The sequence below is a fragment of the Oncorhynchus nerka genome, linkage group LG22, assembly GCF_034236695.1.
Source record: "Oncorhynchus nerka isolate Pitt River linkage group LG22, Oner_Uvic_2.0, whole genome shotgun sequence".
Classification (NCBI taxonomy): domain Eukaryota; kingdom Metazoa; phylum Chordata; class Actinopteri; order Salmoniformes; family Salmonidae; genus Oncorhynchus; species Oncorhynchus nerka.
The window spans coordinates 64,958,458-65,029,774 of record NC_088417.1 but is presented as its reverse complement, the minus strand read 5'-3'; the positions used below and the strand labels follow the sequence as shown (position 1 = coordinate 65,029,774).

General features: G+C 43.2%; 3 protein-coding genes and 2 long non-coding RNA genes across 10 annotated transcripts in view; 3 read left to right on the top strand and 2 right to left on the bottom strand.

Annotated features, from left to right (window-relative positions):
* The window catches only part of LOC115105501 (hexokinase-2-like), a 17,243-nt gene extending 14,655 nt beyond the window's left edge, over positions 1 to 2,588 (bottom strand). The window contains exons 1-3 of the mRNA XM_029627623.2: positions 2,421 to 2,588; positions 2,175 to 2,237; positions 1,712 to 1,822 (exon numbers count right to left, since the gene is read on the bottom strand). Coding sequence (XP_029483483.2) covers positions 1,712 to 1,822; positions 2,175 to 2,237; positions 2,421 to 2,432 — 186 coding nt within the window. The 5' untranslated portion in view covers positions 2,433 to 2,588. The remainder of the gene's footprint in view (positions 1 to 1,711; positions 1,823 to 2,174; positions 2,238 to 2,420) is intronic.
* On the top strand, positions 1,665 to 12,014 carry LOC115105502 (uncharacterized). 3 transcript variants are annotated; one of them, XR_010460539.1, is made up of 3 exons: positions 1,665 to 1,845; positions 2,213 to 2,301; positions 11,742 to 12,014. It is a non-coding gene; the product is annotated as an uncharacterized LOC115105502 (long non-coding RNA). The 3 variants fall into 3 exon arrangements; XR_003859871.2 differs by lacking the exon at positions 1,665 to 1,845 and having other exon boundaries at positions 1,855 to 2,301; positions 11,889 to 12,014; XR_010460538.1 differs by lacking the exon at positions 1,665 to 1,845 and having other exon boundaries at positions 1,855 to 2,301.
* A 19,692-nt stretch (positions 12,015 to 31,706) lies between these two features.
* On the bottom strand, positions 31,707 to 42,937 carry LOC115105499 (BRCA1-A complex subunit RAP80-like). Of its 3 annotated transcripts, none has more exons than XM_029627619.2 (17): positions 42,827 to 42,937; positions 42,472 to 42,541; positions 41,528 to 41,652; positions 41,049 to 41,375; positions 39,787 to 40,567; positions 39,486 to 39,613; positions 38,940 to 39,374; positions 36,761 to 37,126; positions 36,597 to 36,655; positions 36,305 to 36,474; positions 34,116 to 34,171; positions 33,586 to 33,925; positions 33,328 to 33,409; positions 33,044 to 33,167; positions 32,811 to 32,859; positions 32,643 to 32,691; positions 31,707 to 32,044 (listed from the first exon to the last, which is right to left on the bottom strand). In XM_029627619.2, the coding sequence occupies exons 1-17, from the start codon at positions 42,935 to 42,937 to the stop codon at positions 31,828 to 31,830; spliced, it is 3,489 nt and encodes a 1,162-aa protein (XP_029483479.1). In that variant the 3' UTR covers positions 31,707 to 31,827. The 3 variants fall into 3 exon arrangements, with proteins under 3 accessions (XP_029483479.1, XP_029483481.1, XP_064863387.1); XM_029627621.2 differs by having other exon boundaries at positions 36,320 to 36,474; XM_065007315.1 differs by lacking the exons at positions 31,707 to 32,044; positions 32,643 to 32,691; positions 32,811 to 32,859 and having other exon boundaries at positions 33,080 to 33,167; positions 33,320 to 33,409.
* Positions 42,890 to 47,760, top strand: LOC135563805 (uncharacterized). The gene is made up of 2 exons (XR_010460537.1): positions 42,890 to 42,978; positions 46,097 to 47,760. It is a non-coding gene; the product is annotated as an uncharacterized LOC135563805 (long non-coding RNA).
* A 4,374-nt stretch (positions 47,761 to 52,134) lies between these two features.
* On the top strand, positions 52,135 to 58,831 carry LOC115104663 (zinc finger protein 346-like). 2 transcript variants are annotated; one of them, XM_029626014.2, is made up of 7 exons: positions 52,135 to 52,257; positions 53,120 to 53,223; positions 53,333 to 53,428; positions 53,567 to 53,714; positions 53,928 to 54,164; positions 54,993 to 55,092; positions 55,320 to 58,831. In XM_029626014.2, the coding sequence occupies exons 1-7, from the start codon at positions 52,173 to 52,175 to the stop codon at positions 55,468 to 55,470; spliced, it is 921 nt and encodes a 306-aa protein (XP_029481874.1). In that variant the 5' UTR covers positions 52,135 to 52,172; the 3' UTR covers positions 55,471 to 58,831. The 2 variants fall into 2 exon arrangements, with proteins under 2 accessions (XP_029481874.1, XP_029481875.1); XM_029626015.2 differs by lacking the exon at positions 52,135 to 52,257 and adding an exon at positions 52,275 to 52,525.
* Positions 58,832 to 71,317: the final 12,486 nt, after the last annotated feature.

Sequence of the window (71,317 nt, the reverse complement as noted above, 5' to 3'; positions counted from 1 at the left end):
CCAGTTGAAGAAATATATCATGTTAATGTCACTGGATGATTCGCAAGATGATTTAATCGTCCTTTTATGTTCCCTTCATGAAATGTTGTACTGTAATCTTAAATAAATGTTGTAAAGCCGATTATGATGACACAGATATATTGTCTGGAGAAACCAGGGTACGGCAGGTAGCCTAGCGGTTAGAGCATTGGGAGCTGACAAGGTGAACAAAAAATCTGTCGATGTGCCCGTGATCAAGGCCCTTAAACCCAATTGTCTCCAGGAATGCTGTGCTACTATGGCTGACCATGTAAAACAACACATTTCACTTTACCTATCCAGTGTATGTGACAATAAAACATAATTACTGGAAAAAAGTGCACTATATTTGCAATACATGTACATCTTAATTCATCCAGGTGGGGCATTTTATTTACCCATGTTAATTCAGGGCCCCCTAGCAAAAGAGATTTCATCTCAATGAGACTAACCTGGTAAAATACAAATTATAATTGTAATGTCATTGACAACTTTCAGCACTGACTAATGTCGGACTTTATCAGTCAACAGGGGTATAACCTGAACCAGAAAACGGGGAAAATAGGAAATGTTCCATTCCACAGGAAGAAAGCTGGTATTGTTTGGTCGAACGTAGTCTGTCATCAACACATTACAGACCTCTGAAGATATTAGACACAATTGCACCTCTACATTACTTCTCTTTTCCTCTTCCTTAAATGTTTGGGGCCTTCCTCTCTTTCTCTCCCCCCGCCCCTCTCTCTCACTCAGGCTCAGTTTAAGGCTGTTGTGAAATATGCCCTGGCAGGGGACAGCAAGGCTGAGGTAGAGATCATGCAGGTAGATCAGTGTCTCCTGTCTCTGCATGATAACAGCAGCCTCAGTTCCTCCATGACTATGACAATGTGGTTCATTTTGATTATTTGATGGGTTTAGACTTGATAGCACTATAATTGCAACCACTTTAAGAAATATGATTGCATTTTTCACAAACACCTACTGTACAGTGGAATCATAACATCAAGAAAGATGCCATTGACTGGATAAAACACATAAACAAAGCCAGGAGAGAGACGCCAAACCAGAACAGACACACACGTCACACGTCACATAAATACTTAACCAGTGTCCCACACACCTTTTCAAAATGTGGGCAAAAGCGATGAGGCATTATTATTACATTACGCCGTGAGGGGACTAGCTATTAGAACCAGAGAGACAAAGAGGAATGTGATTATGTTCAAACTATGAGATATCAATACAAGTGCCTTGAGACATTAGACAGAGTACACTCAAATAAGTCCCCTCTACTGTGTATAAGACCTGGGTTCAAATACTGTTTAGGGTATTTCAATTACTTAGAAAAACATTTCAAAGTAAGCATTTTAGATATTTGTATTTGATAAAACACATAGTTTAATATTGGAAAGTATCTGTAAATACAAATGGAAAGTATTTGAAAATACTCAAATACACTGACTCAAATACACTCCCAGGTATTTGAAAATACCTTCATTTATAAGAAACTAATCTATTCCAATAGAAGTAGTTGATTCGGGCCACATTATTAGAAAATACTCAAATACACAGAAAATGAGTATTTAAATAACAAATAGTCAAATACATATATCTGAACCCAGGTCTAGTATAAGAGGAGAAAGGTCAGATGTTATGTGTGTCTCTATGGGACGTCCCGTGGAGGCAGCAGGTGTACCTCACTGAGGGTGTCTGGGGGGATGGTGTCCAGGTTTGCGACGGCCCGGCTCAGTCTGGCCCCCTTGGGGACAGGGTCGTCGCTCTCGGCATTGGTATCTGTGGAACTCATCTGGACACACACATAGGGGACATGTTAGTAATCCTTAGCAGAGAAAACTATTTTCAATGTGTCACTTCTGCAATTACAGTACAGTACCATATTGACTGTTCAATTTCTATCTCAAGACCCAATAATGTGCTCTGTGTGTCAAATCAGTAGTCTTCACTTCTGTAGCTTTCTAACTTCTGTAGCTTTCTAACTTCTGTAGCTTTCTAACTTCTGTAGCTTTCTAACTTCTGGAGCTTTCTAACTTCTTGAGCTTTCTAACTTCTGGAGCCTTTTCAACTATTTTAGGAAATGTGACAGAAAATTGTACAAAAGACCAATAATAACGACAATTAGTTTAAAGAATTAGACTAACCTCTGGTGGATTAAATCGACAAATTCCTGTCTTGACAGCAATGTTCAGACTTGCATCAACTTCCTGCAAAACAAGTTGCACATGAGTTCGCCTTGGAACGATGATGATACACCCACCTCTAGAACGGGTATGTAAATTACACAAAATACCTTCACGTGATTACTATATATAATCTTGTAGGCTACAATTAGTCAATTCATTGAGGTGGGGTTGTTGCACTTTGTGATTTGCGCATTCATTACACACATTGTATTTCATTCAAAAGGATATTTTGGTAATGATTTCCATTAACTTCCTCATGTAGCCAAACTTATTCATAAATTAATCTTAGTGCATGTATTACACATACAGTATTAACACAAAAAAATGACATAAAGGCTAGAGAGCATAATGAATACAATCCATAAAATGATGCAACTGGCATGTCTCTCTAGATAAGCCAGCATGTTGTGGGGGTTCTTTTCTGCACTTCACAAAATAGATGGCATCATGAGGCAAGACAATTATGTGAATATATAATAGGCGTGGAAGAAGAAACCCAGCCCAGTCACGGACCAGGATGTCTTGTTCCCAGGCAGACTAAATAACTTTTTTGCCCGCTTTGAGGACAATACAGTGCCACTGACACGGCCTGCAACGAAAACATGCGGTCTCTCCTTCACTGCAGCCGAGGTGAGTAAGACATTTAAACGTGTTAACCCTCGCAAGGCTGCAGGCCCAGACGGCATCCCCAGCCGCGCCCTCAGAGCATGCGCAGACCAGCTGGCCGGTGTGTTTACGGACATATTCAATCAATCCCTATACCAGTCTGCTGTTCCCACATGCTTCAAGAGGGCCACCATTGTTCCTGTTCCCAAGAAAGCTAAGGTAACTGAGCTAAACGACTACCGCCCCGTAGCACTCACTTCCGTCATCATGAAGTGCTTTGAGAGACTAGTCAAGGACCATATCACCTCCACCCTACCTGACACCCTAGACCCACTCCAATTTGCTTACCACCCAAATAGGTCCACAGACGATGCAATCTCAACCACACTGCACACTGCCCTAACCCACCTGGACAAGAGGAATACCTATGTGAGAATGCTGTTCATCGACTACAGCTCGGCATTCAACACCATAGTACCCTCCAAGCTCGTCATCAAGCTCGAGACCCTGGGTCTCGACCCCGCCCCCTGTGCAACTGGGTACTGGACTTCCTGACGGGCCGCCCCAGGTGGTGAGGGTAGGCAACAACATCTCCTCCCCGCTGATCCTCAACACGGGGCCCCACAAGGGTGCGTTCTGAGCCCTCTCCTGTACTCCCTGTTCACCCACGACTGCGTGGCCACGCACGCCTCCAACTCAATCATCAAGTTTGCGGACGACACAACAGTGGTAGGCTTGATTACCAACAACGACGAGACGGCCTACAGGGAGGAGGTGAGGGCCCTCGGAGTGTGGTGTCAGGAAAATAACCTCACACTCAACGTCAACAAAACTAAGGAGATGATTGTGGACTTCAGGAAACAGCAGAGGGAACACCCCCTATCCACATCGATGGAACAGTAGTGGAGAGGGTAGCAAGTTTTAAGTTCCTCGGCATACACATCACAGACAAACTGAATTGGTCCACTCACACTGACAGCGTCGTGAAGAAGGCGCAGCAGCGCCTCTTCAACCTCAGGAGGCTGAAGAAATTCGGCTTGTCACCAAAAGCACTCACAAACTTCTACAGATGCACAATCGAGAGCATCCTGGCGGGCTGTATCACCGCCTGGTACGGCAACTGCTCCGCCCTCAACCGTAAGGCTCTCCAGAGGGTAGTGAGGTCTGCACAACGCATCACCGGGGGCAAACTACCTGCCCTCCAGGACACCTACACCACCCGATGTTACAGGAAGGCCATAAAGATCATCAAGGACATCAACCACCCGAACCACTGCCTGTTCACCCCGCTATCATCCAGAAGGCGAGGTCAGTACAGGTGCATCAAAGCTGGGACCGAGAGACTGAAAAACAGCTTCTATCTCAAGGCCATCCGACTGTTAAACAGCCACCACTAACATTGAGTGGCTGCTGCCAACACACTGTCATTGACACTGACCCAACTCCAGCCACTTTAATAATGGGAATTGATGGGAAATGATGTAAATATATCACTAGCCACTTTAAACAATGCTACCTTATATAATGTTACTTACCCTACATTATTCATCTCATATGCATACGAATATACTGTACTTTAGATCATCGACTGCATCCTTATGTCACTAGCCACTTTAACTATGCCACTTTGTTTACTTTGTCTACATACTCATCTCATATGTATATACTGTACTCGATACCATCTACTGTATGCTGCTCTGTACCATCACTCATTCATATATCCTTATGTACATATTCCTTATCCCCTTACACTGTGTATAAGACAGTAGTTTTGGAATTGTTAGTTAGATTACTTGTTGGTTATCACTGCATTGTCGGAACTAGAAGCACAAGCATTTCGCTACACTCGCATTAACATCTGCTAACCATGTGTTTGTGACAAATAAAATTTGATTTGATTTTGATTTGACCCCAAGCATTCTTCCAAAGTTGTGGCAAAATGGCTTAAGGACAACAAAGTCAAGGTATTGGAGTGGCCATCACAAAGCCCTGACCTCAAACCTATAGAACATTTGTGGACAGAAAAGAAAAAGCGTGTGCAAGCAAGGAGGCCTACAAACCTGACTGTCACACCAGCTCTGTCAGGAGGAATGGGCCAAAATTCACCCAACTTATTGTGGGTAGCTTGTGGAAGGCTACCCGAAACGTTTGACCCAAGTTAAACAATTTAAAGGCAATGCTACCAAATACAAATTGAGTGTATGTAAACCTCTGACCCACTGGGAATGTGATGAAAGAAATAAAAAATAAAAAAATCATTCTCTACTATTATTCTGACATTTCACATTCTTAAAATAAAGTGATGATCCTAACTGACCTAAGACGGAGAATTTATACTAGGATTAAATGTCAGGAATTGTGAAAAACTGAGTTTAAATGTATTTGGCTAAGGTGTATGTAAACTTCCGACTTCAACTGTACATAAAGCATATATATTTGCTCCATATACAGTGCATTCGGAATGTATTCAGACCCCGTGACGTTTTACATATTTTGTTACATTACAGCCTTGTTTTATTTATTCAGACCCTTTACTCAGTATTTTGTTGAAGCACATTTGGCAGCGATTACAGCCTTGAGTCTTGGCACACCTGTATTTGGGGAGTTTCTCCCATTCTCTGCAGATCCTCTCAAGCTCTGTCAGGTACCTGCCACTGAAAAACATCAACACAGCATGATGCTGCCAACCCCGTGCTTCACGGTTAGGATGGTTTTCTTCGGATTGCAAACCTCCCCCTTTTCCTCCAAACATAATGATGGTCATTATGTCCAAACAGTTCCATTTTTGTTTCATCAGACCAGAGAACATTTCTCCAAAAAGTATGATCTTTGTCCCCATGTGCAGTTGCAAACCCTAGTCTGGCTTTTTTATGGCAATTTTGAAGCAGTGGCTTCTTCCTTGCTGAGCGGTCTTTCAGGTTATGTCGATATAGGACTCGATTTACTGTGGATATAGATACTTTTGTACCTGTTTCCTCCAGCATCTTCACACGGTCCTTTGCTGTTGTTCTGGGATTGATTTGCACTTTTCGCACCAAAGTACGTTCATCTCTAGGAGACAGAATGCGTCTCCTTCCTGAGCGGTATGACGGCTGCATGGTCCCATGGTGTTTAAACTTGCGTATTATTGTTTGTACAGATGAACATGGTAACTTCAGGCATTTGGAAATCGCTCCCAAGGATGAACCAGACTTGTGGAGGTCTACAGTTTTTTTTCTGAGGTCTTGGCTGATTTCTTTGAATTTTCTCATGATGTCAAGCAGAGGCACTGATTTTGATGGTAGGCCTTGAAATACATCCACAGGTACACCTCCAATTGACTCCAATGATGTCAATTAGCCTATCAGAATCATCTAAAGCCTTGACATAATTTTCTGGAATTTTCCAAGCTGTTTAAAGGCACAGTCAACTTAGTGTATGTAAACTTCTGACCCACTGGAATTGTGATACAGTGAATTATAAGTGAAATAATCTGTCTGTAAACAATTGTTGGAAAAATATTTGTGTCATGCAAAAAGTAGATGTCCTAACCGACTTGCCAAAACTATAGTTAGTTAACAAGACATTTGTTGAGTGGTTGAAAAACGAGTTTTAATGACTCCAACCTAAGTGTATGTAAACTTCCGACTTCAACTCTATGTACCTATCCAAATCATGTCCAATCAATTGAATTTACCAGAGGTGGACTCCAATCAAGTTGTAGATGTTTCTCAGGGATGAAACAGAGATAAATTTAGAGTCTTATAGCAAAGGGTCTGAATATTTATGTAAATAAGGTATTTTTGTTTTTCCTTTTTTTATACATTTGCTCAGATTTCGCAAAACCTGTTTTCACTTTGCCATTACGAAGTATTGTGTGTAGATTGATGATAAAAAACATTAATTTAATACATTTTAGAATAACGTAATAAAATGTGGAAAAAGTCAAGGGGTCTGAATACTTTCCGAATGCACTGTATATACTGCCTTCAGAAAAAAGCCTGTTCATACTTCATTTATTCCACATTTTGCTGAAAGGTGAATTAATCTGTCAGTGTCTGGTGGAAAGCAGACTGATTCAGATTTTTCTCTAGGATTTCAACTGTGCTTAGCTTCATTCAGTTTCTTTTTTATCCTGAAAAACTCCCCAGCCCTTAATGATTACAAGCATACCCATAACATGATGCAGCCACCACTATGATTGAAAATATGGAGAGTGGTTCTCAGTAATGTGTTGTATTGGATTTACCGCAAACATGACACTTTGTATTCAAGACAAAAATGTAATTGCTCTGCCACATTTCTTGCAGTATTACTTCAGTGCCTTGTTGCAAACAGGATGCATGTTTTTATTCTGTACAGGCTTCCTTCTTTTCATTCTGTCAATTAGGTTGGTATTGTGGAGTAACTACAATGTTGATCAATCCTCAGTTTTCTCCTATCACAGCCATTAAACTCTGTAACTGTTTTAAAGTCACCATTGTGACTTTTTGTTTTGTGAAATATCTGAGCGGTTTCCTTCCTCTCCGGCAACTGTTAGAAAGGACGTCTGTATCTTTGTAGTTACTAGGTTTATTAACACACCATGCAACGTGTAATTAATAAATACACTATGCTCAAAGGGATATTCAATATCTTCTTTTTTTACCTCCCTGGTCTTTGTGGTTGAATCTGTGTTTGACATTCTCTGCTCAACTGAGGATCCTTACAGATAATTGTATGTGGGGTACAGAGATGAGGTAGTCATTAAAAAATCATGCTAAACTCTATTAGTGCACACAGAGTGAGTCCATGCAACTTATTATGTGACTTGTTATTTCTAATGTTTACCTGAACTTATTTAGGCTTGCCATAACAAAGGGGTTGAGTACTTATTTACTCAAGACATTTCAGCTTTCATTTTTAATACATTTGTAAAAATGTATAAAAACAGAATTCCACTTGGACATTATTGGGTATTGTGTGTAGGCCAGTGACAAAAATCTCAATTGAATCAATTTTAAATTCAGACTGTAACACGACAAAATGTGTAAAAAGTAAAGTGGTCAAATACTTTCTGAAGGCACTGTATAATATACTGTATATAAATATACATAAAGCATTATAACGCTCTATAAGATGACTGTTATTGTACCACATTTATCTTGTCCTTCTAATATGCATTATGAATATGAGATCATTACCAGATATTTATCTAACATCCACTAACAATGCCTCACTCAACAGACCCAGTCTTGGGCAGAAACGTACAAAATAACAACATGCACAAAAGTTTAAAAAAGCATTGCATCCAGTTCACATTGCATCCAGTTCACATTGCATCCAGTTCACATTGCATCCAGTTGCTTCAAATCACAGGAAGAGGAAACCTCAAAAGGGTACCAATCTTGTGGTCACCTCAGCGGCTGTTGGAGAGATTGCTACACTGTTTTACTACACAACCAATTGACCAGCAGAATCCTATGTAAAAGCCTATCTCAGATCTGTTTCCTTTAGAGCAGTGGTTCCCAAACGTTTTATAGTCTCGTACCCCTTCAAACATTTAACCTCCAGTTGCGAACCCCCTCTAGCACCAGGGTCAGCACACTCTCAAATGTTTTTTTGCCATCATTGTAAGCCTGCCACACACACACACACTATATGATACATTTATTAAACATAAGACTGAGTGTGTGTTTTTGTCACAACCCGGCTCGTGGGAAGTGACAAAGAGCTCTTATAGGACCAGGGTACAAATAATAATATAATAATCAATAATTTGGCTCTTTATTTAGCCATCTTACATATGAAACCTTATTTGTTCATCAAAAATAATTGTGAATAAGTCACAGGTTAATGAGAAGGGTATGCTTGAAAGGGTGCACATAACTCTGCAATGTTGGATTGTATTGGAGAGAGTCTCAGTCTTAAATCATTTTCCACACAAAGTCTGTGCCTGTATTTCGTTTTCATGCTAGTGAGGGCCGAGAATCCACTCTCACACAGGTACGTGGTTGCAAAGGGCATTAGTGTCTTAACAGCGCGATTTGCCTAGGCAGAATACTCGGAACACAGCCCAATCCAGAAATCTGACAGTGGCTTCTGATTCAATTCAAATTTCGATGAGGCTCTCTTGTTCAGATATTGATTAGTGGACTGGAGGCAGGGCATGAAAGGGATAACGAATCCAGTTCTTTGTGTCATCCGTTTTGGGAAAGTACCTGCGTAATTGCACACATTTGACATTGTCCGTAAGCTTGAGTTAATTTGCACACCAAAAAATCATACAATGATGGAAAGACCTGTGTGTTGTCCTTGTTAATGCAGAGAGAGAAGAGCTTCTTCTTAATCGTAGCCTCAATTTTGTCCCGCAGATTGAATATAGTTGCAGAGAGTCCATGTAATCCTAGATTCAGATCATTCAGGTGAGAAAAAACATCATCCAGATGGGCCAGTCGTGTGAGAAACTCATCATGCAAGCGGTCAGATAAGTGAAAATTATTGTCAGTAAAGAAAATGTAAGCACGTCTCTCAATTTTTAAAAAAACATGTCAATACTTTGCCCCTTGATAACCAGCGCACTCCTGTATGTTGTAAAAGGGTTACATGGTCGCTACCCATATCATTGCATAGTGCAGAACATACATGAGAGTTCAGGGGCCTTGCATTAACAAAGTTAACCATTTTCACTGTAGTGTCCAAAACGTCTTTCAAGCTGTCAGGCATTCCCTTGGAAACAAGAGCCTCTCGGTGGATGTGTACCCAAGTGGTGTCTGGAGCAACTGCTTGCACGTGCGTTACCCCTACACTATGTCTCCCCGTCATGGCTTTTGTGCCATCAGTACAGATACCAACACATCTTGACCACCAAAGTCCATTTGATGTCACAAAGCTGTCCAGTACTTTAAAAATATCCTCTCCTGTTGTTCGAGTTTCCAGTGGTTTGCAGAAGAGGATGTCTTCCTTAATTTGCCCCCATAAATGTAACGGACATACAGTATACCAGGAGCTGTGCCAGGCCCACCACGTCTGTTGACTCATCCAGCTGTAATGCATAGAATTCACTGGCTTGTATGCGAAGCAGTACTTGTTTCAAAACATCTCCTGCCATGCCACTGATGCATCGTGAAACAGTGTTGTTTGATGGAGGCATTGTCTGTATAGTTTTTTTTGTATTTTCCCCCAGCATTGTCCCAGCCATATCCGCGGTAGCAGGATGAATTAAGTCCTCCACAATAGTATGGGGCTTGCCTGTCCTAGCCACTCGGTAGCTCACCATTTAAGACAATGTCATTCTTATTAATGGTATATTTTGCTTTTATACATGTCTTACTACTCGAAAGTCATCTTAATTCTCGCTCAAAAAACTCCTGTGGCTTATTTTTCAAATTGGCATGTTTTGTTTCTAAATGTCTGCGCAAGAGTGACGGTTTCATCGAGTTGTGAGATAGTACTTTTGCACATATAACACAATGTGGCTGAGGAAAGGTATGAGGGCACAAGGCGAGACCCAAATGCAGACACAGGAGGCAGATGGTAGAGCTCCTATATTTATTATAACAAAGGGAGTAGGCAAAGGCAGGTTGGGGACAGGCGAGTTCATTAACCAGGTCAGAGTCCAAACAGTACCAGACGATAGGCAGTCTCGAGGTCAAGCCAGGCAGCGGTCAGAAACCAGATCTGAGTCCAAAATCAGAACAAGGGGATAGGCAGACTGGTAGTCAGAACAGGCAGAGTGGTCAGGCAGGCGGGTTTGGAGTCAGGACAGGCAAGGGTCGAAACCAGGAGGACTAGAAACAGGCAGAGACTGGGAAAAATAGGAGCAAGGAAAAACGCTGGTTGACTTGGCAAACAAGAAGAACTGGCACAGAGAGACAGGAAACACAGGGATATATACGCCGTGGATAATAAGCGACACCTGGAGGGGGTGGAGACAATCACAAGGACAGGTGAACCAGATCACGGTGTGACAGAAAGGCACTACTCCCAATATAAGTGAACCCCAAATGTATAGCCCCGTTGGAAAATATAAATGGACTGTTTGAAAATGTGAAGACATTTTTCTTTGCATAAACAAAATATATATAAATATTTTTTAAAGTATTTTATATGTGAATCACATTTTTATTTGGTGTACCCCTGACAGCATTGTGCGTACCTCTGGTATTCCCAGTTTGGAAATACCTGCTTTAGAGAAACCTAAACTTACACAAATAACTAGCTGTAATTTTGCTGAAAGTCTTTTTTAAATTTATAATCAGTTTGTATGAAAAAATATTAATTGTGTGCTCTCCACAATGTGCACGTTTTAGACAAAAAATACATATTGAACAGCATTGTCTCTTCATAATGAGCAACATCTGGTGGTATAATATACACTACAATCCAGATATCATATTAGTTCCTCACACCTTACACTGAAAGTCAAACATGTGCTTATTTGTTATAAAAAAATGGATTAATTAATTAATGATATAGACTTACAAGTCAACCTATAATCTGTAAGTATGTATTAAATATATGAGTAAGATGAAGGCAGTAATATACATTATAATACATTTTTTAAACATTAAAATACATTTTACAAAAATGTTCACAATACATTAAATGTGTGCCCTCCCGCCACTACTCTACTACAACACACAATCCAGGTGTACGTGTGTGTATAGTGTGTATGTTGTGTGCTTCTATGTGTTTGTACCTGTGTTTGTGACTCTTCACAGTCCTCTCTGTTCCATAAGGTGTATTTTTATCTGTTTTTTATATATCATTTTACTGCTTGCGTGAGTTACTTGATGTGGAAAAGAATTCCATGCATCCATGGCTCTATGTACTACTGTGCACCTCCCATAGTCTGTTCTGGACTTAGGGACTGTGAAAAGACTTCAGGTGGTATGTCTTGTGGGTGTCACACCCTAATCTGTTTCACATGTCTTTGTGCTTGTCTCCACCCCCCTCCAGGTGTCATCCATCTTCCCCATTATCCCCAGTGTACGTATACGTGTGTTCTCTGTTTGTCTGTTGTCAGTTAGTTTTGTTTTGTCAAGCCTACCAGCGTTTTTTCCCGTGCTCCTGTCTGTCTCTAATTCCTGTTTTCTATCTTTCCAGGTTTTTGACCATTCTGCCTGCCTTGACCCTGAGCCTGCCTGTCATTCTGTACCTTGTTATATCACCCTGGATTACTGACCTCTGCCTGCACCCCTGTTTTTGAAATAAACTTTTGTTACTTCAAAACTGTCTGCATCTGGGTCTTCTCCTGAGCCTTGACAGAGGGGTATGCATGGGTGTCCAAGCTGTGTGCTAGTAGTTTAAACAGACAGCTCCATGCATTCAACATGTCAATACTTCTTACAAAACAAACAAACTGATTATTCCCCAACAGAGATTAACATACATATTATTAATGTTAGCTCTATGTGTAAATTTAAGGGCCGTCTGTGCTGCCATCTTCTGGGTCAGTTGTAATTTTCCCAAGTCCCTCTTTGTTGTACCTGATCAAACGACTGGACATTAGTCCTCTGCGACAAAACTAGGGCCTGTAGGACCTGCCTTGTTGATATTGTTGTTAAGACAGAGTAGCGCTTTATTATGGACAGACGCCTCCCAATTTTAGCTACTGTTGCATCATTATGTTTTAAACATAACAGTTTACAATCCATGGTTATTCCAAGTTTAGTCTCCTCAACTTGCTCAATTTCCACATTATTCATTACAAGATTTAGTTGAGGTTTTGGGTTTAGTGAAGTAGCTGACGTGTATAGTGTTGACTCATCCACATACATAGACACACTGGCTTTACTCAGAGCCAGTGGCAGGTCATTGAAAAAAGTAAGGGGCCTAGACAGCTGCCATGGGGAATGCCTGATTCTACCTGGATTATGTTCGAGGATGCCATTAAAGAAACACCCTTATTAAATAACTCTCAATCCGCAGTGTATCAGGGAGTGTAAAACCATAACATTTACACTGCTCAAAAAATAAAGGGAACACTAAAATAACACATCCTAGATCTGAATGAATGAAATATTCTTATTAAATACTTTTTTCTTTACATAGTTGAATGTGCTGACAACAAAATCACACAAAAATTATCAATGGAAATCAAATTTATCAACCCATGGTGGTCTGGATTTGGAGTCACACTCAAAATTAAAGTGGAAAACCACACTACAGGCTGATCCAACTTTGATGTAATGTCCTTAAAACAAGTCAAAATGAGGCTCAGTAGTGTGTGTGGCCTCCACGTGCCTGTATGACCTCCCTACAATGCCTGGGCATGCTCCTGATGAGGTGGCAGATGCTCTCCTGAGGGATCTCCTCCCAGACCTGGACTAAAGCATCCGCCAACTCCTGGACAGTCTGTGGTGCAACGCGTTGGTGGATGGAGCGAGACATGATGTCCCAGATGTGCTCAATTGGATTCAGGTCTGGGGAACTGGCGGGCCAGTCCATAGTATCAATGCCTTCGTCTTGCAGGAACTGCTGACACACTCCAGTCACATGAGGTCTAGCATTGTCTTGAATTAGGAGGAACCCAGGGCCAACCACACCAGCATATTGTCACGCCTTGGTCATTATATTCTGTGTTTTTGGTATATGTTTGGGTAAGCCAGGGTGTGACATGGGTTTATATGTTGTGTTTCGTATTGGGGTTTGTAGTAATTGGGATTGTGTTGATTAGGGGTGTGTCTAGTTAGGCTTGGCTGCCTGAGGCGATTCTCAATTGGAGTCGGCTGCTTATCGTTGTCTCTGATTGGGAACCGTATTTAGGTAGCCTGAGTTCGCGTCGTATTTTGTGGGTGTTTGTCCTGTCTCTGTGTTATTAGTCACCAGATAGGCTGTAATTAGTTTCACGTTCCGTTTGTTGTTTTGCTTTGTATGTTATTTGAGTTATTTCATGTACGCATTCTTTCATTAAAGTCATGAGTAACCTACACGCTGCATTTCGGTCCGACTCTCTTTCTACAAACGAAGAACGCTGTTACACATATGGGCTCACAAGGGGTCTGAGGATCTCATCTCGGTACCTAATGGCAGTCAGGCTACCTCTGGCGAGCACATGGAGGGCTGTGCGGCCCCCCAAAGAAATGCCACCCCACCCCACACCATGACTGACCCACCACCAAACCGGTCATGCTGGAGGATGTTGCAGGCAGCAGAACGTTCTCCACGGCATCTCCAGACACTGTCACGTCTGTCAAGTGCTCAGTGTGAACCTGCTTTCATCTGTGAAGAGCACAGGGCGTCAGTGGCGAATTTGCCAATCTTGGTGTTCTCTGGCAAATGCCAAACGTCCTGCACGGTGTTGGGCTGTAAGCACAACCCCCACCTGTTGACGTCGGGCCCTCATACCACCCTCATGGAGTCTGTTTCTGACCTTTTGAGCAGACACATGCACATTTGTGGCGGTCATTTTGCAGGGCTCTGGCAGTGCTCCTCCTGCTCCTTCTTGCACAAAGGTGGAGGTAGCGGTCCTGCTGCTGGGTTGTTGCCCTCCTATGGCCTCCTCCACGTCTCCTGATGTACTGGCCTGTCTTCTGGTAGCGCCTCCATGCTCTGGACACTACGCTGACAGACACAGCAAACCTTCTTGCCACAGCTCGCATTGATGTGTCATCCTGGATGAGCTGCACTACATGAGCCACTTGTGTGGGTTGTAGACTCCGTCTCATGCTACCACTAGAGTGAAAGCACCGCCAGCATTCAAAAGTGACCAAAACATCAGCCAGGAAGCATAGGAACTGAGAAGTGGTCTGTGGTTGCCACCTGCAGAACCACTCCTTTATTGGGGGTGTCTTGCTAATTGCCTATAATTTCCACCTGTTGTCTATTCCATTTGCACAACAGCATGTGAAATTTATTGTCAATCAGTGTTGCTTCCTAAGTGGACAGTTTGATTTCACAGAAGTGTGATTGACTTGGAGTTACATTGTGTTGTTTAAGTGTTCCCTTTATTCTTTTGAGCAGTGTATGTTTTTCCAACAGCATTCTATGATTGATATGTCAAAAGACACACTGAAGTCTAATAAAACAGCTCCTACAATCTTTTTATTATCAATTTCTCTTAGCCAATCATGAATTTGTGTAAGTGCCGTGCATGTTGAATGCCCTTCCCTAGAAGCGTGCTGAAAGTCTGTTAATTTATTTACTGTGAAATAGCATTGTGTCTGGTCAAACAGAATTTTTTCCAAAAGTTTACTAAGGGTTGGTAACAGGCTGATTGGTCAGTTAGTTGAGCCAGTAAAGGGTGCTTTACTCTTCTTGGGTTAGCTTCTGGCCACTGTCACGTTGGTATGAAGAGATTCGGGAGATAGACGCAGGAATGCGTAATAGTTTTTTAAATTGTACCCAAATTATTGCGTGCCGTGTAAAGGCACAGGGATGAAGACCAACCAAAAACTAAACAAAGCACAGGGTTGAAACCCAAACAAAAGAGCGAGGAGTACCTTGAATAAATAACACGCGCACAATGATTAAGACCCGCGTTGAGACCCATAATCATCTGCAATCCACAATGGCACGAAAGCAAAAACATACAGCACAGGTACTCACACGCACCAGTGGAGATTGTATGCAGACGACACACAATTAATCTTCTCCTTTCCCCCTTCTGACGACCAGGTGGCGAATCGCATCTCTGCATGTCTGGCAGACATATCAGTGTGGATGACGGATCATCACCTCAAGCTGAACCGGACAACACCCTGTCGTTCTCAAATAACATCAAGGCGGTGGCCCGTTCCTGTAGGTTCATGCTCTACAACATCCGCAGAGTACGACCCTGCCTCACACAGGAAGCGGCGCAGGTCCTAATCCAGGCACTTGTCATCTCCCGTCTGGATTACTGCAACTCGCTGTTGGCTGGGCTCCCTGCCTGTGCCATTAAACCCCTACAACTCATCCAGAACGCCGCAGCCCGTCTGGTGTTCAACCTTCCCAAGTCCTCTCACGTCACCCCGCTCCTCCGCTCTCTCCACTGGCTTCCAGTTGAAGCTCGCATCCGCTACAAGACCATGGTGCTTGCCTACGGAGCTGTGAGGGGAACGGCACCTCAGTACCTCCAGGCTCTGATCAGGCCCTACACCCAAACAAGGGCACTGCGTTCATCCACCTCTGGCCTGCTCGCCTCCCTACCACTGAGGAAGTACAGTTCCCGCGCAGCCCAGTCAAAACTGTTCGCTGCTCTGGCCCCCCAATGGTGGAACAAACTCCCTCACGACGCCAGGACAGCGGAGTCAATCACCACCTTCCGGAGACACCTGAAACCCCACCTCTTTAAGGAATACCTAGGATAGGATCAAGTAATCCTTCTCACCCCCCTTAAAAGACCTAGATGCACTATTGTAAAGTGGCTGTTCCACTGGATGTCATAAGGTGAAAGCACCAATTTGTAAGTCGCTCTGGATAAGAGCGTCTGCTAAATGACTTAAATGTAAATGTAAATGTAACAATAATCGACCGCCCAATGGAAACCAAAGGGCACATACAGTGGGGCAAAAAAGTATTTAGTCAGCCACCAATTGTGCAAGTTCTCCCACTTAAAAAGATGAGAGAGGCCTGTAATTTTCATCATAGGTACACTTCAACTACGACAGACAAAATTAGAAAAAAATCCAGAAAATCACATTGTAGGATTTTTTATGAATTTATTTGCAAATTATGGTGGAAAATAAGTATTTGGTCAATAACAAAAGTTTATCTCAATACTTTGTTACATACCCTTTGTTGGCAATGACAGAGGTCAAACATTTTCTGTAAGTCTTCACAAGGTTTTCACACACTGTTGCTGGTATTTTGGCCCATTCCTCCATGCAGATCTCCTCTAGAGTAGTGATGTTTTGGGGCTGTTGCTGGGCAACACGGACTTTCAACTCCCTCCAAAGATTTTCTATGGGGTTGAGATCTGGAGACTGCCTAGGCCACTCCAGGACCTTGAAATGCTTCTTACGAAGCCACTCCTTCGTTGCCCGGGCGGTGTGTTTGGGATCATTGTCATGCTGAAAGACCCAGCCACGTTTCATATTCAATGCCCTTGCTGATGAAAGGAGGTTTTCACTCAAAATCTCACAATACATGGCCCCATTCATTCTTTCCTTTACACGGATCAGTCATCCTGTTCCCTTTGCAGAAAAACAGCCCCAAAGCATGATGTTTCCACCCCATGCTTCACAGTAGGTATGGTGTTCTTTGGATGCAACTCAGCATTCGTTGTCCTCCAAACACGATGAGTTGAGTTTTTACCAAAAGTTATATTTTGGTTTCATCTGACCATATGACATTCTCCCAATCTTCTTCTGGATAATCCACATGCTCTCTAGCAAACTTCAGACGGGCCTGGACATTTACTGGCTTAAGCAGGAGGACACGTCTGGCACTGCAGGATTTGAGTCCCTGGCGGCGTAGTGTGTTACTGATGGTAGGCTTTGTTATTTTTTCCCCAGCTCTCTGCAGGTCATTCACTAGGTCCCACCGTGTGGTTCTGGGATTTTTGCTCACCGTTCTTGTGATCATTTTGACCCCATGGGGTGAGATCTTGTGTGGAGCCCCAGATCGAGGAAGATTATCAGTGGTCTGGTATGTCTTCCATTTCCTAATAATTGCTCCCACAGTTGATTTCTTCAAACCAAGCTGCTTACCTATTGCAGATTCAGTCTTCCCAGCCTGGTGCAGGTCTACAATTTTGTTTCTGGTGTCCTTTGACAGCTTTTTGGTCTTGGCCAGAGTGGAGTTTGGAGTGTGACTGTTTGAGGTTGTGGACAGGTGTCTTTTATACTGATAACAAGTTCAAACAGGTGCCATTAATACAGGTAACGAGTGGAGGACAGAGGAGCCTCTCAAAGATGAAGTTACAAGTCTGTGAGAGCCAGAAATCTTGCTTGTTTGTAGGTGACCAAATACGTATTTTCCACCATAATTTGCAAATAAATTCATTAAAAATCCTACAATGTGATTTTCTGGATTTTTTTTCTCATTTTGTCTGTCATAGTTGAAGTGTACCTATGATGAAAATTACAGGCCTTTCTCATCTTTTTAAGTGGGCGAACTTGCACAATTGGTGGCTGACTAAATACTTTTTTGCCCCACTGTATATACAAATACAATCAGTGGGAATAGGGGCCCAGGTGTGCGTAATGAAAGTTCCGGAGGGATCCGTGACAGCCTGAGGGCACACACGTTTTGGTACGTTTAGATTGAAAAGATGGCAAATGGGGGTGGCAATATCATCCGCTGTCATACTTAGAAATTTTCCATCCAAGTTGGCAGTCCCAGGTGGCTTGTCATTGTTGATAGACAACAACCATTTTCTCACCTCTTCCACACTCACTTTACGGAATTGAAAATTACAATGCTTGTATTTCATAATTTGATCAGTTATACTTGGATGTGTAGGTTCAGCATTTGTTGCTGGCATTCCATGCCAAATTTTTCTAATCTTGGCAATAAAAAATTGGCAATGATCTTTGTTTCATACTATAGTTTCTTCTTCTTTTTGTCTGTTTAGTCACATGATTTCTCAATTTGCAGTAGGTTTGCCAATTGGTTATGCAACCAGACTTATTTGCAATTCCTTTTGCCTCATCCCTCTCAACCATAACATTTTTCATTTCCTCATCAATCTACAGAAATTCAACAGTTTTTACAGTCATTTTACAGTCAAATCAAATCAAACTTTATTTGTCACATCCGCCGAATACAACAAGTGTAGACATTAGCGTGAAATGCTTACTTACAAGCCCAACAGTGCAGTTAAAGAAGAGTTAAGAAAATATTTCCAAATAAATTCAAGTAAAAAAAATAAAATAAAAAAAAGTAACACCATAACAAAACAATAACGAGGCTATATACAGGGGATACCAGTACCGAGTCAGTGTGCGGGGGTATAAGTTAGTTGAGGTAATTTGTACATGTAGGTAGGGGTAAAGTGAATGTCCATAGAAAATAAACGAGTAGGAGCAGCATATAAAACAAATGGGGGGGGGGGGGGCAATGTAATAGTCCGGTGGCCATTTGATTAATTGTTCAGCAGTGTTATGGCTTGGGGGTAGAAGCTGTTGAGGAGCCTTTTGGTCACAGACTTGGCTCTCTGGTACTGCTTGCCGCGCGGTAGCAGAGAAAACAGTCTATGACTTGGGTGACTGGAGTCTCTGACAATTGTATGGGCTTTCTTCTGACACCGCCTAATATATAGGTCCTGGATTGCAGGAAGCTTGGCTCCAGTGATGTACTGGGCCGTACACACTAATGGGTGCATGCTTATTAGTAACTGGAGTAAGGAATTTTATAAATGTGTCTGGTTGCTCCTCATTACACCCCACAGACCAGCTAATATTCTTTACGTCATCAATATAAGAATCACTACAAATCCTCTTGTAGGACATCTTATACACAAATATTAGGTCCAGCCTTGGAACTTTGGTTTTCCTAGATATGGCTACCATATTGTTATCACTACAGCCAATGGATTTGGATATTGTTTTACAGCAGATTTCTGCAGCGTTAGTAAAGATGTGAGCAATACATATGGATGATTTAATTCCTGTGCTGTTTGTAAATACCCCAGTAGGTTGATTGATAATCTGAACCAGGTTGCAAGCACTGGTTACAGTTCGAAGCTTTTTCTTGAGTGGGCAGCTTGATGAAAGTCAGTCAATATTTAGGTCACCCAGAAAATATACCTCTCTGTTGATATTACACACAAAGCTCATCACTAAGCTAAGGACCCTGGGACAACACCTCCCTATGCAACTGGATCCTGGACTTCCTGATGGGATACCCCCAGATGGTAAGTGTAGGCAACAACACGTCTGCCACGCTGATCCTCAACACTGGGGCCCCTCAGGGGTGCGTACTTAGTCCCCTCCTGTACTCCCTGTCCACCCACGACTGCGTGGCCAAACACGACTCCAACACCATCATTAAGTTTGCTGACGACACAACTGTGGTAGTCCTGATTACCGACAACGATGAGACAGCCTATAGGGAGGAGGTCAGAGACCTGGAAGTGTGGTGCCAGGACAACAATCTCTCCCTCCATGTGAGCAAGACAAAGGAGCTGATTGTGGACTACAGGAAAAGGTGGGCCGAACCGACTCCCATTAACATCGACGTGGCTGTAGTGGGGTGGGTCGAGATTTTAAAGTTCCTTGGTGTCCAGATCACCAACAAACTATTATGGTTCAAACACACCAAGACAGTCGTGAAGAGGGCATGGCCACACATTTTTCCCCTCAGGAGACTCAGGAGAATATTTTGCATGGGTCTCCAGATCCTCAAAAAGCCCCCCAAAATTGTCAAAGACTCTAGTCATGTACAAATGACCCCCGCACATTGACTCGGTACCGGTACCCCCTGTATATAGCCTCGTTATTGTTATTTTATTTGCGTTAATTTTTATAATTTTTTTGTTCGATTTTATTTGGTAAATATTTTTTAAACTTTTTCTTGAACTGCATTGTTTGTTAAGGGCTTGTAGGTAAGCATTTCACAGTAAGGTCTACACATTTTGTATTCGGCACATGTGACAAATAATGTTTGATTTGATTTCACACATAATATCCAGATACTGTTTGTTAGCACTTGGTGGTCTATAGCAACTTCTTACAAGAATGGGCTTTAGGTGAGGCAGATTAACCTGTAGTCATATTACTTCAACAGTTTAGACATGAGATCCCCTCTAAGATTTACTGGAATGTGGCTTTGAATATAGACCACAACACCACCCTTGTTGGCATTTCTGTTTTTTCTGTAGATGTTAGAACAATGTATTGCTGCCACTTTATCATCTAAGGTATTATCTAAGTGAGTTTCAGAAATAGTCAGTATATGAATGTTATTTGTTATCGATTTCATGAACCTTGTTTCTTAGGATACATATGTTAATGTGGGCTATTTTTAGCACTTTTCTGGGATGCTTGATATTTACATTTACATTTAAGTCATTTAGCAGACGCTCTTATCCAGAGCGACTTACAAATTGGTGCGTTCACCTTAAGACATCCAGTGGAACAGCCACTTTACAATAGTGCATCTAAATCTTTTAAGGGGGGGGGGGGGTGAAATTGATAGTTTTGACAGTTTTTTTTAGATCAGTTTTAATATTGCAGATAGATTGTGGATTCCATCAACGTAATTGTCCGCATCATTTCCAATCATTTCCAATCCTCCATAGGAAAAGCAGCCAACAAGTGCTGGGAACTCCTTCAAGACTGTTGGAAAATCATTCCAGGTGAAGCTGGTTGAGAGAATGCCAAACATGTGCAAAGGATGGCTACTTTGAAGAATCTCAAATATAAAATATATTTTGATTTGTTTAATACTTTTTTGGTTACTACATGTGTTATTTCATAGTTTTGATGTCTTCACTATTATTCTACAATGTAGAAAATAGTAAAAAGAAAGAAAAACACTTGAATGAGTAGGTGTGTCCAAACTTTTCACTGGTAATGTATATATAAATACATATATTTTAAAAATATTTTCCTTCATTATTTTCCCGTTTTGATTGTTTTACATTAAAAGCAGTTCATACATAATTATGACAAGTCTGTATGCATTATGACCACATAATAATACATCGTACATGTACGCATATAAAGTGCATATGACGTGTTAAAAAAAGTATATGCTTTATTATAGTGTAGTGTTACATAAAGTGCATATAAAGGGTTAACATATTTTTCATTATAACAATCAAATGTTGCAATATATAGATGGATTTTCCCCTGTGCGTTCCATTCATCCTCCTCCTCTCCATCACATGAGGGCTTGCTTAGGTTGATCGGCCCGCCCCTGAGTCATGGCTGCCAATATGGCTGCCCCTCTCCTGCTGCCATACTCAGAAACATGGAAAGTGAGTTTACATTTTGGGGCCAGGATGGCCACAGTCTCCTTCAGCCACTCACTAAAGCTGGAGAAGACAGAAGGGAGAGAGTCAAGGATAGTCGAGAGAAGGTGTAGTATATTATTGGGACACAGGAATGGCGTTTAGATATGAAAAGCAATAGAGGCAGAAATGATTAACAGTTTTGTAGACATGGTGTTGAGACAGGGTTAGCTTTGGTATGGGAGTTGTCTCTCCAGACATTTGCCTAGGTCTGGGTTTCCGAGACTTGTACGGGAGTAAAGTGATAATTTTGGTCAATTGGGTTGACAAAAGGGAATACAAAATGCAAAATAGAGTTTAGGTAAGTTTGATTTATCCTTACTTGGGGTGTTCTGTATAGACAGAGCCATCCATCCCCACATTGATACATAGCTTGTCCAGTCCACGGCTGCCACGGATACAGTTGCCAATGGTTACCAGGCAAGCAGCGCACAACTTGGCAGCATGTTTATACACCGCTTTGCACACCAAATACACTATCTCACAATCCTCAAGACTGAATGGCACCAGTCAGAATCCCCTGGACTTTCCTAGACACAGAAGGCACCAGACAGAGGGAATCAGTGGTCCAAAAAACACAACGCTATAAATAAATATTCTATAGACCAAGCAGTTTGTTCATGATAACTGGAGCTGTACTATAGTTGGGTAGCCACTCCCTGACTGAAATGTGAGTATGGTAGCTTTTTCCAAGACCATGATGTAGTACACTAGCCAGGGTACCAGTCTGTTTAGCTAACATTCCACTCCTTGTACCCAAGATTAGCAGATTAGATTGTTTAGTATGGCCAGGAGTAGAACGATAGATAAAAACAGACTGGTACCAGAATAGTGGTGCACAGTATGTCCCTGAAAATCTGAAGTAACCAACATCATTTAAAAGAGAGCTAGGGGGTGCCAGCAAAAGTTTTGCCTAACAAAATCGAATTTGGTGACTAATTCTGTTGCACCCCAATTTCTTAGTCAATTAAGTAGCCAGCCACATGAGAGTTAGCTATTTAGCTGACTGTGTCAATGACTCACCCCAGGCCCTGTCATGGCACAAAAAAAGACATATTCTTCAGTTACTCATAGAGACGGGCTCTAAAAGGATGCAAACCAATAACAAAGGCTGTTGACAATGTCTAATGTGTGACATCTCATATCAATATCAATATACCCTCTCGTATCAACATCAATATAGTAAACTGAGTCTCAAGGAGAAAATAATTTTAAAAGCATCACTTACTTTTCTATGTCTGAGATGTATTTGGTTTCAAATACAAATCCTTTGTCCACAGACAGCCTCTCAAAAAGCTTTAGCTGGTTCAGTTTCATCAAGACCAGTCTGGCTATCTCTCCCAGGTATTTTCCACCGATCATATTCTCAAACCTGTGTAAAGTCACACATGTGCAGTGTCACAGATTCCTCCAATGTTCATAAGGGACAGGGCTGTTATTAATAAATATTACTTTTGAATAGAGACGTTTGCTGAGCTTCACTATTCAGAGTCTTATCAAACTCAGTCCGGATTAACTCTAAGGATCCGTCGTCTCCAAATCCCCCATATTCTGTGTTGATGCACATGCATCTGTCCTCCCCCTGCACTCTCTCAATAATCCTCATCTCCTCCATGTAGCACAGGTTGGCCCCGGTACCTAGGTAGAACCTTAGGAGAATCACTTTGAAGCGGACTTCCTAGGTCCCATATCCAATGGCTGCCAGCCCAACAGCGACCATTCCTCCATATAGAATATTTCCAGAGCCTTGATATTCTTCTTATGCGCTTATGGACTGCCCTCTTAAATTCAAACCACAGGTTTTCAATCGGGTTCAAGTCCGGAGACTGAGATGGCCATTGCAAAATGTAGATTTAACCATTTATTTGTGGAATTTGATGTGTGCTTGTGGTTATTGTCTCGCGGGAAGATTTACTCGAGGCCAAGTTTCAGACTCCTGGCAGAGGCAACCAGGTTTTTGTCTAAAATTTCCTGGTACACAAATAGTGATAGAGAACAAACTATCACTATTGATCACACAATCACTATTGTATTATTTTCCCACTGAGACTTGAATAATGATTTAGCCAGTGGTGTTTCTATGGTACTGTGGTACTATACATACCGATGATGAAGCCAATCTCACACGGCAGCTCAACACATGTACCCACAGGTAAACATAGTTGCCACTGTGTTGTTCAGAATGGCCACTAGAAACAGACTCAAATCCTCCCAGCAAAGGAAAGAGGAGTAAGGCTAGGAGCTCATTTGGCAAAACATATACCAAACATTAGGAACACTTTCCTCCCTACCGTAAAATGTGTTGGTGGATCTTTGATGTCATGGGGCTATTTTGCTTCCACTGATCCTGGGGCCCTTGTTAAGGTCAACGGCATCATGAACTTTACCAAGTACCAGAACATTTTTGCCAAAAACCTGGTTGCCTCTGCCAGGAGCCTGAAACTTGGCCGCAAGTAAATCTTCTAGCAAGACAATAACCCCAAGCACATATCAAAATCCACAAAGAAATGGTTAAATCTACATTTTGCAATGGCCATCTCAGAGTCCGGACTTGAAACTGTGGTTTGAATTTAAGAGGCAGTCCATAAGTACAAAAGAAGGATATCAAGGATTTGGAAAGATTCTATATGGAGGAATGGTCTAAGATCCCTCCCAATGTGTTCTCCAATCTCATTAAACATTTTAGAAAAAGGCTCAGTGTCATTATCCTCACAAGGGGAGGGTGCTGGTATATTGAAAACAGGGGATCCAATCATTTGAGCAATTGTATAAAACAATTTGAGCACACAATACAGCTCAGTATTTGTATTATTTATTTGATACAATCTTTATCAATGCATCAAATAATTCCAGACCCCACTGTTCGTTACTCACCAACTCCTTACTGTTGATGATATTCTGTAGCAGACAGATTACATTTTTTGCCCTCTTTGTTCTTACGCTCAAACCGCTTGGTCCATTTTTTCAACACAAACTGGAATTGAGAATCATATAAAAAAATAACACCTGTGTTACGTTCGTTTAAAGACGGATTGGACCAAGGTGCAGTGTGGTAGGTGAACATCATAAATTTATTAAATGAACACCAAAAACAAGAAAGAATAAATGTCAAATAAAGTTTTGTAGCGCTAACACAGTAACTAACCAAAAACAAGATACTACAAACTAAGGTGGAAAAAGGGCTGCCTAAGTATGATCCCCAATCAGAGACAATGATAAACAGCTGCCTCTGAATGGGAACCATACTAGCCCAACAAAGAAATAGAAACATAGATTTGCCCACCCAAGTCACACCCTGACCTAACCAAATAGAGAATAAATAAGGCTCTCTAAGGTCAGGGCATGACAGTAACCCCCCCCCCCCCCAAAGGTGCGGAAACCTGAACCTATAGGGGAGGGTCCGGGTGGGCATCTCGTCTCGTTGGAGGCTCCGGTGCGGGACGCAGACCCCGCTCCGCTTGAGGCTCCCCCCACTTTGGTGGCGCCTCTGTTGCGGGGATCGTCGCCGGGGACTCCGGACCGTAGATCGTCGTCGCGGACTCCGGACTGGGGACCGTCTCTGGAAGCTCCGGACCGGGAGCCGTCGCTGGAGGCTCCGGACCGGGGACCGTTGCTGGAGGCTCCTGACTGCAGACCGTCGCTGGAGGCTTCGGGCCTTGGATCGTCACTGGAGGCTCCGGGCCGTGGATCATCACTGGAGGCCCCAGGACTGTGGACCGTCTCAGGAGATTCCGGACTGTGAATCATCTCAGGAGGTTCAGGACTGTGGACCGTCTCAGGAGGTTCCGGACTGTGGACCGTCTCAGGAGGTTCCGGACTGTGGACCGTCGTTGGAGGTTCCGGACTGTGGACCGTAGTTAGAGGTTCCGGACTGTGGACCGTCGCCGGAGGTTCCGGACTGTGGACCGTCACCGGAAGCTCTGGACTGGGAACTGTCGCCGGAAGCTCTGGACTGGGAACTGTCGCCGGAAGCTCTAGACTGGGAAATGTCGCCGGAAGCTTGGTGCGTGGGGCCGGCACTGGTGTTACCGGGCTGGTGACACGCACCTCAGTACGAGCATGAGGAGCAGGCACAGGACGTACTGGACTGGGGAGGCGCACTGGAGGCCTGATGCGTGGGGCAGGTACAGGTGGCACCGGGCTGGTGACATGCACCTCAGGGCGAGTGCAGGGAGGAGGCAAAGGACGTACTGGACTGGGGACACGTACTTCAGGGCGAGTACGAGGAGGAGACACAGGACCTACCGGACTGGGGAGGCACACTGGAGGCCTGATGCGTGGGACCGGCACAGATTGCACCGGACTGGTGACACGCTCCTCCAAACGTCTACGTTGCCACATACTCCTCGCCAACTCCATTCTCCGGTATCCCTCCTCGCACTGTTCTATTGAATCCCAGGCGGGCTCTGGCACTCTCCCTGGGTCGACCGACCACCTCTCTACCTCCTCCTAGGTTGTCTCTGGTTCACACCTCGGCACCGCCGACCAAGCGGCCTCAAACCGCTTGGTCCATTTTTTTAACACAAACTGGAATTGAGAATCATATAAAAAAATAACACCTGTGTTACGTTCGTTTAAAGATGGATTGGACCAAGGTGCAGTGTGGTAGATGACCATCATAAATTTCTTAAATGAACACCAAAAACAAGAAAGAATAAACGACACGTAAAGTTTTGTAGCGCTAACACAGCAACTAACCAAAAACAAGATCCCACAAACTAAGGTGGAAAAAGGGCTGCCTAAGTATGATCCCCAAACAGAGACAACGATAAACATTTTATATATTTTATTTTATATATGAATGCTTCCGCTCAGTGTTTGAGATCAATTGACACCCTTTACCATGGCACTTTGAGATTTATTTTAAATTGCAAAACCCTTACGCACCACTGCACTTTGTATACCAGGGTTGGCTGGCATTCTCTAGTCACTCGTAGGCTCAGGCACTGGTATACTTTTATTTACAAAGCCATTTTGGGTTTACTACCTTTTTATTTGGGCATTTATATTGTTCAGAAATGTGGTGGGTACTCTCTTCGTCCGCTGGACTGCTAACTGTTCCAAATGTCCGAACTGAATTTGGTAAAAGGGCTTTTATGTACTCTGCGCCATCGTGTTGGAACACCTTACAAAATACTTTTAAACTGGAAGAACTTGTCCCGATTGGTATTTTTAAATCACTGATGAATGATATTGAGACTGATTCTCTGACCTGTCAATGTTTTTAATTTGCTGTTTTTAATTTTGTTATACTCTTGTGAATTCTATGGTTTTTACTAGATTACTTGTAGCTTTTCATGTTGTTTGTCTGTAATTTTTGTAATGACTTGGTGCTGCCTTTCTTGGCCTGGACCCTCTTGAAAAAGAGATTTTAAATCTCAATGAGCCCTTCCTGGTTAAATAAAGGTTATATAAAATAAATAAACTAAAACAGCTGCCTCTGATTGGGAACCAGACTAGGCCAACAAAGAAATAGAAACATAGATTTGCCCACCCAAGTCACACCCTGACCTAACCAAATAGAGAATAAACAAGGCTCTCTAAGGTCAGGGCGTGACAACCTGACTATATAAAGTAAGTGACGTTTTTAGTCCCTTAATACAACTTCTATATCAGATACGTTACACTAACCCTATTCTCAACCGTCTAGAAGAACATGTTTTGACAATGGATTTAGAAGTGGATATGAAAAAAAAATCTTCACTTGAACTTGATTGGTCAAATCCCCCAGCTTTCCTGCATCAATTTACATAATTGGTCAACTTTGGGTTGCGGCAGTTCAGGGTTGTGGCACTCTAACTTTGCCTACTCAGAGGGCTGTCAGAAAACCAAAAATCAATCTCAGAAAACTTCAAATCAGTCACCAAAGATATGGGATAAAAGGCAGGAATTCAGTTGGTTTGGGATGAATATTTCACCACTCCTGTTATAGAGACCTTGAAGATTATGAAAATAGATAGTTAAAATGTAAAAAAGCTCAAAAGCAAGAACTTTGTAAAAAATGTACTCAACCAGTTGGTTGATATGTCAGTAAAAAGTACTGTGGACTAAAATACTTATTTTGGTTAAAAAGTACATGATCGAATTGATGGATTTGCACTTTTCGCACCAAAGTACGTTCATCTCTAGGAGACAGATGTGATGACTGCGTGGTCCCATGGTGTTTATACTTGCGTACTATTGTTTGTATAGATGATCGTGGTACCTTTAGGAGTTTGGAAATTGCTCCCAAGGATGAACCAGACTTGTGGAGGTCTACAATTTCTTTCCCGAGGTCTTTTGATTTTCTCATGATGTCAAGCAAAGAGGCACTGAGTTTGAAGGTAGGCCTTGAAATACATCCATAGGTACACCTCCAATTGACTCAGATTATGTAAATTAGCCTATCAGAAGCTTCTAAAGCCTTGGCATAATTTTTTGGAATTTTCCAAGATGTTTAAAGGCACAGTCAACTTAGTGTATTTAAACTTCTGACCCACTGGAATTGTGATACAATGAGTTATAAGTGAAATAATCTGTCTGTAAACAATTGTTGGAAAAATATTTGTGTCATGCACAAAGTAGATGTCCTGACTGACTTGCCAAAACTATAGTTTGATAGCAAGACATTTGTGGAGTGGTTGAAAAATGGGTTTTAATGACTCCAACCTAAGTGTATGTAAACTTCCGACTTCAACTGTACATTGGTTAAACCACAATTCATCAATTTTCAGACTACAGGTTGCCTATATAAAAATGCATATAATAGCAATAAAAAATGTAGTTTGTCCAGAAAACCATTTTGAAGGACATTGCACTATACATCACCTTAAAATGCATTAATTTCAATGTAATTAAATACTTGTGTTTGGACATACCAAAGTACCATAACTTGTTCAAATTTGACGTCAGTCCTCATTTAACAATGCTTGCCAACCTATAAAAGCCATTGAAGCAGACCTAAATTAATGCTTGTAATATTGTTGAGATTAGTAAAATTGCTATGCATATTTCCTTTCTAATAAACCACCCTCTCCGAGTTGGGCATCTCCGGCGCGGCCCAACCTTGGATTGCGTCCTACCTGACAGGTCGCTCCTACCAGGTGGCGTGGCGAGAATCTGTCTCCTCACCACGCGCTCTCACCACTGGCGTCCCCCAGGGCTCTGTTCTAGGCCCTCTCCTATTCTAGCTATACACCAAGTCACTTGGCTCTGTCATAACCTCACATGGTCTCTCCTATCATTGCTATGCAGACGACACACAATTAATCTTCTCCTTTCCCCCTTCTGATGACCAGGTGGCGAATCGCATCTCTGCATGTCTGGCAGACATATCAGTGTGGATGACGGATCACCACCTCAAGCTGAACCTCGGCAAGACGGAGCTGCTCTTCCTCCCGGGGAAGGACTGCCCGTTCCATGATCTCGCCATCACGGTTGACAACTCCATTGTGTCCTCCTCCCAGAGCGCTAAGAACCTTGGCGTGATCCTGGACAACACCCTGTCGTTCTCAACTAACATCAAGGCGGTGGCCCGTTCTTGTAGGTTCATGCTCTACAACATCCACAGAGTACGACCCTGCCTCACACAGGAAGCGGCGCAGGTCCTAATCCAGGCACTTGTCATCTCCCGTCTGGATTACTGCAACTCGCTGTTGGCTGGGCTCCCTGCCTGTGCCATTAAACCCTACAACTCATCCAGAACGCCGCAGCCCGTCTGGTGTTCAACCTTCCCAAGTTCTCTCACGTCACCCCGCTCCTCCGCTCTCTCCACTGGCTTCCAGTTGAAGCTCGCATCCGCTACAAGACCATGGTGCTTGCCTACGGAGCTGTGAGGGGAACGGCACCTCAGTACCTCCAGGCTCTGATCAGGCCCTACACCCAAACAAGGGCACTGCGTTCATCCACCTCTGGCCTGCTCGCCTCCCTACCACTGAGGAAGTACAGTTCCCGCGCAGCCCAGTCAAAACTGTTCGCTGCTCTGGCCCCCCAATGGTGGAACAAACTCCCTCACGACGCCAGGACAGCGGAGTCAATCACCACCTTCCGGAGACACCTGAAACCCCACCTCTTTCAGGAATACCTAGGATAGGATAAAGTAATCCTTCTCACCCCTCCCCCCCCTTAAAAGATTTAGATGCACTATTGTAAAGTGGCTGTTCCACTGGATGTCTTAAGGTGAACGCACCAATTTGTAAGTCGCTAAGAGCGTCTGCTAAATGACTTAAATGTAAATGTAAATGTAATATGGCATCAAATGGCTACGTGGACTATTTGCATTGACCCCCCCCCCCCCCCCCATTTTTACGCTGCTGCTGCTCTCTGTTTATTATCCATGCATAGTCACTTTACCTCTATCTACATGTACAAATCAAATGTTATTTGTCAATTGCGCCGAATAAAACAGTTGTAGACCTTACTGTGAAATTCTCACAATCCCCTAACCAACAATGCAGTTCAAGAAAGAGTTAAGTTAATTTAGTAAATATTTTCTTAAGTAAAAATAAAATAAAAAGTAACACAATAAAATTACATAACAATAACGAGGCTATAGACAAGGGGTACCGGTACTGATTAGTTGAGGTAACAGGTTAGTTGAGGTAACAGTCTATGACTTGGGTGACTGGAGTCTTTGACTTGGGTGACTGGAGTCTTTGACAATTTTTTGGGCCTTCCTCTGACACCGCCTAGTATATAGGTCCTGGAAGGCAGGAAGCTTCCCCCAGTGATGTATTGGGCCGTACACACTACCCTCTGTAGCACCTTATGGTCGGATGCCGAGCAGTTGCCATACCAGGCGGTGATGCAACCGGTCAGGATGCTCTCGATGGTGCAGCTGAAGAACTTTTTGAGGATCTGGGGACCATTGCCATATCTTTTCAGTCTCCTGGGGGGAAAAGGTGTTGTCGTGTCCACTTCACAACTGTCTTGGTGTGTTTGGACCATGATAATTTTATGGTGATGTGGACATCAAGGAACTTGAAACTCTCGTTCCACTCCACTAGTCTCTTCAATGGGGGCCTGTTCAGCACTTCTTTTCCTGTAGTCCACGATCATCTCCTTTGTCTTGCTCAAATTGAGGGAGAAGTTGCTGTCTCTGACCTCCCTAAAGGGCTGCCTCATCGTTTTCGCTGATCAGGCTTACCACTGTTGTGTCGTCAGTAGACTTTCTGAAAGCTCTTCTTTGGGGAAGCCACACACACATTTCACTTCAGATTTCAGAAGATGGCGTGGGGTCCAGAAAAGAGGACAGGTCAGGCAGAAACTGACCGTAATAGTTTAACAAGATTAATCTCAACTGAGTTTATTTCCGCTTTTACAACATTGAGTCTCTGCCGTTCACATTGGCTTCCAACACTAGAACAGTCCACAGTCCAGAATGTCACCTTTTATTTTAGGCTACCTTTCATACATACACTATGTATATACTTGGACGGTGAAGATAAAATTTGGGATTTGACAAATATTTTCACAGTAGAGAATAAAACCTTTTATTTAAGGGTATTTTCATGAATATCGTTTTTACAGTTTAGAAATGAAAGCACTTTATGGATCTAGTCGCTCCATTTGAAGGGGTCATAAGTATTTGGACAAATTCACTTGTGTATTTAGTCAAAAATGTACTATTGAGTCCCATATTCCTAGCACACAATGACTACATCAAGCTGGTGACTAACTTTTGGATGCATTTGCAGTTTGTTTTGGTTGCGTTTAAGATTATGTTGTGCCCAATAGGTACTGCAGGAAATGTATTACTTGTGTATTTGAGGTTTAAAAATGCTTCTGAAGTTTGTAATTTCCACTTAGAAATGTCAAACTTGATTTTACCTTAAAAAAAATCATATTAACTCATACAAAAATGATAACTTGCATTATTATTATCCTGCTGTAGCAAACTGGCTCAAATTAAAGATCCAACACCTGCAATGTATCATGTCATTTTGGAGTCACTTATTTAAATAAGAATAAAATGTGAGCCCATAGTTTGGGTCACTGTGTGCATTTCTTTCTAGTGTGTAAAGATGAATCGAATCTAACAGATTTGTAAGAAAGTACACAAAATAAACATTTAGATGTATTATTTAATCACACATTAACACACATTTGTATCACTTGATTCAGTGTAACAAACAATACAAAGAAAAGATATGCAGTGGTATTAAAAAAAGCAGTTGACAGTATTTTCTATTTTTTAGTAAATTTGAATTTCCTCCCTCTTTGTCTGGGCCTAGAGGAGGAAGAGGAGGAAGTACAGGAAGAGTACTGGCGCTTGAAGTCAATAAGGCAGTCTGTGGCTTCTGAGATGGAGGTGAAGGATCGGATGGGCGAGGTGCTCACTCTGAAACCTGAGACGGCGATGTCTCCACTTCCCCCAGACTCTCCCAGATCCTCAATAAGGCCACTGAAAGCAACAATCACATGGTTATAAATGGCAGGGTCATGATCATTAGAGCACACCGTAGTAAAACTTTATGCAATGAAAAAGGAAAAGTGTTTATTGGACATGTCCAGGTAGTTCCTCCCTCTTTCAGTCCATGTTGTGCCTACTGAACATGATCCAGGTGTGAGCTAGAGGTAGTACACTGATATTGTTACAGTGACACTGTCGATAGTCACACAAACAATCAGGCAAGCACTAAACTTTGCGGTCTGCTTACCATCTCATATTCACAAAATATGTTAATATGCATTCATAAACTATTAAACCAGAAGAAAATACACCACTTCAAATGAATAACTACTTTACATAGGGGTACACAACAGTCTTAGTCAACAATGGACAAATATGAAGGTATAAGCATATAATGGAGTTGCTATGATGCTTTAGAGAGTTATTAATCAGGGTGTATCAGACATACCCAACCAGGGTCTGCTTATCAGACTTCCCTACCTATCACACACATGGAACAGCCTGTGTCACCAGAGGTGGGTGCAACAGTAACATTAGTCAAATGGAGTTTCCAAAAACAATCCATTAGTGCATTTCCTGTTTTGCTTACCTGTGTTGGCTCCTGAAGGCAGCATCACATGGTCCGGCCTCAGTAGTCCCTAAAAGGAGACAAAGTAGAGTGAAAACATTGGCTCTCTTTTTCACCCATTCAAACAAGGTGGAACGAGGCATTTTGAACATGTAAAACAACATCATCACAGTTTGAGAGTGAGTGTACCTAAATCTCTGTGCTCTGTCTGGTCCAAAGCACTCAGCAAGTCTCCACTCTGGAAGATCATCCATCACACAGAGGGAAGAAAGAGCAGAAGACCAACGGTGAGTGCTTCACGACAGCTAGGGAAACCACACTGTCTGCAATTAACTACCAATGGTCTACAACAGCTGGCTTGGTTTTGACAACAACTACATATACAGTGTATAATGCTGTGCAATAGTGCTAACTAGGAGTACCTTTCCAGCCCTGGATTCAGCCTTGGACACTTCTTGGTTTCTGATGCAGTCCTCTACATGCTTCTCATAGTCCCGGAGATGAAATAGCTGCTGACACAGGAAGCACTTCTCTCCCTGCACTGCCCTGCTCGGAAGACAACACAGACAGGTTAAAAGGTATGATCAGGTTACTCTATAGTAGGTATGTCAAAATAATTTAGCCTAAAGTGACGTTCCCTGTGAATGTAAACTAGGTATAGGAGACTAGCTGTTAGACCAAGGTCAATCCACTCATACCTACTTACTTGCCAGAGCCAGAAGAACAGGGCTGCTCCTCTCCAATTCTTTCTCCCCTTCTGGTCCTCTTCCTATGAGACTTCACTGTAACTACATATTAAGCAAGGGACCGTTTTACGCTCTGGGGTCAAACATAATATTTCACTACACATACTCGACTTGCATTGTTCCTTTGTCAACATCCTTGCATAAACAACAGAGATTACTTTAGATTGAGTTGAAGAAACGAGTGTCTGTTGTATGCGTGTCTTGCTGCGTGTTCTCACCTTGCGATTGGCTCGGAGCCATCATCTCCTCTTCCTCCATGTTAGCGGTACTACCGTCACAGTAGGCAGCGTGCAGCTCAATCTCCGTCAGGGGGAAGGGGCGCATGCACATGGGACAGTCCATGCTGGGGCTCTGAGGGCGTGCAGGTTCTGAGACCCCACCCTGTACCTCCCCAGTCTCCTCCATTTCCACCCTCACATCCTCTCCTCTAGCAGGACTCCTAACAGGGCCACTCCTCCTCTCCTCTTTCACCTCCATCCCCTCTACACGCTGCTCCAGAGGATGGGGTAATGAGAGAAAAGTCTGGATCTGAGGCAGGGACTGCCTCTCTGGTTGGGGCTAGGGGTAACCAAATCAAACCACAGACATTAAAAAACACACAACTATGATAGACATCTACAACACAACCTCACAATTCGATGAACACAGCCAAAATTTCTAGGTGTTGGATGAAAGAAGGAGAATCAGTCAGAACTGTAATCAGAATGCTCAGTTTAGGTGTGTCATTTGTAGTGCAGAAGTTACTGACCCGTGCAGGGTTGGTGACCATCAGGTCTTGGGTGCCATCGTCACTGAGTTGGGTCTCTGCCATCAGAATCAACAAGAAAAAATAGAGGCATGCCAATTAAAAGCTACATATTATGAAGTGAAGCTCACAACATTTAGTATTTAGTTCTAAATGTAACCATATACACAAAGTATAGCAAACAATAGACATTAGGCACACCTTCCTAATATTTTTTCACCATTATTTAACCAGGTAGGCTAGTTGAGAACAAGTTCTCATTTACAACTGCGAGCTGGCCAAGATAAAGCACAGCAGTTCGACACATACAACAACACAGAGTTACACATGGAATAAACAGTCAATAATACAGTATATATATATTTTTAAGTCTATATATAGTGAGTGTAAATGAGGTAAGATAAGGGAGGTAAGGCAATAAATAGGCCATGGTGGCAAAGTAATTACAATATAGCAATTAAACACTGAAATGGTAGATGTTCAGAAGATGAATGTGCAAGTAGAGATACTGGGGTGCAACGGAGCAAGATAAATAAATACAGTATGGGGATGAGATAGTTGGATGGGCTATTTACAGATGGGCTACAGATGGGCTATGTACAGGTGCAGTGATCTGTGAGCTGCTCTGACAGCTGGTGCTTAAAGCTAGTGAGGGAGATATGTGTTTCCAGCTTCAGTGATTTTTGCAGTTACGGGTGGGTGCTGCTATGGTGACCAGTGAGCTGAGAAAAGGTGGGGCTTTACCTAGCAGAGACTTGTAGATGACCTGGAGCCAGTGGGTTTGGCAACGAGTATGAAGCGATGGCCAGCCAACGAGAGCGTACAGGTCGCAGTGGTGGGTAATATATGGGGCTTTGGTGACAAAACAGATAGACTGCATCCAATTTGTTGAGTAGAGTGTTGGAGGCTAGTTTATAAATGACATCGCCAAAGTTGAGGATCGGTAGGATGGTCAATTTTACGAATGTTTGTTTGGCAGCATGAGTGAAGGATGCTTTGTTGCGAAATAGGAAGCCGATTCTAGATTTAATTTTGGATTGGAGATTAATGTACAGTGGGGCAAAAAAGTATTTAGTCAGCCACCAATTGTGCAAGTTCTCCCACTTAAAAATATGAGAGGCCTGTAATTTTCATCATAGGTACACTTCAACTATGACAGACAAAATGAGAAAAAAAATCCAGAAATCACATTGTAGGATTTTTAATGAATTTATTTGCAAATTATGGTGGAAAATAAGTATGCAAATTAATTACTTAAAAATCATACATGATTTTCTGTATTTTTGTTTTAGATTCCGTCTCTCATAGTTGAAGTGTACCTATGATAAAAAATGACAGACCTGTACATGCTTTGTAAGTAGGAAAACCTGCTAAATCAGCAGTCTATCAAATACTTGTTCTCCCCACTGTATATTGTCCTGCTAATAACAGGGTTAATTATATCTATGAGAATATCCAACGGGCTTTTATATCATTCTAAATGATGAATAATAATAATAATAATAATAATTCTTGAACATGGGGTGAGACATTGTTACTAATTTGTAAATAAAGCCAGTTTGTTATTTAGAATGATTTATTTCTGGTTTTAGAGGGTGAGAAACCAAATAAAATAGTAATCTCATGGGTATCCCAGTCGAGGCCGGCACAGGTATTGAACCAGCATCTGAAGCAACACAGCTTGCACAGCTATGCAGTGTTTTAGACCGTTGCACCACTCAGGCGCTGCACAACGTGACAGGTTGTGAGTGGCCTACAGTACAAGCAAAATAATCCTAATAAAATCCAATAAAACTAGTGTCAAATTAGTGTAACAACAGTTTTAGTAAGTAATACTGAAGTTGTGCACAATTATCAGTTTCTATTTAGGTTTATGTCACCCATTCAATGTCAATGACACAGTAGGACCCAAAATCATAATCAGTGCTCTAACTCCCCCTTGCGCTGGTCTGGAGCAATGAAGTGGTGACATGCTAAACCACAAACTACCTCTAAGTCCTGAAGCATAATCACACAACTTTTAGTGGAGCAAGCACTGTAGGTATCATAACCAGCCATAAAATAACACAACATATGTCACAACAGGTCTAAAAATGTGTCATGACAGTGTTATGAGAAATTGTCTGCTGTTATTACATGATTATGACAGTGTCACAATATGTTATGACGCTGGGTGTCAAGTAAAGTCTTACCATCATTTCTTATACCTGGAACTTCTAAGCCACCGACATCCACTACTTCCTCCCCCATTATTTCTTCCTCCTCCCTCTGCTCTCCCTCTTTTTCATCTTCTTCCTTTTCCTTCTCCAGCGGGACAGGCAGTGACGATGGTCTTCTCTCTTCTTTTCTAAGGCCAAGACTCCTGGAAATTAGAAATCAACATGTTTTCATTCCTGTGCACATTTAAAGGACTTGTATCATTGAGATTATAGACAAGCTAGGTCCATACTGTATAATGTAGCAGTTTATGCCTCCCTTTCTTACCTTCGAGGTAGAATTTGTTGTTGATTGGATTCTACATGAAATACAGGTGAGGGCGATTTCTATGGGAAGACAAAACAAAGAGATACTTTTCTGGAGAAGAGCCTTTAGAAATACATAAATGTATTGCTCCTTATAAGTATTGACAAAAGTTAAGCAATACTCACTTCGTCTTGTTCAGGAGTGGACACAAACAGTGACTGATAGTCCTTCCACTCCAGTCTTCCTCTCCTCCCTCCCTCTCCCTCTTCCGTCCCTCCCTGTGACCGCCGCCACTCCCTTTCCTCACCCTCCTCTTCATCATCCTCTACCACCTCCACGACCTCTTCCTGCTGGTTTCTCACTCCCTGGACTTCTTCCTCCTCTTCCTCCAGAAGTTCTGGGGCCCTGTGTCTCTTGAGGCGTCCCCTCCTGGAAAAAGGTCTCTCTGGGGGCCCAGGAAGGACAGGCTCCCCCCAGCCTGCCTTCCTCAGCAGACCCCTCTGGGCTTCCTTCAGGCTCTTCTCATACACCTCCAGCTGGGACATGATCACCTGTAAGGAAAAATCTGTTAATTGCTATCAGTTACATACTCAGTTAGAAGTCATGACATCTGACATCAGGTCAATGAAATATTACAAAATTATGGATGGAGTGTCTACAATACAGTAGCACACAGAATTTATACAATGCATTCGGGAAGTATTCAGACCCCTTTAATTTTTCTACACTGTTACGTTACAGCCTGATTCTAAAATTAATTAAATAAAATGTTTTCCACAATATGCATGCAATACCCCATAATGACAAAGCAAAACAATTTTTTTTTTACAAAATGTTAACACATTTATTAAAAATATTTAAAAAACGCACATTAGTACTCAGATCCTTTACCATGAGACTCAAAAATGAGCTCAGGTTCATCCTAGTTCCATTGATCATCCTTGAGATGTTTCTACATCCACCTGTGGTAAATTCAATTGATTGGACATGATTTGGAAAGGTGCATACCTGTTTATATAAAGGTCCCACAGTTGACAGTGCATGTAAGAGCAAAAAGCAAGCCATGAAGCAAGCTGTTCCTAGGCCGTCATTGAAAATAAGAATTTGTTCTTAACTGACATGCCTGGTTAAACAAAAGGTACTTAAAAAAAATGTTTTTAATGAAGTTGAAGGAATTGTCTGTAGAGCTCCGAGACAGGATTGTGTTCGAGGAACAGATCTGGGGAAGGGTACCACAACATTTCTTCAGTATTGAAAGTCCCCAAGAACACAGTGGCCTCCATCATTCTTAAATGGAAGAAGTTTGGAACCACCAAGACTCTTCCTAAAGCTGGCCGCCCAGCCAAACTGAGCAATTGGGGGACAATGGCCTTGGTCAGGGAGGCTACCAAGAACCTGATGGTCACTGACAGAGCTCCTCTGTGGAGATGGGAGAACCTTCCAGAAAGACAACCATCTCTGCAACACTCCACCAATCAGGCCATATGGTATAGTGGTCAGACGGAAGCCACTCCTCAGTAAAAGGTACATAACAGCCCGCGTGGAGTTTGCCAAAAGGCACCTAAAAGACTCTCAGACCATGAGAAACAAGATTCTCTGGTCTGATGAAACCAAGAATTTAACTCTTTGGCCTGAATGCCAAGCGTCACGTCTGGTGGTGGCAGCATCATACAGTATGGATGTTTTTCAGCGGCAGGGACTGGGAGAGTAGTCAGTATCGAAGGAAAGACGAACAGAGCAAAGAACAGAGATCCTTGATGAAAACCTGCCCCAGAGCACTCAGGACCTCAGACGTTCCAAAAGGACAACAACCCTAAGCACACAGCCAAGACAACGCAGGAGGGGTTTCGGACAAGTCTCAATGTCCTTGAGTGGCCCAGCTAGAGCCTGGACTTTAACCCGATTGAACATCTCTGGAGAGACCTAAAAATGGCTATACAGCGACGTCCCCATCTAACCTGACAGAGCTTGAGAGGATCTACAGAGAAGAACGGGAGAAACTCCCTAAATACAGGTGTGCCAAGCTTGTAGGTTCAGACCCAAGAAGACTCAAGGCTGTAATTGCTGCCAAAGGTGCTTCAACAAAGTACTGAGTAAAGAGTCTGAAACTGTTTTTGGTTTGTCATTATGGGGTATTGTGTGTAGATGGATGAGGGGGAAAAAACAATTTAATCAATTTTAGAATAAGGCTGTAAGATAACAAAACGCAGAAAAAGTCAAGGGGTCTGAATCGTTTTCAAATGCACTATATGCCCCTTTTTGTGTTCCCAGATGTCAGATACCCACATTGACTCCTAACCCAGAGAATGTCTATGAGAGAGAATAATAAATTAAGACTACATCAGAAGAAAGATAAAGGATAACCTGCGTGTAGGCATCTGGGTCCTGCCCTCGCGGACAGAAAGGCACGCCCCAATAGTAGCACACCACTCCCCCATCCCCCTGGCCACCTGTGGGGGGAGAGAGGTGGCTGGAAGAGGCCTGGGGCTGGTGGGAAGAGGGGTATCTGGCTTGTGCCTCATCCTGGCTCCCTCTACCTGCAGCCTGTCTGGGGAGAAAGGGGGAGGGAGATCCATACATGCCCTTGAAGGTGAACTTCTTCCGGATGCGCTTGGACTGGCTCTCTCCGTCCTCGCACGCGGAGTCTTCAGAGATGTGTGTGCGTTTCTTGGGGACGAGGCAGGGGCTGTGTATGTGTGGAGGGGAACAGTGGTGGTTGGTGTTTGTGGAGAGACATTGGTTGCTTGGTTGTGGGAGGTCATTCTCTTGTGGGAAGACTGGGCTGGGCAACTGAGCCGACTGCAAGAGAGAGAAGTTCCCACAATACACTGTAAATTAGGTTTCAGGTGAAGTCAAAGGCTAAATAACAGTACTGCTAATATACAATCTCTTGTAGTTCCTTGGCATTACCTTTGCAGGACCGTCTTCCTCTTCGTCATCATCTGACCAGCATAGCGCCATATTACTGGTTAACTCCTGCATTGGCTGAGTCTCAAAAGCCAATGTAAGTTCCTCTGAATTAAGGTCTTCTTCTGCAGCTAAAGAGAACAATCATGCCAATACATACATAGGATCAGAACATAGAAAGCCAAAGGGCAGGAAGAGGCCATATGAACCTGCCCTACCGCTATTACTTGCTCTCATTAAAACTCAGTGTTGTTGTAACATTATTCTGTATGTATGATAGTTGTTAAAACAATAGAAAACATACCAAACTTTGCAGGCGTGCTAATCCTGTTTACAGCGCTCTGCGAGGATTCACCCTGACGTTCCTCTTGGTCAACAACTTTGTCGGCAACTCCAGCTGTCTTCCTTATAGGCATGAGTCTCTTGTTCAGGGACAGGGTTGTTCTGAGGCGTGGTGGAAGGCACTTTGAGGATTCGCTGCTCTTCACATCCTCTCTGTCTCTGACCTCATGGTCTTCTGATGTAGAGACACTTTCAATACAGTTCTGTGGACCCTGGTCCCTTATCTGATCAGTTCTGGGGAAGACTGGGCTTCCGGGAAAGGTGGGACTTGCCGCTTTCTCTTCTTCTCCTGTATCACTACTGGAGAACATGGCACTTTTAGGAAAAGTTGGACTTGCCTCTTTTTCTTCCTTTCCTGAATCAGTCTCAGAGAACATAGGGGGACTCCCTTGGCCTGGATCCCCACCTGCAGTTCTCTCTGTCCTGGAGAACACAGGGCTTTTGGAGAATGTAGGGCTCTTTGGCTGAAAAGACTGAGACATCTGGGACTTTGTGGAAAGAGTTACACTTGGAGGACTCTCTTGAGAACATAGTAGGAACCCAGAGGCCTGACAGTCTACTAGGAGGTCCTGGCTGAGCTTATGCAGGCACAGGATGAGTTTGCTGGCTGAGGGGACTGTAGTGGCGAGAGGGAATACAGCAGACTTCTTCCTGAGTTGGGACTCATTCTCTGTGGACTTGCATTCCTGAGATTCGACGTGGGCTGAGAGGTTTCCGAAAGGGTTCTTTAGAGAAGACCCCTCCTTAAAATGTCATAGAAAATGTCATTAAAATAACTTTGTTTTTTATTTTACCATTATTTAACTAGACAAGTCAGTTAAGAACAAATTCTTATTTTTAATGACGGCCTAAGAACAGTGGGTTAACTGCCTTGTTCAGGGCCAGAACAACAGACTTTTACCTTGTCAGCTCGGGGATTCGATCTTGCAACCTTTCAGTTACTAGTCCAACACTAACCACTAGGCTACCTGCCGCCCCGGTAACATCACTAGAACTAAATTGATTTGGAATGCAATCTAGACTGGTGATGATTGAAAGATGTGGCATTTAGATATAAGTAAGTAATTGGTTCTTCTAGACCTACATTAATGCTTATTAACACAAGTCTTCAGGTTAAAGTATCAATCAGACTCATAGAGAGTTAGATTTAGGCCCATAGTATCCCCTGAAGAAAGACAGAACTACATGATTGCCATGACAGACAAATAATGAGGCACCACTGACCTGTGAAGAGAGAGGCATGGAGGTGGAAGCTTGGCTGAGGGGAGAAGACTGGGAGTAGACCTTCTGGATCTGAGACAGGTCAGGCATATCTAGTAATGGACTAGCCTCTTTTTCCCCCCTCCTGCTGGTTTCTGGGTTAGAAACCCCTACACTAACACCTACACCGTGGGCTCCCTCCCTGTCAGCCACACCATGGTTGGGGTAAGAGAGCTTCCGCCTGGGGGGCTGTATGCTGCTTTCTGCCTCTGGAGGGGAACGTTGACATTTCTGGGTAGGGCTCCTGTCCACCAGCAGAGATTCTGAGTGGGGATGAGTGTGTCTGTCCGCCTGGAGGGATAGAACAACACTCATGTATCACAGGAATAGATACAATGGGAGAAACATTTGTGGTTTTATTTGAAATAATGGCGAGGACTGCGACTGTCCTAGAGGAAATGTCCAGGCAACCTTTTATATCTGTCAGTATTCTCGACACTTACGTAGAGGCTTTCAGCGATGGCCTTCCTCATGGTCTCCTCCTCCTGTCGTTGCCTGAGAGCAGTGTTGCTGGCCTCCTGTTCACTCAGCCTCATGGCCAGATCCAGCATCTCTTCCTCAGTCATCTCTGAGAAGAGAAGGGACAGCTTCAGTACAGTAGATGACAAAGCTCCAACTAGCAGTGCTTCAGTGGTTACATTTTGGTGATTGATCATGACTCAGTTCCATTACAATATGTACAGTGGAGTTGTGTAAGGAGCCCCGGCGCTCAGTCTGAACATTAACACGCATCACTTGTCTAACGGTTTTGGGCGGCAGGTAGCTTAGCGGTTAAGAGCGTTGGGCCAGTAACCGAAAGGTTGCTGGTTTAAATCCCTGAGCCGATTAGGTGAAAAATCTGTTGATGTGCCCTAAAATGTAAACGCATAACAACCTTATCTTTCATATCAGCTAGAAATAATTATATTTTAAAAAAGAAGGCTCAATTGATACACACCTTTATAGGGTTAGTGTTCTCACGCAGCCATATATCCATGTTACAGCCTATGTTTATTGGAAAACAGACAGTAGACCTGTGCTAATTAGCTACCTGCATCTAACACCTGCGTGTAAACGGAAGACAAACGTGTTGTCACAAAATACTGTTGACTGCAACTGTGTTAACACCTGTTAAAACAGTGTAGAATAAGTGTGTATTTTGCATTTGTGAAATTATTTTTATGTGATATGAAAGTAGAGATGTATGTTTCTATAACCATACTGCAATTGAGAATTGACTCAGGTTTGAGTATTTGGCCGTTTTGGCTTCCAGAACATGTAAGGTCCTTGGACTATAAACAATTAACGCTAGGCTCCTTTAGTCCATTATAGGGCTAATGTGCTACATGAGAATGATACGTCTAATTCGCTACGTTACAAATAAGGAGACGTATATTGGACAGTATACCGTTAGATCGTATTTTACTCTCCTTCTCCCGTTTATGCTCCTCTAACGATGTTGGTCTGAAGTCTTCATCCTGGGTTAGAAGAGAGATGAGTTGTCAATTACAGATTATTTTATATCTTGGGTCAGGTGCCTTTCTTTAAGAGACATAAAAGTGGGTTGAAGCAGAAATACTACTTGGCCGACAATTATCAAGTATAGTATAGAGTTATTATTTTGTAGTTAACATTTAATGATAGGGCACTTTACACATATAGATAACCAGTAGTTAGGTAGTTCTGTATCCGTGTAGCTAGCTAGCCAGTGTGTAACCAGCTAGCTAGCTAACGAGTTAGTCAGTTCAGCTGGGTAACGTTACCTCGTCGCTGTCTGAGATGACGACTCTGTCCTCTTCATGATCAACTGCTCGTCTTCGTTTCCTGGGACCATCATCAGCGTATCTGTTCTCTCGCTTTTTCCGAGGAGGCATGTTACTGGGTTGAATTTGGTGCTTGATAACAAATATAGACGGTAAGTTAGCTTAGCTAGCTACCGTTAGCTATCCTTACGAATTGTGTCGCGGATGTCTGCACACTCATCTTCCTGAGAATTACGAAAAACCGAAAGTAAAAGTTACTTAGCTAGCTATGTATATAACGATACATGGAATTTAAGTTACAAATCATTCAGTTAAAGACTGTTAACCACATCCAGTGTTAGTTGGTAGGATTCCTACTTTTACCAAAACATTGACAAATCTCGATTCAAGAAGCCATGTTTTCTTCGATCACGTGACTCAATAAAAGGGAGGTCAAACTTTGAAGGGGACTGAAACTAATATTTTTATAACTAAAACGTTTCATTGTTCTGTCTTTGGCTGAAATGTACGGTGCAATACAGCACTACAATTGCACATTTCAAACAGGAAGAGCATGCTTTTTTAACGGGACCAGTTAAAAACTGTTCACAAATGAAACTACAGCAAGGTGTATTAAACGTCCCTGTGAAAATAATGTCCAAACGTGTGAGCAGAGGCCAGCAAAGTACTTTATGGCACTCTCAAAACACCCCCCTTTGTGGCTTTCTCGACCAATCCAAATATTATCAAAACACTCTTATACTCATTGACCCAGATAACATTTCTAGCTCACACACATAATATTCGTTATTTTGAACAAACTGTAGAAATCTGTAGAAAAATGTACAAAGTCAGGATTAAACCCTACTGCCAGAGAGGGTGGGCCCTGCTAACGTTACCACAACCACACCATTTTTGCTGCAACTGTCTTTGGTGTAGTCTGAGCGCAAGAGGTGAAGTGAGCACCTGAAGTAAAGAGGCTCCTGTCAATCTGTCTTCTTCGATGAGGTTTAAGGGAGGTTGGTATCCAATAAATGTTGCATTACTGCCACCAACTAGACTGGATTATAATCCCTTATATTTTGTTTGGGACTTTAAAAAAAAACTACCATCTAACCCTACACTCATTAAAAACCCACAACCCTACTCCATTAAATCTGTCTAGTCGTACCTCAAGCCAACAGCCTGAAATGACAGGACACCCCCTGTAACTCTTCTGACGTCAAATCCCGTATAAAGCTGTGTATATTCCCCTTCAAGCTAAAGCCACGACAGCTTTTCAAGTAACTACACTGGAAACCACACATCCTGAGGACCAACAGAAACAAACCATTTTCACAAGACCACTCCGGGTTACCGTCACCGATTCCACAACACTTAACTCCATTTCCACTAGCCTGAAACCATGGATCAGCCAAAATCAAGGGTCCACTTTTTCCCAAAATGTCAAACTCATTACTGTCAGATTCATCTTTATCCTGACCCTCGGTGCAAGCCTCGGGCTCCGAGAACTTCACCACACCTACCACTTTAATAACTCTACATATAACCTTGACTAACTGGTGCCCCCATACATAGACTCTACTGGTACCATCTGTATATAGCTTCGCTATGGTTATTTTACTGCTGCTCTTTAATTAGGTTATTTTTTAGGTATTTTTCTAAACTGCATTGTTGGTTAAGGGCTTGTAAGTAAGCGTTTCACTGTAATGTCTACACCTGTTGTATTCGGCACATGTGACAAATAAAATTTGATTTGCCCTCCGATACTTCCATTTCTCCTCCTGTCTTCGATCCGTTGTTCAGTTCACTCTGTTTACATTTTCTACCATTTTTCAACAAATCATCTCCCATTTTCCTAAGTTCTCAAACAATTCAAGCACACCCTCTTCCTCAACCTCCTGCCTCTCCTCCCTAATCCAAGTTTGTCTCCTGAAAATACTGCACTTGTCCTGACATCTTGTTCTTGCATGTCTGCAACTTTGAGAAAAATATTTTAAATCGGAGTTGTATGTTGTTCACACGTACAGTGCATTCAGAAAGTATTCAGACCCCTTCACTTTTTCCACGTTGTTACGTTACAGCCTTATTCTAAAATGGATTAAATACATCACACAATTCCCCATAATGACAATGTGAAAAATGTTTTTTTTAGAGATTTTTGCAAAGGTATTAAAAATAAAAAACTGATACCTTATGCACATAATTATTCAGACTCGTTTGCTATGAGACAAGAAATTGAGCTCAGGTGCATCCTGTTTCTATTGATAATCCTTGATGTTTCTCAAACTTGGAGTCCATCTGTGGTAAATTCAATCGATTGGACATGATTTGGAAAGGCACACCTGTCTATATAAAGTCCCACAGTTGACAGTGTACGTCAAAGCAAAAACCAAGTCATGAGGTCGAAGGAATTGTCTGTTGAGCTCCGAGACAGGATTGTGTCGCTGCATAGATCCGGGGAAATGTACCAAAACATTTCTGCAGCATTGAAGGTCTCCAAGAACACCATTGCCTCCATCATTCTTAAATGGAAGAAGTTTGGAACCACAGGAGTCTTTCTCCCATCTCCACAGAAGAGCTCTGTCAGTGACCATCAGGTTCTTGGTCACCTCCCTGACCTAGGCCATTGTCCTGATTGCTCAGTTTGGCCTGGCGGCCAGCTTTAGGAAGAGTCTTGGTCTGGAGGAAACTAGACACCACACATGGCTCCTCATCCTTGCAGCCCCTGGAATTGTGCCATTGCAGAAAGACGTGGTTAGGAGAGGACAACAACTCAAGGCCAGCCAATCATGCCAAATAGTCCTTTGTTTCGACTGCTCACACCTCCCTAGATGGACGCAGACTCGGTTCTTTGTGTGCACTATGAACCAAAGCACTTTGTACTAAAATGTAGTTTTAATCTTGTTAATAAAATGAAACCTGATGTCACTGTTCAGTAATTTAGTAATGTTGGAAGTACACCACAAATAGAAGAAAGCCTTTAAAGTCTGTGGCACACAGCTCTTCTGTACATTGTCAGCACTTGATGTTCAAAGAATGCACTGAAACACCTTGTATTGAGATGAAGAAATGCCAAGAGAGCTTTTTCAGCACACATAAATAAACCTTTATTCTTGCTTCTGGGCTCTGAAAGTAAGCCACAGTACAAAAGTGTCTGCTGAGAACAGACATGTAAACAAGTGTCTATGGAAACAAATGTGTCTGACTTCTGAGATGTCTGAACAACAACCAAACTTAATTTCACTGTAGTCCCAGTCGTTCAGACCACGTCCTCCTCTTGTCTTGCAGCTGGTGATCAAGTTTCTTCCAGAGTTTTGGCAAGAGTTCATCCCATGAAGTCAGCTGTAGGTGCCAGGGCCCTGCCGGAGAGGGAATTAAGAGTGTCTGGAGAGGTAGTGTTTGGGACCGGTGAACAGGCAGTGCTGGGGCGAAGAGAACAAAACCAGGTGATGTCTCCATTCACTGGTGTTTGTGCCTTAAAGAAAAAAAAGGGCTATTTAGTACACTTATCCAAACCATCCAAAACGTTCGATGAACATCAAATATCATTAACCGACACTACAATAGACTTATCATTTTGCAAAGGTTTGAGCAGTTGAGCAAGACTGGACAACTACTCAATTCTGCTCAAACGTTTTCAACATTTTGAGTAGCTGGACCTAGCTACAAAACTTTTGACTTTGGTTTTACCAATTTGGGAAGCGTATGATGTTCTTTGACAAAATAATGTTTGATCAAATGTTGTAAAGGTCTTTAGTTTAGTTGGCTTGCTTTCTCTGCACGAGTATACTCCTAGGCTAGCTAGCCACTAGCCAGCGCTAGCTATTGTTAGCAAAACATGACTACTCTTTTCAGTGACTAATAGAAAATACAACATACAACAGAAAATACAACATACCTCTCATCCTTTGGTGAAGACATCATGTTGCTTTCAGTCTTCCCGTGCTGAACAAGCCAGCAGCAACATTTCTGTAGGAGCATTTCCACTGTGGCCCTTGTTTCTTTTCTTTGCCTTGACAAACTTGTTGCAAACCATACCCCACTTTTTCAAACAAGTGGTTGGATCGGACCCCAGCGTTTTCCGCAATCACCCTCCATTAAATTGGCATTTACATGCTGTTCTTTATGTAATGCATGGCAATAATTGTAGTGGTTAATGTACTTCTGTACCTCCTCGGTCAATCGATGCTTGAAGTTGTTTTGTTGTTGTTTTTTATGCTTGAAGTTGTTGTTGTTGTTGTTTTTTTATGCTTGAAGTTGTTGTTGTTGTTTTTTATGCTTGAAGTTGTTGTTCGCCATGTTGAATACACACTGAGTTTAGGGCTTCTTCTTCTTTAAAGTTGTATGGTAGACTACACCGGGTGCCGCCACCTATGAGTTTCGGGCTGAAGAAGAAGAAACATACGTCACCCTTACAGTTGACCAATCAAGGACGAAGGGGCATATACTTCGGCTCCCGAACTTCGGCTGGCCTCCAGAACAAAATGTAGTGTGCACGAACAGCCGTCAAAACCCTCGCCGAACACCATAACGAACAAAAACTTCACAAAATGTCGTCATAATTGTGGCGTATAGCAGGTCAGCCATCAGGGGAAGACTGGTCGAGCCCTGGTGACAGACCGAGTATACATCACGAGGCGATGGCTCCCTCTACTGGACTTGCCAGGTCTCGACGGGCTCTCCGGCCAGGACTAATTGGGGTTGATTGTGGTTGGTGAGTAATCAAGGGCTGATTGCTCACCAGCTGGACGGGTCCCATAAAGCTGCCAGAAGGGCAGCACACGTATAGCTGGGGATGGTTCTGGAGGTAAAGGGAGGGAGTGCTGTTTTTGTTCACCACAGGATACAGCAAGACCCGGAGCCCAGAAGAAGGTATCCCCGGAGAGGGTCTCATGGGGGAGACCTATTATTTTCTTTTGGTTTGTTATTCAAATAAACACCCTTGAAACTGAGCTAGTCCTGCTCTCTGTGTATACGTTTTGACCAACCCCCCTGGTCTGCCGCATAATATATGTACCAAATGTTTTAAAATGTTTCGGTTGGGAAGCAACCCTGCCTATTTCAGCCATTTCTCTTTTTAAATTAGATTTTAAACCAAACTGTAATCTTAACCACACTACTAACCATATTCCTAACCTTAAATTAAGACCAAAAAGCACATTTCTGTTTTAGGGGGGAGTATAGGCTGTGGTAATTAGTGTAAACTGTTGTGCTTGTTCACATGTGTATCTGCCCTCTCATTGGCTAGAATTGTCCCACCTGATATTGCGTCCTTCTCAAAACCCATTGGATGACAGGTCAGAGGTTCCTCCCCTCTGACCTCCTTCATGGGTTTTGAGGAAGAGAGGACACTAGGAGTATGTAATTGAGATGATCCCATTGAGATTCTTCCATTTGCTGCGTTCACATGCTAGTCGGGACTGTAAACTTGTCCGAATTGCTAATAGGTTGTAGTTATACACGTGCCGCGTTCAATCAGTTAGCAAGTCAGGACATTTCTGTGTTTCCTAGTTCCGACTAGCACTTGAACGCGGCAATTGACTGCCATTGTTAGGGCGGAGACAAGGGGAGAATCTTGCATCCTCCTCGGGTCGTCTCACCTCCTCAAAACCCATCAGAGAAGAAGGACCTCTGGCTTTCTCATCCAATTGGTTTTGAGAAGGAGGCTAGGAGAGGCGATTCAAGGAGTATGCAATTGAAATTCTCTGAAGACAATCTCATAATTAAAAAGTATCTCTGTCGTCACAATTACACATGGCACTGATCTGAAAGCCGAGGTAGAATATGCACACGGTTTTTCTGTGTGTGGCCACTGCTCATGCTGTTAAGATGTTGGTGCCCGGAGAAGACATGTTTCTGAGGTCAGCAGGAGGATTATGAGATGGAGTTATGTCGGGATGCCACCGGGCCTCAAGCAAAGTCGGGAGAAGAGGAATGAGGTGGAAGGTGTGGTGAAGAGCTTGGAACCCGAGCCATGCTAGGATATATCAGTTATCCTTTTAGAGCTTTTGTGCCAAATCCACTGCGCTGTTTCGTGTGCCAAGTTTATGGTCAAGTCACAGAAGTTTGTAGGAGGGAGATTACAAGATGTGGGAAATGTGCAAGAAGGCATGGGATAGAGGATTGTGTAGTTTCAGTGGATAAAGTTGTGTGTGTTAACTGTAGGGGTGCCCATGTTGCTGGGGCTCGGAAGTGTCCAGTGCTAGAGAGAAAGCTTGAGGTGGGTAGACTCAGAGTATTGCAGAAGCTGTCATATGCTAAAGCAGTGAATAAAGTAAAGGAGGAAAGGTCAAGGCTGAGAGGATCCCTGTGAGTAGTAGATCTGTGCCAGCACAGAGGGATAGGCCAATGAGTGATATATGCTTCAGTAAGGTTAGCTGGCTTCTAAGCAATAGTTATCAACTGTACTGCAGAAATGGAAATTAAATCACAGAAAATAGATGTAGTGGTAGTTGCAGGGAAGTATTTGTGTGTACGAGATTTGACTTCAGAAGAGTTACAGGGTGTAATGAGTGGTGGTGTCCTTTCCTCCCAGGCTGTTGGCATGGTGCAGGAGCAGATAGGGTCAAAGTAGTGGAATGGGGTAGTTGGTTTTTAATGATTGTAAGGTTAGTTGGTAGGGTAATTAAATATATATTTGTTTTCAGTGGCGATCCGTCATTCGGGGCAGGTGGGGCAGAGCCACCTGTTTTGAGCCTCACATTTTTACCAAAGAAAAAATAACATGCCTGTTTTGCATGTTATTTTGGCATTAATACGTGTCACATATCAGTTTGCAAACAATGTAATAACTAAAATAAATAATTGATTTAATAAAGTCACATACAAACATGGTCTCTTTTTCTGTGGTGGTGGTGGTGGTGGTGGTGGTGGTGGTGGTGGAGGAAAATACGGAGTGTATGGGGTTGGGAATGTTCTCTAGTTGCACATGGGGACACTATGTCACCAGCAAGTCTAAGGGTAGAGCTCGAAAATTCAAGCCACTTGGGTGCTGCTATAGATTGACATTAGAAGTGCCCATCCAATAAGACTCAAGGTCATTGGCCACAGATAAAATTACGTCAAATCACGTTATATCAACAGTAGCTTTGATTGGACTGATCATATTTTCAGAAGCTTAGCAAGCAGTCATCATCATGAATCAAGTCAACAATATACTGGCAAATCCTTTTAAATCCTTGTCATATGAAGAGAAATAATGAAGAGAAATTATAGATAAAACGTATCGGTGCTCATTGGCCATTGGACATAAACATTACACAACAAGTTGGAAACGGCAAATTCAACAATGAGTGGTTTGGAAGGAATCAGTGGCCAACTGCAAGCATTGCAAAGCAATCACTAGCCTGCAATTCAGTGGAGTGGCTGTGTGGTCCAAAGTCTGGTTGTAAGGGTCTCTTTTCCAAGCTTAAAAGGATAAACATTCAACATTGGCCATGCTGTCAATCCAGCATGATTTCTTCCACTCTCAAAACAACTGTTAACTTGGAACTGGGAAATCTGATTTCAGTTAGTTCTAGACAAGCATTTCGCTCCACCTGCAATAACATCTGCTAATCACGTGTATTTTTTCAAATGTATTTCACCTTTATTTAACCAGGTAAGCCAGTTGAGAAAAAGTTCTCATTTACAACTGCGACCTGGCCAAGATAAAGCAAAGCAGTGCGACACAAACAACAACACAGAGTTACACATGGAATAAACAAACGTACAGTCAATAACACAATAGAAAAGTATATATACAGTGTGTGCAAATGAAGTAAGATTAGAGAGGTAAGGCAATAAATAGGCCATAGTGGCAAAATAATTACAATTCAGCAAATAAACACTGGAGTGATAGATGTGCAGAAGATGAATGTGCAAGTAAAGATACTGGGGTGCAAAGTAGCAAAAAAATTGAAATAAAATAAACAATATAGGGAGGAGGTAGTTGGATGGGCTATTTACAGATGGGCTATGTACAGGTGCAATGATCAGTAAGCTGCTCTGATAGCTGATGCTTAAAGTTAGTGAGGGAGATATGAGTCTCCAGCTTCAGTGATTTTTTGCAATTCGTTCCAGTCATCGTTCCAATATGTGACCAATACAATTTGATTTGATTTGAACTAGGAACTCGGGGGAAAAAACGAGCTCCGACTGGGAAAATACATTTTGAACGGTGATCCAACTCAAAATTGTAGGTCAGGAACTCCGGCCTCTTTCTAGAGCTACAACCTGAAGATCACTGACGTCATCATGATTCGACCTTGTTTTTTTCAGAGTTCCCAGTTGTATTGAAAGCACCATAAATCCAGAGAATGCCAGACTTTGATGACAAAGTTTGATGACAAAATTTGCCTACGAAGGACCGTCACGCCACCTTCCTGTTCAAGTGAGCACAGCACAAGAAGGTGAGTCCAAAAATGTATTGTATGCTGCTGCATAAATTATGTAATATGTCAGGGGGATATGCATACTGTAGCTAATAAAGTGTACTAGGTGTATGTTGTGTAGTAAGCTGTTTGTAGCCCATGTGCTCCACCCTAATAAGTTGGTCTATTTTCCCTTCTTAATTTTGCCTACTGTTCTGATTTGGTGGTGCACATGTAGCCTATAACCTGTTTTAGAGAAATGTAATCATTGAATATTGTAAGAGCTTTCATTGTCTGCTTATTTGCCCCCTTTATTTATCATACGGTTCTGACTTGGTGTACAGGGAGAGCACCGTAAGAACAGCCCATGTTCTGAATTCTGTCGCTGTACATTTCAAAAGTGCTGAACAAATTGTTATATTGAATACGTTTGTCCTAGCTCGCTCATTAATGTCTTAATCGAAATTACGGATTGCCTTTTATCCGCTTGTCATCCCCTTATGCCATAGTTTGTACATATCAATTGTCAGTAGAAACTACATTTGTTTAAGCAAGTCAGCCATATCAGCTATGTTTTTTTAAGGCAGTAAATGAGGCGGAATTAACTGTTTCGCTGCCAGACAAGACTCCGCTGATAGAAAGATGTAGCAGTGGTAAGGTGTTGGGACTGGTACTGGGACAGATGTAGCAGTGGTAAGGTGTTGGGACTGGTATTGGGACAGCTTTATGTAGGCCCTAACAGATTGTGGGCACCGTTTGTCACTGTTATAGTGCAATTCATGTATTGTTTAGTGTTGTGTAGTGGCTTTGCTGGCATGCATCCCAAATATTTTTGTTTCTTTGCCCCACCAATATTTAAAATGCAAAAATCGCCACTGTTTGCATTTTTTACGTTTCCCCTTTTGTATCACAAAGCGAAATGGATTTATACCATAGTTCAGTTGGGGGCGGTAATGCAACATATTGGATGCCAACTGCCGTTAAACTTCACCAAAGAAGAAGAACAATTACGCATGTACTCGCTGCTGCCGAAAGAAAACATGGCGCTCGAGGAACCTAATGGAGATTTTCCATATTTACCTTCAGGGGCGGTGGAGGGTAAACTCGCGTTATCCTATGCTCAATATCATTGACATCCACTTTGGTCTAGTATGGTTTATTTATTATTGCTGTGAGCAGAGCATAAACAATCAACGCTAGCTTTCAAGTAATACAATACAAATATGCTTGCTAACGGTAGCTATTTAGCCATTTGAGATTCAAGCTCCAAGGTCGATGCAAGGCATTAGTGAAGGAGTAATGTTTGTTAGTAGATGGCTTTCTATTTTTAAAGCCACCTTGGCCTTCTGAAGACTGCCTTTTATATGTGTGTACCTTTCGTCTTCTGTGTCTTTTAAGTACATTTGCTAAATCAGTAGCTAGCTAGTAGCCGAGTTGTTCTCGTGCAGCTAGCAGACACGAGATCCACATAGCACGTTGGGAGCGATGAAACATCTGAAGTCCATTCATTTTCAGTGAAGTGGGCGGGAGGGCCTTTGGGCGATGTGAGCATGGGCAAGGGACGTGAACAGGGCGGACCAAAGTTGAGGAAAGCTGAACTTAATGCAAATACTCCGCGACATCGCGTTAATGACCAATCGAAGCTCACTATAGTTTCCAGACCCTATTGGATTGGCTGTTGATACCTTCCACTTCCTAAGTCTGTTTGCTCGCACCAACATCAGGTTGATGCAAGCTATCCGAATTTACAAGTTAAAAGAATCTCGGCCATAAGTGTTAAAAGCTAAGTGTACTAGCTAGCTACAACTATGCATAAAGCAATACTATACCTTAGCTGTGAGCTCATCACAGGCCATAGAGCATCATAGATAATGATATACCATAGATGGATAGATCTATATGAGTATTTGGTGATTCTGTGTTTTCTGTTAAATTAACACTAACATCCATTCTTTTTCAGTAAACAGGATGATAAAGGAGAATGGTGACCTGTTTTCTGATGCCCTGTGCAAAGTCTGCAGTGCTGTCCTGAATTCTGACTCACAGAAACTTGCACATTATCAGGTCAGTGATCCCACTTGATTTTGACTCTTGTATGGTTGTTTTCTCAACCAGTATACAGAGCAGCAGCTGATGTTTTCATTATTTCGTTCTGTTTTCGCATTCTTTTCAGAGCAAAAAGCATGCCAACAAAGTCAGGCGCTACATGAGCATCCACAAAGAAGAGGAGCCCACCATCAAAAGGTTCAAGTTGCCTTCGGGAGACAGCGTAAGTTACTTCTCAGCTAGAAAATGTTTCATCCAGCACTTCTCTTCCCAGTAGAGACAGTGTTCATGGATAGAGCTCCCTTAACCTTTTGTCTTCTTCACGGTTGCTGCTCCCCCCCCCCCCCCCCCCCATATTCAGGCCAACAGTAATGAAGAGACGGACCGCTCCAAAGCCTGTCTTATATGTAATATGACATTTTCCTCTCCGGTGGTGGCTGAGTCCCACTACCAGGGCAAGGTGCATACCAAGAACCTGAGACTGAAGACTTTTGGCCACCAGCCCCCAGGTAAGAGGTTGCCTACATGGATTGTATGGACATATGGAATAAGCCTGTTTTAAATTTTCCACCCCATCTGCACACATTCTTTTTCTCCTACTGTGTTATTCCTTCATCTCACATGCCTGTATTTTCCAAATGTGCAAAAATATTACGTAAACTCCTTCCTGTCTGATTAATGTGTCCTATCCTGCCTTCTATATCTGCCTTCTACCTCTCCAGTAGTACTACCTCAGGCCTTGGCCCCAGTAGTGAAGAAGAAGAAGACTCAGTTAGAAGAGGCGAGCAGCGTGGCATCGTCAGGCCCGGCCGAGGACGACCAGGACCACTTCTGTTCCATCTGCCACGCCTCATTCAACAACCCCCTCATGGCCAAGCAGCACTACGAAGGCAAGAAGCATAAAAAACAGCTGACCCAGCAGAAGCTGATGGAGACCTATGGGCCGTCCACAGCACCAGGTAGGACCTGGCCTTTGAAACTTCTCATGTTCTGTTCAAAAGCCTGGGGAAGTTCTCCTCAAGAAGACGATCAAAAGGGTTGGAGTCTAGATGGAAATATTTGTATATATTTCACATGGGTATAGAGCTCCAAATAGAGGTGGTATTTGAGAAAATATTTCTGACTTGCAACAAGCTACTAAAACTTTGTCCGACACAGTAAGATAATAGGCACGCATAAAACAAGGAAACACACTCCCTTGGGCAGGGTTTCCCAAACTCTGTACACGTTTGGTTTGTTGCCCTAGCACCACACTGTTGATCCAAATAATCAACATGCTTTGATCATTTGAATCCGCTGTGTAATGTTTGGGCAAAAACCAAAACATGCACCCGTAGGGGGCCCGAGGACCGAGTTTGGGAAATGCTACCCTAAAGGAAACCTAATTTATAAGAGCCAATCAAATGTGAGCATTAACAGCCAGCACTCCCATTGAAAAGCAAAATAAATCCAATACTGAAGTTCTCCAGACTTCTAATAGACAAGACGAGATTTGGAAGGAGGCCCCGCAAAACTAAGACCAGACAGCCACTGACACCCAACAGCCACTGACACCCATGTGGAAAGAAAAGCACTTGATTTAGAACTTTGTGGATATGGGCATATGATTATGTACATTTTTTTTTAGTTTCTATCAAGTGTAAATAATTGTCTCTGGAGGGTCATATACAGTAGCAGCAAGACAGTACAGGACCTTGTGTACCAATGCCGTATTGGGTCATTGCATGTTAGTGTCATGTCTAAAATGGCATTCCTTGCTAACTAGTCCCTCCTATATGTGTCTCCAGCTTCTACAGTAAAGGGCTATCCATGCACTGTGTGCAACATTGAACTCAACTCTGTGGAACAGTATCAAGCTCACATCAGCGGCTCCAAACATAAGAACCAGTATGTGTCCCTCTTGCTCATTCCCACTCTCCCATGCCCCGTGAGCCAGTAGAAACAACAACCACTGCATGCACACACACCAACTGGAGTATACCACACCACACGCCCAGATAACTTCTGTTTGGAGTCCAAACAGAAGTTATCGTATTCAGAAAATACCTGATATTTTCCCTTCATATTTTAGCTTATAACATGGCTTTGTTGTAACACGTTTTATATATTTCCAGTGTCAGAGGGAAGAAAGGGAGCAACCCAACATTTGTCAGCCCCTCTGAAAACCAGTACACAGCAGAAAACCAGCAGTCTGAGTACCGTTATACGCCTGAAGCCGAACCTGTCCAGGAGGACTGGGGCACTTTCAACCAGGACTACGAGTGAAGAGACTCCCAGTACCCCACCTCTCTCCAACTACCACAGTTCACCAGCTACTGGTGTCCCTCAGTTAGGGCCAGGAGGATTTCCTGACCACATCACCTGACCAGGAAAAATTCTTTGTTATAGGCTACAACTACGCCCCAGAGTTTTCCCTGTTCATGTCACATGGTCCTGTAAAATCCCTGGAAAGAGAGTGTGTCCTTCCTTCTTCTCTCTGTGGTGTCGTATCTGCCTCATAGGTGAATCCTATCTATCTACTCCAGTTCTACTTCATTCTATCTGTACTCAGAGACGGTCAGTCTCCCAGTACATGTGTTGGTTGTGTTCTCAGTCGGTCAGACGAGAGAGGTATAGAGACACTTGGATATGTTGTCTATTATTCCTGTTCAAAATTTCAAATTCCGACATAATACAGTATAATGATATGACGTTGGTGTGATGGACTTGCAGTAGTGTTCTGGTTCTATTTTTATAGAACCCCCCCTCCCTCCCTCCCTTCTAGAGTTTTGTCCAACACCTACAGTGGGGCAAAAAAAGTATTTAGTCAGCCACCAATTGTGCAAGTTCTCCCACTTAAAAATATGAGAGGCCTGTAATTTATCATAGGTACGCTTCAACTATGACAGACAAAATGAGAAAAAAATCCAGAAAATCACATTGTAGGATTGTTTATGAATTTATTTGCAAATTATGGTGGAAAATAAGTGTTTGGTCAAAAAAAAAGTTTCTCAATACTTTGTTATATACCCTTTGTTGGCAATGACAGAGGTCAATGTTTTCTTTAAGTCTTCACAAGGTTTTCACACACTGTTGCTGGTATTTTGGCCCATTCCTCCATGCAGATCTCCTCTAGAGCCGTGATGTTTTGGGGCTGTTGCTGGACAACACGGACTTTCAACTCCCTCCAAAGATTTTCTATGGGGTTGAGATCTGGAGACTGGCTAGGCCACTCCAGGACCTTGAAATGCTTCTTACGAAGCCACTCCTTCGTTGCCCGGGCGGTGTGTTTGGGATCATTGTCATGCTGAAAGACACAGCCACGTTTCATCTTCAATGCCCTTGCTGATGGAAGGAGGTTTTCACTCAAAATCTCGTGATAAATGGCCCCATTTATTCTTTCCTTTACACGGATCAGTCGTCCTGGTCCTTTTGCAGAAAAACAGCCCCAAAGCATGATGTTTCCACCCCCATGCTTCACAGTAGGTATGGTGTTCTTTGGATGCAACACAGCGTTCTTTGTCCTCCAAACACGACGAGTTGAGTTTTTACCAAAACATTCTATTTTGGTTTCATCTGACCATATGACATTCTCCCAATCTTCTTCTGGATAATCCAAATGCTCTCTAGCAAACTTCAGACGGGCCTGGACATGTACTGGCTTAAGCAGGGGGACACGTCTGGCACTGCAGAATTTGAGTCTCTGGCGGCGTAGTGTGTTGCTGATGGTAGGCTTTGTTACTTTGGTCCCAGCTCTCTGCAGGTCATTCACTAGGTCCCCCCGTGTGGGGTGAGATCTTACGTGGAGCCCCAGATCGAGAGAGATTATCAGTGGTCTTGTATGTCTTCCATTTCCTAATAATTGCTCCCACAGTTGATTTCTTCAAACCAAGCTGCTTACCTATTGCAGATTCAGTCTTCCCAACCTGGTGCAGGTCTACAATTTTGTTTCTGGTGTCTTTTGACAGCTCTTTGGTCTTGGCCATAGTGGAGTTTGGAGTGTGACTGTTTGAGGTTGTGGACAGGTGTCTTTTATACTCAACAAGTTCAAACAGGTGCCATTAATACAGGTAACGAGTGGAGGACAGAGGAGCCTCTTAAATAAGAAGTTACAGGTCTGTGAGAGCCAGAAATCAAGCTTGTTTGTAGGTGACCAAATACTTACTTTCCACCATAATTTGCAAATAAATCCATTAAAAATCCTACAATGTGATTTTCTGGATTTTGTTTCTCATTTTGTCTGTCATAGTTGAAGTGTACCTATGATGAAAATTACAGGCCTTTCTCATCTTTTTAAGTGGGAGAACTTGCACAATTGGTGGCTGACTAAATACTTTTTTGCCCCACTGTAAATCTTTTGATCCATCTCTTTACATAATGTTTCCCTGTGACTGGCTGAGAGGAAAAACTCTCAATAACATATCCTGTACGGAAAGTTATTTTTCTTGAACTTTTACTCGTTCTAGTTTTTTTAGCTTGCGGATAGCAACATGGAGAGTAACTTGGACTTTCTAAAAAAAATATTATATACATGTAATTTTCTGCACCCTCCAACTTCAGTGTTTGTGAGAACCTTCTAGTTTGATGTCTATTGTAAGTAAAAGACTGCCAGATGATAAGTACGTCCTATAATCGTTTTATTATATGTACATGCGTTCGTATCAATTTAAAACGGGGCTGTCACAAACTAACCATACGTTGCAGCAGATAAGCAATGTCATACTCTAACCTTACTCTGTATTAGGAATGCGCTGTCAGTACCAGGGCTTAAAAAGCAATGTCATTTTGTTTTTATTCCAGTTTATTTCTGTTTTTAGTCACATGAAAAATGATATGAAGCAACTTACAATGTAAAATATGCCTTTACTAGACATCTGCTGTGGTATGTCATAGTTGTAGAAATCATACTGTTTTACTCCATAGTTGTCCATCTGTGCTGGTAGGGTCATGAAAGATTGTCTGAATATTGGTCAACATTCTGTCTGAGGGAGTGGTTTTTGGAATGGTATTTGACTGTGAATGTAAAGATAATCTGAGAGTGTTTCAGTGGTGATGGTGAGACTAAAATAAGCTATTTTAAAAGCTCAATGTTTGGTGTAGTAAGTGCTAAAACTTTTTATGTTTTTGCTGCATTTATTGAATGGACAAAAAAATATCTACTTGGATATCGGTTGTATTAGTGAGGGATTGGATGTGCAGAATCGTCGTAGCAGTCCCGGGTGCGTTACTGACCGACAGTAAAGGATCCTAGATTTGTACTTTTATTGTTTCAAGTGAAATACTATGTTGATCTTTAAAAGCATAAATAGATTTTGATTGATCTTAAGATCCCATTATTTCATTTTGTGACGAGTTGTGAAAGTTTGTCATTTCCTAAGATTGTTTTTTTTCATCAGACATGACAAGTTGACTATTACTGAATGTGTCGCCCTGCCTTTTGGCTGAAGAAACGTTACATTCATTTTGGATGTAATTCATTAGAAGAGGGCTTCTAAATACATTGTAAAACAAGCAAAAATATGGCCTTTTATTTCAGACCTCATTCTTATTGTGTTGTAAATGATCAGATTTATTTTCAATACAAACTATGTATGCCTAAAGAAGTGCTAGGGAAATGTGTATGTAGTAAAACAATGTTTTAACTAAAGTCAGATTTCCTGTATTTTTATTCATTTGACTAAATGTATTCCCGACACCCTAACATTTTGTCCGCTCTTCAAGCCCATTACTGTACATTGTCACTGGATGGCGCACTTACTCCTTTCTAGCCTGAGCAATAGATACTCTGGCTCAAAATCAACGTTTATTGGTAGCATACACACATTTTCAGAGGTTTTCCCAGGTGCAGCAAAATGCTTGTTTCTAGCTCAAAAAGCACAGTAATACCTAGGAATAGTAAATACATCCCCCCTTCTAGTCATGACTAGATTACAGTATATACTCACAAAGTGAGTGAAACAGTATGTAAACATTAAAGTGACCAGTTTTCAATGGCTGTACATAGGCCAACAGTCTCTAAGGTCCAGGGTAGAGTACAGGGTGGTAGCCGGCTAGAACAGTGATTAATGTTCAGGGCAGGGTTCTGGGCAGAGGTCGCCTAGTGGTGACTAACAGTCTGATGGCCTGGAGATAGAAGCTGTCTCTCGGTCCCAGCTTTGATGCACCTGTACTGTCTCCACCTTCTAGATGGTAGCAGGGTGGCTGAGGTCCGTTGATGATCTTGGCCTTCCTGTGACATTGGGTGCTGTAGATGTCCTCTGGAGAGTCGTGTGGTTGTAGACAGTGTAATTGCCATACCAGACGATGATGCAGCCCGAAAGGATGCTCACAATGGGGCATCTGTATAAGTTTGTAAGGGTCTTGAGGGCCAAGACACATTTCTTCAGCCTCCTGAGGTTGACGAGGTGCTGTTGCGCTTTCACCACGCTGTCTGTGTGAAGGGACCCTTTCAGGTTGTCAGTGATATGTACGCAGAGGGACTTGAAGCTTTAGACCCACTCCACTTCGGCCCCGTCGATGTGGATGGGGGCGTGCTCTCTCCTATAGTCCACGATCAGCTCCTTCGTTTTTAGATGACGTTGATGGTGAGGTTATTTTCCTGTCACCACTTCGCCAGGGCTCACCTGCCTGTAGGCTGTCTCATCGTTGTTGTACTTCATGAAGTGAGTGCTACAGGGCGATAGTCATTTAGTTCTGTTACCTTCGCTTACTTGGATACAGGTACAATGGTGGGCCGAGGCTTGCTCTGCCTCGGAAGCCTCTTGCCAGGGTTGTACAGACAAGCCAACATCCATCAAACACAGACTCAAATTATTTCTCAAGAACAGTTAAGCTTTTCAACATGTTCTGTATTGTTATCACTATTTTATTTGTAATCACTATAATTATACACATCTGTTTGTTCATTTTATGTGGTTCTCAACTAAGATTGAACCACAAACGTCTGTATTTGGATGATGTTTTCGTTTTTTAGTTCACATTTAATTTGAGAACATCTGTTTTCTTATGATTGAATGTTTTGAGGTGTGTGTGTAGAGCTTATTCCTAAATGGGTCATTTTATTTGAGTGAAGTACACATTGATCAAACGGGGAGGAAAGTTATTAGCTGACACACAAAGGCTGCTTTTGACACGTTTCTCTCCCTGTGTCTATTCAGGACATTGCTCCTGCACCACTGCACCATAGAGGTCAATGAGCTTGATTTGGCAAAGGTACAAGTTCCATTCATAAAGTGTGTGTGTGTGTGTGTGTGAGAGCGTAGGAGGTAGAGGGTTCAGTCTTTTCATTGATAGCATCTATTTACTCGAATGGGGAGGTGTCTGGGTCCTCCATTCATAGAGCCAGGCCCTACTAGGCATCCGTTGGAGGCGCCAAGGTTTATAAACACTGCAGCCACACGTAGGCCAGCTCACGTCTGGAGCAGGCCAAGCACACAGCCCCCTGTTGTGGAGCAGAAGATAGGATAGCAATGCTGTATCGTGAAACTTTTTCCATAAACATTCACAGGCTGCCTAGTGTGTTTACCCTCGTGCTGTCATTGTGTGTAACTGTGCAGGCTGCCTGATGTTGTCAGGAGGGGAAATGGCCATAACACAACCAGACAGGAGGATTCATCTTGGTTAGGATGAATGGGCTGCTCTTTGTTTGGAACGAGAGATTCAAGCCAGCACTAACACGATAGCATCCCAAAATATACCGTTAGAATGAACAATAATCCAAATAAACCATGGTACCTTGTCATATACTTTAGAGATACTGAATTGTGAAGTTTGGAGATTGCCAAAATGTATTTTTCAGTGTCACATACTATATATTGTAGTCTGTGCAACTGTGCCGCTATCCTTATATCGTTCTAGGCCCATATTCATAAGAGTAGGACTGCTGATCTAGGCGTTGTGTTGAAATAAAAATACTTTGTTCTTTATAAACTGTTTGGGTTTATTAGCCACAACTCTAACATCTTCACATTCGTGAGCTAGCATAACAAGGTTTAGCCAAAGTATGGTGGCCCTTCAGGATAACAATACAGTGAGTCAAAAGGAACACACAACAAACTCACAGGGTAGGCTATACAGCGGACATAACATTTACCCCCATCCTCCCAAAGTCTATGCATGAAAGATAGTGTCCTGAAAATGAACAGGAATACAACTTTCCCGAAGCGGATCCTCTGTTTGGATGACCACCCAGGACAATGGATCTAATCCCAGAAGCCGACCCAAAACAACGCGCCGCAGAAGGGACAGACGGAGCTGCTTCCCGGTCAGGCTCCGTAGACGTGCACATCACCCACTACTCCCAAGTATACTACTCGCCAATGTCCAGTCTCTTGACAACAAGGTAGAGGAAATTCGTGCAAGGGTTGCCTTCCAGAGAGACATCAGAGACTAACATTCTCTGTTTAACGGAAACGTGACTCTCGGGATATGTTGTCGGAATCAGTTCAGCCACCGGGCTTCTCCATGCATCGTGCCGACAGAGATAAACACCTCTCTGGGAAAAGGAAAGGCGGGGGTGTATGCTTCATGATTAATGACTTATGGTGTAATCATAACAACATACAGGAACTCAAGTCCTTCTGCTCACCCGACCAAGAATTCAATACAATCAAATTCCGTCCACATTACCTCCCAAGAGAATTCTCGTCAGTTATCGTCACAGCTGTGTACATTTCCCCTCAAGCAGACACCAAGACGGCCCTCAAGGAACTTTACTCTATGTAAACTGGAAACCATATATCCTAAGGCTATAATTTTAACAAAGCAAATTTGAGAACAAGGCTACCTGTCACGCCCTGACCTTAGAGAGCCTTTTTATTCCTCTATTTGGTTAGGTCAGAGTTTGATTTGGGTGGGCATTCTAGTTTTTCTATTTCTTTGTTGGCCGGGTATGGTTCCCAATCAGAGGCAGCTGTCTTTTTTCCACCTTTAGTTTATGGGATCTTGTTTTTGTGTAGTGCCGGTGAGCACTCCAGTCATTACGTCTCGTTTGCTGTTTATTGTTTTTGTTGGTGAGTTTCATTTTAATAAACATGTGGAACTCTATGCATGCTGTGCCTTGGTCCTCTCATTTCAACGAACGTGACACTACCTAAATTCTATCAGCATATTGATTGCACTACGAGCGGGGGTAATACACTTGATCACTGCTACTCTAACTTCCTCAATGCTTACAAAGCCCTCCCTTCGGCAAATCCAACTATCTTGCTCCTACCGTCTTATAGGCAGAAACTAAAACAGGATGTACCAGTGACTAGAACCATTCAACGCTGGGTGAAGATGGTTTTGATCACGCGGACTGGGACAGGTTCCGGTCAGCCTCAGAGAACAACATTAATCTATTCGCTGACTCGGTGCGTGAGTTTATAAAGAAGTGCATTGGAGATGTTGTACCATCTGTGACTATTATAACCTACCCTAACCAGAAACTGGATGGATGGCAGCATTCGCGCAAAGCTGAAAGCGCAAACCACCGCATTTAACCATGGAAAGAGGTCTGGGAATATGGCTGAATATAAACAGTGTAGTTATTCCCTCCGCAAGGCAATCAACAAGCGAAATGCTGTTACAGGGACAAAGTGGAGTCGCAATTCAACGGCTCAGACACGAGACGTATATAGTAGGGTCTACAGGACATCACGGACGCCAAAAAGAAAACCATCCCCGTCACGGATGCCAACGTCACACTTCCAGACAAATTAAACACCTTCTTTGCCCACTTTGAGGATAATACAGTGCCACCGTTGCTGCCCGCTAACAAGGATTGCGCCCCCTCCCTCTCATTCTCTGTGGCCATTTAAACGTGTTAACCCTCGCAGGGCTGCTGGCACAGATGGCATCCCTAGCCTCATCCTCAGAGCATGCGCAGACCAGCTGGCTGGTGTGTTTAAGGATATATTCTATCGCTCCCTATCTCAGTCTGCTGTCCCCAAAGCTTCAAGATGGCCATCATTGTTCCTGTACCCAAGAAGGCAAAGATAACTGAACTAAATGACTACCGCCCTGTACCACTCACTTCTGTCATCATGAAGTGCTTTAAAAGACTAATCAAGGATCATATCAGCTCCACCTTACCGGCCACCCTAGACCCACTTCAGTTTGCATACTGCCCCAACAGGTCCACAGACGACATAATAGACTTTCTGACGGGCCACCCCAGGTGGTGAAGGTAGGAAACAACATCTCCACTTAGCTGACCCTCAACAATGGGGACCCACAAGGGTGCTTGCTCAGCCCCCTCCTGTACTCCCTGTTCACCCACGACTGCGTGGCCATGCACGCCTCCAACTCAATCATCAAGTTTGCAGACGACACAACAGTACTGTGCTTGATTACCAACAAAGACGAGACAGCCTACAGGGAGGAGGGGAGGGCACTCGGATTGTGGTGTCAGGAAAGCAACCTCTTACTCAACATCAACAAACCAAAGGAGATGATCGTGGACTTCAGGAAACAGCAGAGGGAGCACCCCCCTATCCACATGGAAGGGACAGCAGTGGAGAAGGTGGAAAGTTTTTTAAGTTCCTGGGCGTACACATCACAGACAACTGAAACGGTCCACCCACACAGACAGTGTGGTGAAGAAGGCACAACAGCGCCTCTTCAACCTCAGGAGGCTGAAGAAATTTGGCTTGTCACCCAAAACCCTGACAAACTTTTACAGATGCACAATCGAGAACATTCTGTCGGGCTGTATCACAGCCTGGTACGGCAACTGCACCGCCCTGAACCGCAAGGCTTTCCAGAGGGGGGTGCGGTCTGCACAACACATCACCGGGGGGCAAACTACCTGTCCTCCATGACACCTACAGCACCCGACGTCACAGGAAGGCCAAAAAGATCATCAAGGACAACAACCGCCCGAGCCACTGCCTGTTCACACTGCTACCATCCAGAAGGTGAGGTCAGTACAGGTGCATCGAAGCTTGGGCCAAGAGACTGAAAAACAGCTTCTATCTCAAGGCCATCAGACTGCAAACAGCAATTATTAACTCGGAGAGGCTGCTGCCTACATTGAGACCCAGTCACTGGCCACTTTAATAAATTGATCACTAGTCACTTTAAACAATGGCACTTTGATAATGTTTACATATCTTACATTACTCATATCATATGTATATACTATATTTTATACCATCTATTGCACCTTGACTATGGCACTCGGCCGTCACTCATCCACAAATTTATATTTAAATATTCTCATTCACCCCTTTAGATTTGTGTGTATTAGGTAGTTTTTGGAACTGTTAGATTATTCGTTAGATATTCGTCAACTGTCAGAACTAGAAGCACAAGCATTTCGCTACACTCACATTAACATCTGCTAAGCATGTGTATGTGACCAATAAAATTTGATTTGATTTGATGAGGCTAAGCAAATGGAATGGCAACAGGAATGTCCTGCCTGACCACTGGAACAGTGGCTACATTCGGTGTGTTCACGGGAGCAGGAATCCTGTGTTGACAACTGGCGTGCCAACGAGATCCAGCTAAAATATCACGGTCCAGTTAATGACTGAACTGATTTGGAGAGGACCAGAACGTGCTGAGTTAGTTGGCCCAATGGGGTCGACGGGCTCTGACCCAGTCACACACCTTGATGATTGGCGTCTGAGCTTTGTGCTTCTTGTCGAACCTCTGCTTCATTTCACGTTGGTGTTTCTGTGCAAAGGTCCCACTGGTGGGAGAGGTGGAAGTGCCCTTGGTGTATGGAGTCTGGCTGAGGGCAGCACAAGCTCACGTTCCAACATAAGTAAGGCGGGGAAGACTCCTGTAGTGGAGTGACAAGCTGCGCGGTAGAGGAGAAGGGTCTTTGATAGTGCAGTCACCAGAGAGCAACATTTTGAGAGACTGATTCACCTGCTGGTGATAGACAGCGAGATGGATGTGTGTGACATCTTTAGCTATGAGGTAAGAGGTGAAGTGGTTCGACAGGAACTGGGGTCCGTTGTTTGTAGTCACGGGCAAAGGTCACGGGCAAAGAGCTGGCCCAAAAAGTTGACTATGGCCTCCACTATGACCATGCTCATTGGAGTAACTTCGGGCCATTTAGAGTGAAGATCATAAAGAACAACGAAGAACCTTTGATGATTTGTGACGTTGTGTAGCTCCCCACAGGTGTCGAGCTGTGGTACTACCAAGGCCCAAATGGCCAGTCCAGGGGCCGTAGACAGGGAGGGGCAGGTTGGCCAGTCTTCCCACTGATGAGGCATGGCGTGCAGGACTTGACAAGCTCTTCAAGGTCACCACACCATGTCACGACACTCATCGTTTCAATTTGACAATGCCGAGGTGACCTTCATGCGCCTTCACCCTCACACGAACCCTGAGAGTCAAAGGGATCACGGCACAGTGCAATGCAGACAATGCCCCAACATGACAGTACATTTTTCAGTGTGCCCGGCTGCAAGATGAGCTACGTGCTGTGACAGGAACCACTGCTTTATTGGCTGCTCGCATGTCAATGCAGGTTCTGATACCCCTGATTTCTGCTGAACGATCAACAGGTTCGATTGGATCCTCGGTCACAAGGCATTTGAGATCCTCCTCGACGTCCTTGCGAAGGGCAAGGAGGATCCAATTCAGCAGTTGAATTACAGGAGGAACTTTGGGGTCCAAGAGCTGTTTGTGTGTGAATGCAGTCAGGCATCCCAATACACTGAACATCTCTGGATACTGTTGGTGCCTAGGGGAGGACACATGAAGTATATTGGCCCTACATTTGTCCTGTAGAGAGAATCCATAACTGACAAAAAGGTCCAGGTGCAAGGCCTTGGAACCATAACGTATTGGGAGGCGGAGGCCAACGACTCCTATCTTGCTTTGGCCGTAGTCACAGAGCGTGGTGGAAAGAGGTTGCAGCGGTAAGTTCTGGAAGAACTGGTTGCATGTTGCTGCATTTAGAAAAGACACCTTATCACCGGTGCCAAGGAGAGTGGAGACGCAGCTCTCTTCCAAGTAGAGAGGGTACATAGTAAAGTTCATTGAGTGGGGCCCTACTGTATGGATCACTGCCTGTGTGTTGCGGCTGTCATAGCCACCTGGTTGGGCTGATATGTCAGCGGATGTGGAGCGGCACCACTTCACAAAATGGTTAAACTTTTTACAGTGTCTGAATGTCTGGCCCTTAGCAGGGCAATCTGGAGCCCTTGTAGCGAGATGGGTAGATCCACAATGTTCACAGTGCCTCTGCTGGCACCCTTGGTGGAGCCGTGCTAGCTGTATTGCATTTGTTGAGTCGGTGTCACACATGTCATAGCTTCGCTGTTTGTGGGGTAAGCTTGTGTTTTGGCTATTTTAGCTGCACATTCAGTGGCTTACTCAATTTGTAAAGCAAGTGTGATTGAATTAGCCAGGGTTAAATTTGCATCTTCAAGTAACTCTTTCTTGTACCCGGGGGTTAGATGTTTTTTCAATCAGCTGTTCTCTTATTAGTTTGTCTTGTATTGCTCCAAAATTACGTGACTATGCTAGAGCTTTCAAATCAGCTACAAACTTGTTAGCTGACTCACCAGCTCACTGGCATCGTTGTTTGAACAGCAGCTATCTGTCTCTGTTGAACATTTGGAGATTTCTTCATAAGTGTTGAAAATGCGGCGTCCCTCCTCTCCGAGGCAGTGTAGGAGGATAGCACATTTCCTGGAGCCAATAACAGTATCCAGTACATTTCAAACGAGCCTTTCCATTGCTCCCAGGGCCCACTTTTTCTAAAGTTATCTGATTGGATTTTGGCAATTGGATAGGATTAAATGTTAGAATTGGGTTTTTCAAAACAAAAATATTCTGATCCTCCGGATAGGGATTCGGATCTGGTAATCCAATCTGACCTTTAATCAGAGTCAAATGTTGTTTTAGTGGGTTTTTTTCAAAGGTGATAAGAATAGTTTTGATGCTGAAAATCAGCATTATCGTAATCCCACCGGAAGGGTGGGTTCAGGATGGATTTCGAAAGTGATGTGCAGGCTCTATACTTTTTTAATCTAGGTACTTTTATTAATGTAGTTTACTCTTCTCTATTTTCCTGAGGCCTGTTCCCCAAACTCTGAAAATCTGGATTCTGTGATCTTGATAGTGTGGTATCTGGATCAAAAGGATCCTATCTGTTTATTTTTTGAAAAAATTGTTTAAAACCAGCCAAATAAATCTGATCTGATCCTTGATTGCAAAAAAGACGATTATAGAATCTGGATCATTCTGAGGGTGAGGCAGAAAAATGGTGGGGATGACAGGTGCAGGATCAGCCATCATAGTCGCCAATGTTGTGTAGAAAATACAAACTTTGTTCTTTAAAACTGTGCAGGTTTATTAACTACAACTCTTACGTTGTCATGTTCGTGAGCTAGCATAACAACTCTGTTTAGCGAAAGTACAGTGTCCCTTCAGGATATACGGTGAGTCAAAAGGAACACACAAACTCACAGGGTAGGCTATATAGTGAACATAACACTAGGATGAATAAAGTTAGTCTTATCACATTTTAATAATTCAAGAGAGAACATTTAGAGATTTGCTGGTTTCTGATCCAGCTTTTGTTGTGCAAGAAAAGATATCTGGACTCTGATTTGGAATGTAGTCCCTTTGGCCATTGGGAGAGTTTCTGCTTAACATGGCTTGCAATCACTTATGCAGCAATAACACTCAAAAGAACAGGATGAACCTCAAAATCCTAATAGAACCAACTTGAGATCTTTAAAATGTTCTCCATAATAAGATTAGTGAGATAATAAGGTTTGTAAATGAAAAAGAGACCCAAAATGTCCAGGTTTATTGAGTAAGGAGAGGATTGCCTTACTCGGCCCGGGTACACCTGTTTGGGGGTCGGGATTGGGGTGTGGGGAAGGAGAGGACACATATGCCTACATACTCTCAGCCTGTCCTGTATTACCCTCATTGTGTGGAGACCATATAATTACAGATCAGATATACACAAGCTCTGATGAAATTGTGCAATTAGGCTACTAAAACCTCAGACAACTTCCAGGCAGGTGACCTTGTGAAACCAGGCCATTACCTGGGCCGGGTCTCTTGGACTGTGGACTGGGAGCCAGGTGGTCTGGGATGTCATGGCCTGGGGCTGATGGTGGTGGGGTGTGACCAGTTACAGAATAGGTAGCTACTACCCTAAACATAACCACCATTAGCCTTTTCTCTCATTAGCTTTTGACTCTGCTATGATTTCAGAGATACAGTTGAAGTCAGAAGTTTACATACACCTCAGCCAAATACATTTAAACTCAGTTCTTCACAATTCCTGATATTTAATCCTAGTAAAAATTCCCTGTCTTAGGTCAGTGAGGATCACCACTTTATTTTAAGAATGTGAAATGTCAGAATAATAGGAGAGAGAATGATTTATTTCAGCTTTAATTTATTTCATCACATTCCCAGTGGTTCAGAAGTTTACATACACTCAATTAGTATTTGGTAGCATTGCCTTTAAATTGTTTATTTGGGTCAAACGTTTTGGGTAGCCTTCCACAAACTTCCCAGAATAAAGTTGGGTGAATTTTGGCCCGGGTTCTTGGGAAGCTGGGGTGGATTGGGGAGAAATGCTGCTGGTAGCGGGGTAATTGCCAGTCTGGGAGGGTTACTGTAGTGGAGGGCTGCCTCCCAGACGGTCAATTACCCCGCTACCAGCAGCATTTCTCCCCAATCCACCCCAGCTTCCCAAGAACCCCACTTACCCTCTCCGGAGTGCTACGCTGGAGGTCCCGGAACCTGCCGGGCGTCTGCGGAATTGCTCCAGCAATGTGTTGAAGGCAAGGTCCTGGCGTTTAGCCAAGGTTTTGAATCCTTCCATAAGACCTTGAAGTAACTCCTTGTGTCTTCCAATGGTGGCTCCCTGGGAGGAGACAACATTGTGTAACTGGTCCGAGTCTGCTGGGTCAGTCATGGCCAGTTCGTACTATCACGACTCAGGATATGACCCAGATGCAGACACGGGAGGAGGATAGTACAGTTCTCAGATGATTTATTATAAACACAGGGCAGGCAAAGGGCAGGTCGAGGACAGGCAGAGGTTCGTAATCAGGTCAGTCAGGCAGGTATAGGGTGGCAGGCAGGCTCAGGGTCAGGGCAGGCAGAGGTTCGTAATCAGGTCAGTCAGGCAGGTACAGGGTGGCAGGCAGGCTCAGAGTCAGGGCAGACAGAATGGTCAGAACCGGGAAAAACTAGGAAACAGAACTAATGAAACAGGAAGGCGGGTAAGAATGCTGGTAAGACCTGACAAGACAAGACGAACTGGCAACAGACAAACAGAGAACACAAGTATAAATACACACGGGATAATGGGGAAGATGAGCGACACTTGGAGGGGGGTGGAGACACGCACAAAGACAGGTGAAGCAGATCAGGGTGTGACAGAATTCCTTGGCCTACTTAGCCTAAACAAGAGTTAGTTTGTGAATGTCTGTATATTTGATACCCAATGAAGGTAATTGTGACAGATTTACTTTCAATTTGCTCCCTTTACTATTTTAACATGAATACTATCAAGAACGCTCTTGTCATTTCATTGTAGAACTTAAACCACATGTTGCTCAACTATTATAACATTAAATCCGATTTTACCCTTATAGACCTGTGGTTCAAATGACACTCATTAGCCAATAATGGGTCAATTATTTTCAGTTAGGCTCTGCTTAGGGACTTAAAATGACCCGGATACATTTCCATCAAAAACTGGCACCCCCTGGTCTATTGGAATTCAGTATACAGCATACAGGACAGTAAATAAAAACAGGAAAGAGGAGGTCAAAACACTCAGAACCACTCCAGTACTGCTGTCAGAAGTTGGTGTGCGTGCAGTGTTCATGTCCAGGATATGGGTTGGGGGAGCTTTTAAATCTTATTTAACCTTAAACCTCCCTTGAATGCACATGACCTGAGTGAGAAAGTTTGCGTGTGTGTGTGCATGCTCTCATGCGTGCATGTATGTGTTTGTTGAGGCTGGCTGAGGGAGGGTGTTGGTGAGGACCTCATTCACACTGTTTTGTCTGTGGGGGGTCGTTTTCTGAAAATGGAGACATCCGGAGGCCCTGTGCATTGTGTTGTGAAGAGGGCACAACAACACAGATTCCCCCTCAGGAGACTGAAATGATTTGGCATGGGTCCTCAGATCCTCAAAAAGTTCTACAGCTGCACCATCGAGAGCATCCTGAATGGTTGCGTCACCGCTTGGTGTGGCAACTGCTCGGCATCAAACCGCAAGGCGCTACAGAGGGTAGTGTGTACAGTCCAGTACATTACTGGGGCCAAGCTTCCTGCCATCCAGGACCTCTATACCAGGTGGAGTCAGAGGAAGGCCCTAAAAATGGTCAAAGAATCCAGCCACCCAAATCATAGACTGTTTTCTCTACTACCGCATGGCAAACAGTACCAGAGTGCCAAGTCTGGCAACAAAAGGCTCCTTAACAGTTTCTACACAATTTTATTTTATTTGCAGTGTTTGAGCAAGGAACAAAACCAAGGGTCTTTCTCCTCCCAGGAGTTGGCTGGACCATATCAGGACCATATCAAGGACCATATCACCTCCACCCTACCTGACACCCTAGACCCACTCCAATTTGCTTACCGCCCAAATAGGTCCACAGACGATGCAATCTCAACCACACTGCACACTGCCCTAACCCACCTGGACAAGAGGAATACCTATGTGAGAATGCTGTTCATCGACTACAGCTCGGCATTCAACACCATAGTACCCTCCAAGCTCGTCATCAAGCTCGAGACCCTGGGTCTCGACCCCGCCCTGTGCAACTGGGTACTGGACTTCCTGACGGGCCGCCCCCAGGTGGTGAGGGTAGGCAACAACATCTCCTCCCCGCTGATCCTCAACACGGGGGCCCCACAAGGGTGCGTTCTGAGCCCTCTCCTGTACTCCCTGTTCACCCACGACTGCGTGGCCACGCACGCTCCAACTCAATCATCAAGTTTGCGGACGACACAACAGTGGTAGGCTTGATTACCAACAACGACGAGACGGCCTACAGGGAGGAGGTGAGGGCCCTCGGAGTGTGGTGTCAGGAAAATAACCTCACACTCAACGTCAACAAAACTAAGGAGATGATTGTGGACTTCAGGAAACAGCAGAGGGAACACCCCCCTATCCACATCGATGGATCAGTAATGGAGA

Coding starts and splice junctions, on each gene's coding strand:
- LOC115105499 (XM_029627619.2), bottom strand. CDS start 42,937: ATGCCTCCTCGGAAAAAGCGAGAGAACAGATACGCTGATGATGGTCCC. Junction 36,475..36,596: donor CAACAAATTCTACCTCGAAG/GTAAGAAAGGGA, acceptor TCTAATTTCCAG/GAGTCTTGGCCTTAGAAAAG. Junction 32,692..32,810: donor GACAGAGCACAGAGATTTAG/GTACACTCACTC, acceptor GTCTCCTTTTAG/GGACTACTGAGGCCGGACCA.
- LOC115104663 (XM_029626014.2), top strand. CDS start 52,173: ATGTACTCGCTGCTGCCGAAAGAAAACATGGCGCTCGAGGAACCTAAT. Junction 53,715..53,927: donor TTTTGGCCACCAGCCCCCAG/GTAAGAGGTTGC, acceptor CTACCTCTCCAG/TAGTACTACCTCAGGCCTTG. Junction 55,093..55,319: donor GGCTCCAAACATAAGAACCA/GTATGTGTCCCT, acceptor ATATATTTCCAG/TGTCAGAGGGAAGAAAGGGA.